The sequence below is a fragment of the Dipodomys merriami genome, unplaced genomic scaffold (genome assembly GCF_024711535.1).
Source record: "Dipodomys merriami isolate MVZ:Mamm:240054 unplaced genomic scaffold, mDipMer1.0.p SCAF_276, whole genome shotgun sequence".
NCBI classification, from domain to species: Eukaryota; Metazoa; Chordata; class Mammalia; order Rodentia; family Heteromyidae; genus Dipodomys; species Dipodomys merriami.
This window is the reverse complement of record NW_027204226.1, coordinates 1088844-1160932: the sequence shown is the minus strand read 5'-3', so window position 1 is coordinate 1160932 and position 72089 is coordinate 1088844. Positions and strand designations below refer to the sequence as shown.

General features: G+C 39.8%; 1 pseudogene; it reads left to right on the top strand.

The window, feature by feature from the left end:
* Positions 1–17559: 17559 nt before the first annotated feature.
* On the top strand, positions 17560–65932 carry LOC138837812 (tubulin beta-2 chain-like; annotated as a pseudogene).
* Positions 65933–72089: the final 6157 nt, after the last annotated feature.

The following is a 72089-nucleotide window of genomic DNA, read 5'->3' as shown; positions in this document are numbered from 1 at the left end:
TCTGGGAATGTGGCTTAGTGGTAGAGTGCTTGCATGAAGTTCTGGGTTCAATTCCTCAATGAAGGCCAGAAGTGTTGCTGTGGCTCAAGTGGTACAGTGTTATCCTTGAGTAATAGAAGCTCAGGGACATTGCACAGGACTTGAGTTCAAGAGTTAGGAGTTGCAAAAAACAATCCACAATTAGAAATATTTACAAAATAGATTATTGAGCAAGAGATATAGAAAAATCTATCCCTTTGTGTGGGTTTGCTCCTGGAGAGGACCTAGCACCACAAAGCTCTTCCATTTTCAAAAAATGCATATCTGGCAAACTAACTACAGTTTAGCAGAATAAGTTCAAAATAATTATTCTATCATAAAGTTGATTAACTGAATCAATATAAGGATACAGGCCTGCCTGGTATCATTCCCCATTGCACCTTTCACAGGAAAAAATGTAGAGGTTTGGTTGTCACTGAGATGCTTGTTAAATTTGCTACAAAGTTAACAAGTACCATGCTCACAGGGAAACACAAAAATCTCCATTATGTAATGACACTATTAAATGGAATTTATATTACAATCCCATGACAGAGCAATGGCTGTGGCATGTTCACAACGTGTGCTGGGATCAGGGTTGATGTGTGTCTGTATTGAAAGGTGTATCATTAGACATGTAGAGAAATCACACCCAAAGGCCTTCTCTGTGGAAGTGCTGTCAATTATCATCCTGATTTTTTTTATCTTAACTCAGTATTGAAGGAAATGATTGAGATTGAAAAGATGGTTTATATCTTATTATATCTGCCAGGTACTGGATTTAGGGAAGTAAGGATAGGTGACTGATGAAGCAGATAAAATGTCTTGTTTTTATGTTGGACCATGTGGAAGTAAACATAGAAACCAAACAAGAGCTTCTACCCTAAGTGAATCACAATTTCTTATAGTTCAACTTGTTATTTTAGAAGAGAGTAAGTAGTGTGGAGAAAATGAAGACAGTGTGAGCAGAGAGACAGAAATTGGGGTTAGAGAAGTGTCTAGGGACAGGGTAGTAGGAGGTAAGGGAAGATTTCTCTGGGACGATTGCTTAGGTGCTGTGGAGGAAAATTGGTATAGAACAGAGTACTGCTACCTGTTCCAAGGGCAGGTGATCACAGAGGTTTTGAAAAGTTAAAAATATTTGTTATAGGAGGGTGCCAGCGGCTCAGGCCTGTATTCTAAGCTGCTCAAGAAGCTGCGATCTGAGGATCACAGTTCAAAGTGAGCCTAGGTAGGCAAATCCAAGAGACTCTTATCTCCAATTAACCCACAAGAAGTCAGAAGTGGAGCTGTGGTTCAAGTGGGAGATCACCAGATTTGAGAGAAGAATCCAAGCAAGAGTGCAAGGCTCTGAGTTCAAGTCTGAAAGCTAGCAAAAATGTTGTCATAAATTCAAAATGCCAAATAGATGGCTTATGAATATAAGCATCAAAGATACGTCCATTAACTTTGATAGATGAAACCCATTGTTACAGGGTCCAGGAATATACTCCTGGTTCCATAGGTCCACTCTAAGCATATATTTTCTTCTTTTTTATGTTGTTTTATTATAAAAATAGAATACAGAGGGAGAGTTACATGAGTAAGGTAATGAATACATTTCCTATCGAACATTGTTTCCTCCTCCTTTGTTTTTCCTCTACCATACCTTCCCTCCCCACCTCCCCAGCTCCTTCCTTCCCCCTCCCAAGTTGAGTACACATTTTCTTTAGCTTTATATAGGAGGAAAAGGCAGTGGCAGGAGAGAACTGCATATTTTTTTTGTTTTTGTAGTTTGGTTTTTTGTTCTACTCTTAGGTCTTGAACTCAGGGCCTGGATGTACTCCTTTAGCTTTTATAGTCAAGCTAGCACTCTACCACTTGTGCCACAGCTCCACTTTGGGCTTTTCAGGGCTACCTAATTGGAGATACATATCACTGACTTTCCTGCCTTGGCTGGCTTTGAATCAGGATCTTCAGATCTCAGCCTGCTGAGTAGCTAGGATTACAGGTGTGAGACACCAGCATCCAATAACAAATGCATAATTTTAAAATCCCAGTCACACACGTGTTCATGTGGTGAGAGTTGGAAGGCAGTACTCATAGAGAGCCAGGCAGTTCATCATCTCAGGATTTCTCAGCTGGAACCTGGATACAGTAAGTCATTGGTCTGGTAGGTGGATATAAAGTGGAAGCTGAGATGCCAAGCTTTTATACTGCTTTTGGTTAATCTCTGAGCCCAAATGATAGTGCCCCTCAGTCAAAGGGCCTTCGAACCTGTTACAATATTATGCTTAAAATGGCACAAAATATTAAGATTGGGGAACTCCAGGTTTCTTCTTGGTAGACGAAGTGAGACAAGTATTTGACTTGCTAAGGTTTTGGATAATCTACAATGCTTATTAGAGAATCTCAGAAATTGGACTTTATTTTAAGCAAAATGCAAATCCTACAAACAGAATATGGTTTATACTTTCAAAATTGATTATTACATAAAAATAGATTGGAAAGTAATTGGACGTATCTCCCAATTGAAGCTTTCAGAGTTTGCAGTGTGTGCTAAATTATCTAGACCAGTGGAAAATTGCTTTATAATGCTGGGTCCATATATAGTCTAAAAGTCTGAAACAATAGGACAGAGTAAAAAAATAATCACTGCCCTTTCTAAGACCTAAAATTACAACAGAGGAAATAAAAACAAAGCTATGGAACCCATAGCAAATGCTATAGAATTCAAAGTGAAATAGAAATCCAGGTATGGAATTATAAATGCATCCTATCTCACAGAAGTGGCACAGAGAGGAGTACACTGCACTAAGGCACAAACACCAAATTCTGGTTTGAGCCCCTGGTCTGCCATTTAAACCGCCTCATAGAATTGAACAATTTATTTTGCATCAATTTCTTTCTGGAAAATTTGTAGTTACACCAACCTCAAAGCATAATGTAACTATCACACAGGTTAATAATACATGGAAAAAGAACTAGAATAGCAGCTAGTATAAAAAGGGATAAATAAGTAATAAGATTTCACAGTCTTTGTGATAACTTGATAGACTTGAAGTCATTAAAAATACATTAAGATGGACAGGTTCTGGTTCTCACACCTGTATTCCTAGCTATTCAATTTTTTTCAATTGATTCAGACTTATCCTGCTTGATTTCTTCTTGTGTAAGTTTTGACAGATATTTTGGAAGAAATTGGTCTATTACATTTAGATTATCAAATTTGTGGCATAGGTTTGTTCACAATATTCCTTTGTTATCTTTATTATACTTTAACATCATTGAAATTATCAGATATCTCTTTTATTTCTCATATTGTTAATTTATCTAATCCTCATCTTAAGTAGTATCTTACTGATTTTCTTGATCTTTTCAAAGAATTACTTTTGAATTTATCATTGCAGGTTTCGGTGTATGGATTTTCTACAAGTTTCATTTATTTTTTCTGGGTGGTGGTAGTGGTATTAGAGATTGAACTCAGGAATTTTTCTAGTTAACTAAAATAGAAACTTGGTTTAATAACTTGAGGTCTACCTCCTACTGTATGCATTCAGTGCTAGAAGTTTCTTTCAAAGCACTGCTTCTGATGCATTTCACAGTTTGAGATATATTTGTTCGTTTCTTTGTTTAGGTGACACTGGAGTTTGACTCAGGCCCTCACATTTGCTAGTCAGGTGTCATACTGCTGATCCATATCTCCAGTCTTTTTAGCATTGGTTATATACTTCTGAGATGTGTCTCACCTCCTTCCCATATGGATTTTCATCATTGCTGAGATGACTGGTGTATACCATCTTCATTCCATTAAATGAAGTTTTGAAGACTTTTGTTTTCCACCCTGGCTGGCCTGGAACATCAATCTGCCTAGTCTCAGCCTTTCACATAGCTAAGACAACAGATATGTACCCTGGACACCTAGCAGTGTTTAATCTTTAAGTATCTTTCTATTATTAATTTATATTATGGATTTCAAGTTTAATTCTATTTGGTGCAAGAGCAGGTATTATATTATTTCTATTGTTTTCATTTATCTTCTTACCTGGAATTTTCTCTGTCTCAATGAAAGCTCATGTGTGACCTTTTTTTTTTTTTTCATGTGTGAACTTGAATACAATCCCTTCTAATGTAGATGTCAATTATATTTATCTGACTGATGAAGGATAATTTCATGGGTTCAGAATTCCAGGTTGGTGATTTTTGTTTTTAGTAGAGTTTAAGTATTTCACTTCATATTCTTACTTGTTTGGCTTCTAAAAATGAAATTCTTGTCTTTGTTCATCCATAGAAAAATATATTATAATCTCTCTGTACAGTATTTTCACAATAAAAAAGTAAAAAAAGGAAAAACATATTATATAATCTATATCATGATTGGACTCTCTTACATGTATAAATTGATTATATATTTTAAATTATAGCTGTACGTATTATATGCGTATATAATATAAAGTTATAAATCTTGAGCCCCTTCTAATACTCAAAAACTTTCCTTTAGCAGTATTCTTTTTTATTTTTTATATTTTTGATGCTCCCCTCACCCCATAACAGTATTCTTTTAGTTTGTTTTTCTGTGTGCCGGAATTGAGACTTGAACTCGGGGCCTTGGATTCTCTCTCTATTTATTTGAGATTTGAGGCTAGCATGCTACCATTTGAGTCATACCTCTGGCTATTTGCTGGTTAATTGGAGATAAGATTTTCTGGTATTTTTCTGCCCAGTCTGACTTCTTTGACCTGCCATCCTAGGATCTCAGCCTCTTGAGTAGCTATAATTACAGGTATGAACCACTAGCAGTGTTACAATGTAGAAAATAGAAGCAGGTCCAGGGCAGTAGTCAGTAGTCAGCTGACTAACTTTGAGAATTCCATTTTCAGAGTTTAGGAATGCTTCCCATTTTCTTATTCTTATATTGAGCTATCAGTTCTTACTTTCATAAATGCACTTTAAGCAGATTTTGCAGGAGTAAGCTTCATTTTAAGATTCATATAGCTTATAAGTAGTGTAATGACTTTGTCCCCAGGGAAAATAAGGTATTTCAGACTCATTGTCATAGGAACCTCGTAATCCTCTAGAAAGTTCTGCTCTCATGGGGTCAAGGAAGGTTTCCCTCTGATTGTCATAGACATCAGGAAAGTGTCCAGGGACTTGTCATCACCTGTACTACAGTTCTGCAAGATGCTTAGACCTTTTGGCTATTTTTAATTTATAACCATGAACTATTACAGCATGCCACATATACCTGTTTTGTGAGGATTTTTTTCTTCTTTTAGGGGCCTTTATTGTTGTTTGCAGAATTCATTCTGGTAACTTGCTGTTACCAGAGTTTCTCCTGAAAGTGTAGCTCATACCTGACATTAATTTGGGGAAAGTTCTGTCATTATTATTTCAAATACTTTTTCTATTTCTTTTCCTTTACTCCTTATGATATTCCCATCATCCATATGTAACGTCTTTTGCAGTTATCCCATATTCCTTTGGTATCTTTTTTTTCATTCTTTGAAATGAAAAGGTATTTTACTATTTTAGGTTATACTATAAATATTTTGTAAAATGATAATTATTTATTAATATATTTTATAAAAAATAATTCATACTTTCATACAATATAATTGACTATATTTTCATTCTTCCATATTTTCAGTTTTGAATTGTCTTGTTTGTGAAATCCTCTCTCTGAAGTTTTTTCTAGGTGAGTTCTATATTCTCAGATCCTTTTATTTTTTTCCTGTCCAGAGACTAACCTTAAATCATTTTCAACTTACTTAGACACTCATTAACCTGTGTGTCTAACAATTATGTTGCTTTCATCAATTTTAGGTGTATATATATCAATCAGCAAGAGAACCAAAATATTCTCTCAATCTATGTGATGAATTCCTCTTCATTAACAAATGATTAAACAATTAAACAGCTTTGCTCAATGTTTCTATTAAAAATGTGCTATAAAAATTATTGCTACAGTACAATCACTATCAGTAAATAAATTATTCAATATGTGATTATCAGAGACTTCTGTAAAGTCAAACTAAATGAATTCCAACTCACATTCTCCTTAGTTAATCTCAAAATAGTCCTATCCACTCTAGAAAGTATGACAGACCTGAAGTGGAACAGACTAGAAGGCGAAGAAATGAATACAAGAACCCACAGCTATCTGATAAAATGTATGGTGGAAAAAGACAGCCTCTTCAACAAATGGTGCTGGGAAAACCAAATGTCCATATATATGACCTCTCTCACACCTTAAATTAATATCAATTCAGAGTGGATCAAAAAACCTCAATATAAGATTTAAAACTTTACTACAGGAAAGAGTAAACATTAGAATGTATTGACATAGGCAGAAACTCCCTAAATATAACTCCAGGAACTTAGAAAATAAAAAAGAGACTTGGCAAATAGGATTGTATCAAGCTAAAAAGCTTCTGCACAGCAAAGGACATGGTTATTTACCTAAAAATACAACCTGTAGAAGACCTCTAGCCAAAAAAGAAATGCAAATCAAAACAGAATCAAGATTCCATCTCATTCTAGACATAATGGCCATCATCAAGAATACAAACAGCAACAAATGCTGACAAGAATGGAGTAGGAGGGGAGAAGGAACCTTAATTGGTGGAAATATAAATTAGTACAACTTTGAACAACAGTTTAACAAAAGAATACTAAGGAGCTCAAATATGAGTGAGAGGGATGGGAAATAAGGAGAAGTGAGTAGACAAATTGAGGGATGAATGGTGGGCAAATATAGTCATAATATTCAATTTGCACATGTGGAAATGGAACTCAGACATATTAGAAAATAGGCAAGGAAATGGATAGGTGGAGGGGAGAATGATGCAAGCATTAACTGATCAAAATGCACTGTACATGTAAAGGGACACATTTAGTTGAAACTCCTACAACTATCTAAAAATAATTAAGAAGGGAAGAAAGCATGCCAAATGACACAGGAGATATTGGGTTAGAAAGATATACTAGTTCTATCCATTTGAATTTATATGTCTCAAAATGTATCAAAATTTTTGACTGGGTGACCACAGCTTGTTCCTCTTCCAGGATCTTGAAGGGCTCCCAAGAGGATAAGCTTAAACTTCATTAGCTTCATACAAACCTATCTCTGCAGATTTTTACTTGACCCTCAAAATTATCTATTAGCTTAGTGTTTTCAGAAGCCTGGGCAGCTCTGGGAAAATGTTTAGTGAATTAATGAAAGTGGTCAAATTTTAATCAACACAATGAGCAGGAAGTCCATTAGAGGTGTGGTAAAAATAATGTACAGAGGGGATTTTTAATACACTAAATCAAGCAGTATTATAGTGTCAATAGTGTGTTAAGTCCTGTGGGTTCTAAAACAGAATTCCTGGCTTCCTCTTCTAAAATATCCTCTGATCTTTCCCATGACTCAATTTCCTCATCTGGAAAATAAAATAGTATATATAATTCTAGTGACTTTTCGTGTGTTAACTATAGGTATTAGTTAACACAATCATTTTTGTGAGAAGTAAAATTATTAATACCTGTAAAGCTTAAAATTTCATGCCAAGTGTTGTAGTGTGTGTGTGTGGGGGGGGGGGTGGGTGGGTGTGTGTGGGTGCGGTAAAATTGGGCTTGTTCACATGCTTGCTTGGTTTTTACTCAAGAATGGTGCTCTGCCATTTGAGCCATACCTTGCCTTCTAAGAGTTTCAATACAGAGTAAATATTTTAAAGGGTAACTATCTTTATTTTCAAACAGAACATTCCTTCCTTTGCACAAATATTTTAAGGAAAACAAAAATAAACTATAATTCTTAAAATTAAAATGAAATTGATACTTGGAGTGAATTAAGTGATCCATAAACTAAAGATAAAAAACTTGATAAGAGCTGGTGTATGGACAAAGTGGTAGAATGCCACCCTGAGTTCAAACCTCAGTCAAACAAAAAAATGAGTTAATTTTACATTGAACACGGTGGCATATATATAATCCTAGCTATTCTGGAGGTGGAGATAGGGAAGATTGCATTTTTTAATTGTGAAAGTACCATATAGAGAGGTTACAATTACATGAGCAAGGTAATGTACATTTCTTATCAAGCATTGTTGCTTCCTTCTTTGTTCCCATCCCTTCCCCCATATGCGCCCCCCCACCAAAGTTGTAAAGTTCGTTTTTTGACATAACGTCTTGCACATCTCATTGTTGCAATGGATCCACCTGTATCCTTATTTAAACAATTTGTTTATTCCCTTCCCCTCCACAAATTATACCAACATCAACTACAGTGAAAACAGTGGTTATAATGTGGGGGAGGGACATACATAGCAAGAAAGAAATCATCTTATAAATATGTTAGAAATAATCACAAGAAAGGGGCAGGGAAAGTGGCTCAGTGGTAGATCACTTGCTTGCATGCATGAGGCCCTAGGTTCAATTCCCCAGCACCACATAAACAAAAAGAAAAAAAGCCAGAAATGGTGCTGTGGTTCAAGTGATAGAGTGCTAACCTTGAGCTGAAGAGCTGAGGGACAGTACCAAGACCCAGAGTTCAGGCCCCACAACCAGACCCCCCCCTCAAAAAAAGAAAAAAATCACAAGAAAGAAAAAAAACATGAGTCCTTATCTTAGGGTTCATTTTGCCTAACATCAACTTATCTGACCGTTTCTGCTTGTCTCAGACATATACTAGTTATTGCAAATAAGGGAAACCATGGGACCTATGTTTCTTTGGGCCTGACTTACTTCACTTAATATAATTTGTACCAATCTTTCCATTTCCTAACAAATGGGGCAATGCCATTCTTTCTGATTTCATTCTGTATATATACCACATTTTCTTGATCCATTCATCTATGAAGGGGTATTTGGGTTGGTTCCATATCTTAGCTATGGTAAATAATGCTGCAATAAACGTAGTCGTGCTGGTAGCTTTAGTGTGGCCTTGTTTGTGATCATTTGGGTAAACGCCCAAAAGTGGTATTGCTGGGTCATAGGGGAGCTCTATATGGAGTCTTCTGAGGAACCTCCATACTACTTTTCAAAGTAGCTGATATGGAATAATAAAATACCCCGAATAGCAAACACGATCCTTAACAGAAAAAATAGTGCTGGAGGAATATCAATACCAAATTTCAAACTTTACTACAAAGCCATAGTAATGATACCAGCTTGGTACTGGCACAAGAACAGACTTCAGTACTAATGGGATAGAATTGAGAACCCAGAAATGAACACACAGACCTATAGCCATCTAATCTTCGATAAGGGAGCTAAAAAAAATAGAATGGAAGAAAGAAAGCCTCTTCAGTAAATGGTGCTGGCAAAATTCGTTAATCACTTGTAGAAAACTAAAGCTAGATCCTTATATATCACCCTGTACCAGAATCAACTCCAAATGGATCAAAGACCTGGGTGTCAAAGCAGACACCCTGAAAACATTACAATATAAAATAGGAGAAACCCTAGGTCTCCTTGGCACAGGCAGAAATTTTTGTAAGAGATCCAGAAACACAGCAAATCAAAGGAAGGTTGGACAATTGGGAGTGCATGAAATTGCAGAATTTCTGCAAGACAAAGGTCATAGCTGGCAAGATCAATAGGAAGTCCACTGATTGGGAGAAGATCTTCACTAGCCATACAACGGACAAGTGTCTCATATCTACAATATACCTGGAACTCAATTAAATCCCCCAACAACAAATCCTCAAAGAAACAACTGCCCAATAAATAAGTGGGCTAAAGAATGAAAGAGAAATTTCTCTGAAGAGGAAAGAAGGATGGCCAATGAAGAAATAAATGCTCAACCTCCCTAGCCATAAAAGAAATACAAATCAAAACAACATTGAGATTCCACCTCACCCCAGTTAGATTGGCTATAATTAAGAACTCTATTAACAACAGATGCTGAATGGGATGTGGACAGAAGGGAACCTTACTGCATTGTTGGTCGGAGTATAAACTTGCTCAACCACTTTGGAAAGTAGTATAGAAGATTGCATTTTGAAGCCAGCTTGGGTAAAATGTGAGTTTCCAGATCAACCAACAAGCAGGGATAATGGTACACATTATAATTTGAGCTATGAAGGATGAGTATGTAGAGGATTGTGATCCGAGGGTGGCCCCTGGCAACAACAGAAATGGATACCTAAACCTACATGCTCAACCGTATATTTTGCAAAATGTGGAAGAGAAGCCCTTTAAGGCATATGTGTGTGTGTGTTCTATCTGAATGTCAAGGGTTGAAGTGTTGAAGTAGCATGGAAAATAAAAACATGGACCTCTTCTTGTTGAACTGAGGAGCATAACGTAAATTCTTTTTTTTTTTTTTTGTCGGTCGTGGGGCTTGAACTCTGGGCCTGGGCGTTGTCCCTTAGCTCTTCAGCTCAAGGCGAGCGCTCTACCACTTGAGCTACAGCGCCACTTCCTAACGTAAATTCTTCTATGAACAAAGGAATGCAGCTCGGCTGAATCCCAGCATTGAGATTTTGCAATAACAGACTTTCATCAATTTTTCCTGCTACTGGAAAAAAGATACTAAACGAAATATTAGTGCTTAACTCTCAAACACCTCTCTTTCTCATCCACTTCAGAGTTTACATGATGGAGAATGATCAAGTTTTCCTGGGGGGACAATGCTCACCAATATGGGGCAGGATTTATCAGGCATGTGCTCACTAATATCTGAGAAAGCAAGATTGGAATAAAGGGGATATTTGGGGGTTTTCTCTTGGGTGGTATTTTTTGTTTGGTTTCGTTTGGTATTTGCTAATCCTGGGGCATGAACTCAGGACTAGGGTCCTGTACTTGAACATTTCTGCTCAAGGCTAGTACTTTACCACTTAAGCCACAGCCCTATTTCTGGCTTTCTTTGGTGGTTAATTGGAGATAAATTTCTCAGGAAGTTTTCTTCCTGGCCTTTCAACTGCAATCCTCAGATCTTATCCTCAGCTAAGATAACATGTATGAGCCACCAGCAACCAGCTGGAATACTTGGATTTTCTTGCTTTTTTTGATCCTGTGGGGCAAGCCAGACAAAATATAACATTTTCTTTTACCAAATAAGAAAGAGAAACTTTTAAATCCAACTGTATGTGATCTGTTAGAATGAAGAGTTTTAAATTTTATAAAAACTTCATATTTTCATTGTGCTAATACACAGAATCTTCAAAATCCAGAAAATATTCATTCTGATTATTATTATTATTTTGTTGTCTCAAAAAGAAATTGAGGCATTCCTAAATGGTCGTGTTATTCTTTCCCATATTTTCTTCTAAAAGGTCTTTGATGTGCCTCTAAATGTTACTGGTTTCTGCAAGATAAAAGAAATTCCCTAGTACCACTTGAAATATAATGCTCTCCGTTAGAGTTTATGAGAAATTTCTACCTTCCGCATAAATTATCACTTCATTTAACTCTGTTAGTGTAAATTTTGTCTCTCTTAGGAGCCACAGATTTGCTAAACATTAGTCAAAGAAATAATAGAAGCCATTCTTATAGGAAATGATCAGTTAAAACAATACTTTTGTTTATGAGTATGTGTGTTGTGATTTGGAGTTTTTTCATAGAAGTCGTGGGGATGGAGCACAGGGTCTTGTGCACACTTCGCAAGAACACTACCACTGAGCTGCATCCCTAGCCCCTTGTGTGTGGTTTTGAAATCATGATGTCACAAGCCTGTAATAGAAATCAGTATAGCAATTCTGGGATTTGCCATGCATTTATGGAAACGCTGAGGAAAGATGAATTTTTAAAAGTTCCTGGATGTGGTTTTCATATCCTAACATTAGGGAAACATTGAGAAAGAACAAATATTAGTAGGTTTCTTGAGTGCTGAGAACAACCATTATCATTTGGGGTTTTTTTTGTTCTTTTGTGCTACTACTGGGGCTTGAGCCCAAGTCCCTTAGCCCTTTTCACACAAGGCTGGCTCTCTACCATGTGAGTCACAGCCACAATTCTAGTTTATTTTGTATATAATTGGAGATAAAAGTCCTGACTGGATTAGCTGCAAACTGTAATCCTCAGGTCACAGCCTCCTGAGTAGCTAGGATTACAAGCATGAGCCACTCATGTTGAGCTGTCATTTTGGTTTTTATCAGCCCATGAAACACATCTTTAATACTAATTTTCATGTTTTGACATTTTAAACTGTGGTGAATTATAAATAACCAAATTTCCAATATATAAGTGTTTAAGTTACATTGCTCATATTCATAGTGTTGTGCAACCATCACCAGTATTTAAATTTTTTATTGCTTCAAACAGAAACTGTAGAGCACATGGGCAGCAAAGATGGCGCTGGGAGGGAGTAGAGTGGGCAGAGCCCAATTGACCTTCTGATCAGTTCCTAACCAGTCCGTGAAGGCTTAGGTGCATGATAGGGTATGACCTTGACAGTGATTGGTTCCTCTTCCTCCCTTGCCTTTTTGTCTTTAAAAAGGGCTGTTCTCTTTTAATAAATGAGTTTTCTACCTGCTGGATTTGGCTCCCTCCTGTGTCTGATTGTCTCCCGGGCTGAGGGAGGCTGGGGAACGGGCGAGCGCCGCACTTACCTTTCCTCAGACCCCGTCCGTCTTTCGTGGGACGGACAAAGACCCGACAGAAACTGTATCATCATTAATCAATAAATTGTCACTCATCTCTTCCTCCATCTAACTGTGGACAATCTCTAATCTGCTATCAGTTTCTGTTGTCTATTCTAGATATTTCTTATAAGTACAATCATACATGAGCTATGCTTTTGTGTCTGGTTTGAAATACTTAGTTTTATAATGTTTTTCAAGGTTGGTGCAGTCCATGTTACAGCATGGACAGAGTGTCATTTATTTCTTGTGGCACATTAATTTCCATACTATGAGATGCCATATTTTGTTTATTCATTCATCTATAAATGAACATTCGGAAGGTTTCTCTCCAGTATTTATAAATAAGGCTACAATGAACACTGGCATCCATGTAAGTTCTATTGTCCATTGTTTGTTTGTATCTTTACAAATAGAATTGTTGAGTCATATTGTAATTCTATGTTAGACTCTTTGAAGATTCACCAACTTTTTTTCTATGTGGTTGTAACATTATACATTCTCATTACCTTAGCTGTGCCAAAAGAGTTCAACTCCTCCTCTTTTTTTCCTAGTCCTGGGGCTTGAACTCAGGGTCTGGGCACTCTTCCTGAGCTTCTTTTTTCTCTACCACTTGAGCAACACCATCAGTTCCAGCTCTCTCAGTTTATGTGGTACTGAGGAATTGAACCCAGGGCTTCATGCATGCTAGGCAAGCACTCTACAACTAAGCCACATTCCCAGACCATTTTCTGTATTTTTTTTAAGTCACAGTCATTGTAGAAGGCATGAAGCAGTATCTTCCTGTGATTTGATGGCATTTTCCTAGCAACTTTGGGGTTGCTTAGTGGTGCTTTATCTCTCTGCTTTGAAGAAATGTTTGTTGAAGTTCCACAACTATTTTAAAGTGAATTTCCTTTTGTGTTACTTGATTGAGGAGTTCTTCATATATTCTCTGAGGTTAAAATCTATAATATATAGTTATTTTCTCACATTATTTAGGTTTTTTTTAACTTTCTTGGTAATGAAACTTGGTCTGTTTAAGAATAGTATCTAATTTTTTTCTTTGGATAAAAAGGGATACAAAAGTTCTTAAAATAATAATAACAGCCATAATTAAAAATGCCATGGGTTTTTCTCTCAGAGGTTCATTGTTCTTAGTGTATAATAGATTAATTAACCTCTTTTCTTGTGTGTGTAAATGAAAGCTGCTTTTAGTTAGGACCTCTAGAATTTTTCAGAGGTTAAAAATGATAAAATTTGATAAAACTAAGTATTTATTTCACTTATAGAACAACTTTCTCTCCTCAACCTGAGTAATTATTTATACTATACTATTGGAGTTAGCTAATATTAATTAGAGGAAGGACTTTTTATCAAAGGAAGGGATTGCATAAGTTGTGGGAATACATGATGTATTGAGGAATACTTACAGGCTTCTGATATATTTTAGAAAAAAATTAAATTTAAGAGAATCTTCATCAGGCTGGGAAGTTGGCTCAGGGGTAGAGTGCTTGCCTGGCATGCCTGAGGCCCTAGGTTCAATTCCTCAGCATCACATAAGCAAAAAGAAAAAAGCCAGAAGTGGCATTGTGGCTCAAGTAGTAGAACGCTAGCCTTGAGCTGAAGAGCTGAGGGACAGTGCCCAGGCCGAGTTCAGGCCCCACAACCAGACCCCCCCACACACAAAAAAAGAGTATCTTCATCATAGAATCTACAGAAGTTAAATGAGTCGTGAACAAAGTTGAAGTTTGCCCAAACGCACAGAGTACAGAGATGAGACCAAAGTGGGTAAGTACTACCTGGATCTCCTTACTGTGAAATATCCTCCACATATTAATGGGATAAATGGAATTTTTCCCAAGCACACACAATTCATACCCTCAAGATAGAAGCGATTCCATTCAAGTATAGGCTTTGGAGGAATTTAACATTCAACAATAATTTTAAGAGATTCTTGATTATAGTAGACAAAAAGGATTATATTGACCTTTCAGTCTCAAAGCTTTATCCCTATTAGAAAATCTTCAAAAAATGATTTTGTGACTTTGGAGAAAATAATTAACTATATATTAGGAAAATAAGTTCATAAAATGAAGAGTTGATGCGGAGTTATGAAAGACTTCATACTATTTTTCAAAGTCTCTTGGAATCAAAATCTCTTCTCAGTGTATTGAGAAAGTAGAAATGTATCTAGTGTTAGAATCATGGATACCTAAAACATTGAGTCATCCCAAAATTCATTGTATCCCTGAAAAGTACATAGAGTTCTAGTATCTTAATGGCACTCTCATGTGGAACCCAACTATTTGTCTTGGCATTTAAAACTGGGGAAGTGTTTTCCAGGGAATGAACCTTTAAAATATTCTTTTCTAAATAAAACAAAGGAAAAATCTTTCTTAAATAATTCTTTAAAAGGATTATCAGCTGCAGAGATCTGACCTTATGGGTATCCGGGATGTGCAGGTACAGCAATGCCTTTGTGGAAGGACTCTGGGAATATGGAGCCACACTGAGCTCCTGGCTAGAATATGCTACCAACTACAGGCAGAGCCCTGTGCAGTTAGGTGACCTATTGAAGTCCTCATTTATTTCTTTGTCATTGAAGGCAACTTTTTTTTTTGGGGGGGGGCGTCCGGTCGTGGGGCCCTTCTGGGCCTGGGCACTGTCCCTCAGCTCTTCAGCTCAAGGCTAGCGCTCTACCACTTGAGCCACAGCGCCACTTTCGGCTTTTTTCCTTTTGCTTATGTGGTGCTGAGGAATCGAACTCAGGGCCTCAGGCATGCAAGGCAAGCGCTCTACCACCGAGCCACCTTCCCAGCCCATTGAAGGCAACTTTGAGATAGTGGTGCAGGCCCTGGAATCAGCAGGTATGGCTGCTCTGCAAATGCACTGCCCCTCATTCAGGGAAGACAGCTTGAGCCCTGGGTAGCTTCTGCAGGTGTTAGGCCTAGCCAGGACAGGTTAGCTGTGCAAGCTGGAAGTTGCCCACAATGTGCGGCTACATGCTGGCATGTGCAGCAGTTGTTAGCCCAGGTGGGATTCCCTCGTCTGACTTCACTCATCCTCCCCATTAAGGCCTTTGACACACCCTTCACTTCTGTCCCAACTTCTAAGCATGAAGACTGCCTCCTTGGCTCCATCTCCTGAGAGCTCAGTCACATGACTTACCTGATAGAGCTGAGTGTGGCCCTCTCCATGCTGACAGGGAAGATCCAGATTCTCCTAGGGTGAATCTCAGATACTGAAAGGAGGAGGGATGGGTCAAGCACTCTGGTCATTGGCTTCACAGGCTGTAGGGGCACTGAGTGATAGGTAGAAGAACAGCTTATTCACAAAGCCCCAAGCTCAATGCTCTCTGGAGCTGCACATAAGAGAGCACAAAAGAGAAATAAAGAAGTTGGAGGACCAGGAGTGATCCAGAATAGTGAGGGACCTCAGGGGACTGCTTCTAGTTAGAAAGAGACAATGTGTAAGGTAGGCATCAAAACCAGGCTTGCAATCCCAACACTCAGAAGCCTGAGGAAGAAGGAAAGTGAGTTCAAGTCCAGCATGGATAACATGGGGAGACTGCCTCAAAAAACAAGGTCTGGAGGTGTAGCTCAAATATTAGAGTACCAGCCAGTGAGCAAAAGCATCAGATACTGAGTTTGAATGGTGTCTTGGTCTTCAAAATAAGAAAAGAAAGAGAGAAAGAGACAGACAAAGAGAGAGAGAGAGAGAGAGAGAGAGAGAGAGAGAGAGAGAGAGAGAGAGAGAGAGAGAGAGAGAGGAAGAAAGAAAGAAAGAAAGAAAGAAAGAAAGAAAGATAGAAAAAAAAAGAAAGAAAAAAGAAAGAAAGAAAAAAAAGAAAGAAAAAAGAAAGAAAGAAAAATGAGGGCTAAAATGTGCCTTGATGCTACAGTGTTTGACCAGCACATGAAAAACCCTGGCTGTAATCCCTAGCATAGATAGGAGGAAGAGTGGGGGAAAGCAAGAAGAGCAGGACAGAGAGGGAAAGGGGGAGGGGGAAGGGAGAGGGAGAGGTCTCTGTGAAAAGAACATGCTAACTAATGGGTCTAGAATGTTGCTTTATAAGGCAAAGCTAACTATAGTGGCTCCTGTAGCTGTCTATTGTGGTGCAAAAAAGTTCCCAACACTGTGTGACTGGCATTATCTCAGGTCAGGTATAGAAATCTGGCTCAGCTGGGTGACATGAGGTTGTTGTCAGCTGACTGTGGGACTGCAGTGTCACCCTGGCCTTTCTGAGCAGATATTAACCCAAGATCATTCATGAGAATTGGGGGAATGCCTGGCCTCCTCCATAAGCAGGATTATCATAAGGTCTTAGCTAATAGTTTCACCCATTTGCAGTTATGATATCAAGAGGGGCATGCACAGACAGTGAGGGACTCAGTCAGAGACAGGGCCCAGCTGCCCCTTTGCTGATGCTTGCTGCCAACACTATCTAAATCAGAATTATTGGATTGTGGATATGGTGCCTCAGTTGGGGATGTCTGGCTTTCCCTTCCTGGCTCTATAGTAATGGATTCTTCTATTGTTAGAGTAATGGCTCTTTTTTCTTACTAATGCCTCATTTCCTCTGTAGCAAGCTCTCAGAGTGGATGTTCTCTCCAGGATCATGTACATAACTCCTTTCATATGAAAATGGTTGTTGATAAAATCTGCCATTTAGGTGAGATGAAGACAAAGGTTTCGTTGGTTCAGGTTAATTCTGAACCACACAGCAAGCCCAGCAGCTGTAGACTGTCTGAAAGCAAGGGAGCCAGCCTGCATCCCAGTGAACCATATTTATGGACACAGACATTTGCATTTCATGTAGCATCATGTGTCACAAACTATTTTCATAGACTGCATGCAGTCAGGTAAGAACAAGACTTGCCCTGCAAGGTGTAGTCTTTGTTCTCTGTGACAGACAAGCAGATGGATTGCTCACATCCATTGTTGCTCACATGGAACTCCCCTGATTAGTGCTGATTATTCCATGTTCTACAGCCCGTTCAGGACATGATTGAGAATGCTGGACCTGGCCAATTGTGCTCTGAACCATGTGGACATGAACTTCTTGGCAGACTGTATCCATGCTGCCCAGCTGGATGTGTTGCACCTCAGTAGACACAATCTGCTTCATTTATATCCCTCTACTTTCCTCAAGCTCCGGCAACAGGTTGCCCAGATAGTGCGGGTGTGGACCCCAGTGGAGTGTGCTATTACCCATAGCTATGTGGTCATGATGATCCTGGGCCTGTGTTCCTGCCTCTATCTCTAGGAGCTCAAGTTCCTTGCTAACCTGCTGTGAGCCTGCACCCTCAAGCGCCTCTTCTCTGCACTGTGTAAACTCCCTGAACTTCATTACATGGAGTTCCTGGTGCCTAAGAAATACTACCTGGAGAGTACCAGGATGAGCTGGCCATGTCCACATATGATCAGTAGAAATATGCTTGATTGCAGAAGAGCTGCATGCCATGCTACTATGGGCCAAGCAGGAAGACATCCCCACCTCCCACCACTTTTCTGGAGTTTTCACCCAATAGTTAATGAGACCAGCCATGAGCTTGGTGCTTTCTTGTTTCGAACTTTCAAAACTGCTTTACAAAACTTTCCCAGGGGCTGGGAAGGTGGCTCAGTGGTAGAGCGCTTGCCTTGCATGCTCGAGGGCCTGGGTTTGATTCCTCAGCACCACATAAACAAAAAGAAAACCCCGGAAGGGGCGCTGTGGCTTAAGTGGTAGAGTGCTAGCCTTGAGCTGAAGAGCTGAGGGACAGTGCCCAGGCCCAGAGTTCAGGCCCCACGACTGGACCCAAAAAAAAAAAAAAAGAAAGAAAACTTTCCCAGAACATTAAAACAAGTAGAGTAGGCCCTTGAATTGTGCTAAGGAAATGTCTTGCATTTCAACCAGCCCTGTTGCCCAGAGATCAATCCCTATATCAGATCCTAAGGCTAAGATGTAAGCAACTGTAGTTTCAATGAAAAACCTTTGTTAGAGAAAGCTGTAGATACACATGACAGACAATGTAGGAAGAAAACATGCCTTGTAAATGTGACATCGGAAGCCCTGGGGTTCAATTCTTTTTCCTTTTTTGTGCCAGTCCTGGGGCTTGAACTCAGGGCCTTTGCACTGCCCCTGAACTTCTTTTACTCAAGGCTAGCACTGTACCACTTGAGCCACAGCACCACTTCTGGTGTTTTCTGCTTATGTGTTGCTGAGGAATCGAACCCATGAATTCATGCATGCTAGGGAAGCATTCTATCACTGAGCCATATTCCCAGCCTCCTGGGATTCAATTATAGGACTAGGTGAAGCTGTTACAGCAGAGGTCCAGGCATTGTGGTAGAGTGTTCAATTGGACCTAGGGCAGCATGTGCTGGAAGCAGTAACAGGGAAAATTCAGATCACTTGTCACAGAATACAAATAAAAGGTAATGGGTACATTTCTTATCAAGCATTGTTGCCTCCCACTTTGTTTCCTCTTACCATCCCTAATAAGAAATGTACTCATTACCTTGCTCATGTACTCATGTAATTGTAACTTCTCTGTAAGGTATTTTCACAAATGCGTGTGTGTGTGTGTGTGTGTGTGTGTGTGTGTGTGTGTGTGTATAAATACAAATAAAAGAAGATCTCATAGAAAAACAAGCAAGAGAAAAAGACTGAAAATGAAAAGTAAAATGGAAAGGGAACCCGACTTTTGGGCCTAGCAGAAACTCAGCAGATCTGGTAGGAATTGTTCTGCATGGTGTGGCAATATTTCCTGGAGAATGTTTGCAGGGAATAGAAGCAGGGCTGGTTTTTGGTTGTTACCAGTGGCTTTGTGCTTGTTTTGCTCTGCATCCAGCTCAGTGAAAGCCTGATTTGAGGGTATCTCATGAGTAAGAGATGCTCCAGTATTTCTTAGTAAAATTCATATTCCATTTTCTGCTGAGCAGCTAGATTCATTTGACCACCAGCCTCTACCACTCCCAAGCCTCGTCCTTTGGTTCTACTAATCAGAGCCAGCCCTAGCTCTGGGAACAGGCATTAGAACTCTATTCTGTTACAGTAACATTCTTACCTGCCAGTGGCAGTCAACAGAGAGACCCAGTTCTCCTTTAGAGATGCCAGAGACCTTCTGCAGCTAGCTGAATCACAACTAGCTACCAACACTTTTCTGTTCAAGAGTTCCGATGACTCTAACAGAAGTCACATACTGGGGACTCTTTTCATTGCTCTCACTAAAACGCCACAGCACTGTATAACCTGATGTCCCCACATTCTGCTGCAGGAAAGGTAACAGGCTGGAATCTGTGCAATTTGGCTTGAAAAATTTGTTACAGTGAGTGAAAGATTGATTCCTGCCTAATTCCTCCAGCTCAAGCAAGACACCAGGTACAAGAAAACAAGCGTGGCCACATGCCTGTCAGCAGGCAGGTTCCAATCAGTGCCTGGCCAAGGATATAACACTTGGTCCCCAGGGGACAATAGCCCTTCATCCAGTGTAGAACATTCAACTTGTGGGCCTGGTCAAGGAAGTCTCCTTGTGGCCTAAGAGAGCATAAGCCACTTTTTATTTTCTGCTTCTTTGTGAAAACAAGCCCTATATAAGTCCATCCAAAATATAGTCCCTCAAACAACCTCCAAACCTGAAAGGTCTATGCACCTTGCTGGCAATAAACAGTCCCCACCTGTTGATCATTGAGTCTGGCCTATTCCTTTTCTGTTTTCCTCCATTTTCTTAACAGTGAGAATGCTGAAACAGGAATGTGGGTTCAGGAGACAATCATTCCCAGGTTGCCAATGGATGTTCATGGCTACTTCTAGATTTTAGGTCTGATCCTACTCTATTCTTACTTTGAGGTTACCTGAGATATCCTTAAAACAAATTCCCCTCATTAGTGTCTAAGACAACTTAATCACTGTTATTTCAATTCTTACAGGGTCTGAGAATGAGTCCATCAAAGCGGGCTTAGAGATTAAAGAAGTTTGTTAGGTGTTACAGAAGTTGTCCTGCCAGGGACACAGTGTAGACTTGCGAGCTAACACTATGACCCTAAACATGAACACAGCCTAGGCTAATGAAGGCAAAAAACACAAGCAGGTACAAGCTGCAAAGTTCTATTAGTATGATAACATCAACTTTTTTTTCCAAACAAGGGACTTTTACAATGGCAATTTCCTGTTATTTCATTCCTCAGTTTCAAGCAAGAGATTATTGCATTCCTCAGTTCCCCATAAGAGGTTAATATTCTGACTCAGTGTCATTGCTTGGTCTTGGGGTCTTTAATCCTAAGAGATCCTTACATTCCCCTTTCTTTTTGTAACTGAGTCAAATTCTTGACTCTTTTTCCTGACTCAGGAGGCTGTACTGGGCCTGAAGGGCCATCAGCTTGACAGTCCCAATTATTTTTTCTATAAGTGATATCAAAGACTTAACCACACAGGAACCAGTAATAACAAGTAGAAGAAATAGTATAATTGCTGGTGGCTAGGGATACTAGCCACCAGGCCAAAAGGCTTTGAACCCATACTAGATCTAGTTTAGCAGATGGATGCTGGTGGAGTCCTTCACACAGTTTACCTACAACCTTTATGTTTTCTTCTCCAGCCGTGATTCATTTACACAGTATCAGCACTCTTCCCTTAGAAAAACATAGGTTCCCTCTTTGGAAGCTGTGAGAAGGTCTAGTGCCGTATGATTCTGCAAGGCCACCCCCGCTAGAGAGTTCAGTTGTCTTTGTATGCATGCCAGAGACACTGAAGAGGCATGAGTATCCTCATCTACCCTCTCCTCAAATTCTTGAGCAAGTTTTAAACTATGTCTTACAGCACCTCCAGCAAAAGCTGCTCCTCCAACAGAGGTAACCAGACTCACCCCTAACATTATAGGAATAAAATCTGTCCTCTTGGTTAAGAGGTGGCATAACAATCTCTGAAAATTTTCACTTTTGGTATAAAGATTTAATTGGGGAACTGCTGTTATCAAAATCCAAGAGGCCAAGGTTGGATTAATGTATGACCATAGGCTTCCATTGCACCAGAACATAGTAGGAGAAGGGGTGTGACATCAAGATACCTGAAGCAGTTTGTCATATTCCACAAGTTGAGTTGGTTGGTAAAATTAAATTGCTACAATCAGGGACATTACAATAGCAGAAGTAAGAAAACTGTCCCCTTGTCTCTGATTTTAAACTGCCAGTGGTAGTTAACATCATTTAGAGCACAGAAGCATAAATGAAAAATTATGATGAGATAAGTCTTAGCTTGAGAGGCTTTTCAGGGTCCATCCATTTGTCTCTTCTGGTAGCAGGGCCACATTAAGTGGTGAAGCGTGGATCCAGGACCAGATCCCATTCACCTTGACAGTGGTTGGAGCTGTTAGGATAGCAGTATAAGGTCCTTTCCACTGAGGATAGTTAGTTTTTTTTATGTCATATGACCCACACAGTGTCTCATGATCAGTAATTAGGTCCAACTACAGGGGCTGCCTGCAGGAGTGCCTGAAATTGGGAATGGAGTTCCTGTTGAACAGTCTGCAGTGCCTGTAAAGACTGGAGCAGTCATCTATGTCAACATTGCAGTTTTTAAGCGAGGATACAAGAAGGATGGTCTGCCAAACATCATTTCACAGGGCATAAACCCTTTGGAATAGACAATGCAATGGGAGCGCAAAAGGGCAAAGGGAAGGAGTCATTCAGTCATGGTAAATTTAAGAGAATCCCCTCTCACAACGAGTCTACCTGGCTGCTCTAATTAGCTAAACCAGCATCTAGATTGAAGTGGGTATATCCTTCCTCCCTACCATACAGATAAACATAAAGAATAGTTCCACATCAATTCACCCATCATGACTCTATGTATATGAAAGCTAGTTTAATTTCATACCAACTTACTCATAAGCTTCATTTTTAAGACATACTCCTACCATTTGTTACATACTTAAACTTTCTGGGGTTTGTCTTCTTCCCCTTTTCACTGTGACAAACATTTTAAGACAATCCTTATTTTTATATCTTTTTTTTTTAATCCAGATGAGATTTTTTTTCAATTCCTTTCTAAGGCTTTCTTTACTACACTCTTTCTTTCCCTGAATTTCTTTGTGGCTTTTGGGCCCATTTTGCTTCTTTGGCTTGAGGAACCAGGTTATCAGAAATGCCTCAAGGCATCCCTTGGGTGGAGAATTTTGTTAAATTTTTAATTCTAATAGCAGGGGTGAGTTTCATTCCTCCTACTACCTCCATTGATAAAGATCTCTCCTTTATAGCTATTGTTGGAAGCGGCCTTTTACCACACCCAAACCAAGCAAGGATTTGATTGTAGAGTGGATTTCTAGTTTCCTAATCCTTGAAGTGCCTGAGGCAAGCCAGTGATATCATCCTTGCCCTCAATATCTACTGTGGGAATAGAGAGAGTTACTGGATATCACTGAAATAATATACCACAGACTCAGTTTCAGCAGATCCAAAGCAGCTTTCCACTGGGAAGCAGTCAGAGGTGATGGAGTCAGGCAGGAGTCCAGTCCACTGTCACTATGGTCAACATGGTCAGGATGACAACATAGATTTCCTTCCAGATGACTATAAGGCCGTCCTTGAACTTTATCCAGAAGGGTGGGTAGAAGCAGCAGCAGGGTCCCACACCGACTCAAAAGGGTTATCACACATTTTTCTGGGCTGCAAATTTCTACTAAGACTGGTTAAGGATATGTGGCATAGGCTTGATAGGCGGGTGTCCAGCTGGTTTTTAAGGCAACATTTGAGGCAGTGGCCCAGGACAATTGACCAGGGTGACAACTTTTATTAACTAGATAGTTCTTTTAATAAGGCTTGTAACCATTTCCAAAATGTGCAGTCTCCACACTTACACACTGTTAGAACTATGTCCCATGCCTCTTCCTTTTCAGGTAAGGAAAAAATGATTTCTGACCCCTTTTTGTGGCCATCAGTACTTTAATACAAGAACACATACACAAAGACATTAGAGAGGGATATGATACAATTCAAATAACATCTGGAGCTTGAAAATATTGTGCAAATGTGAATGTCTTAGAATCAGTAAATGAGAGTGGTTATATAAGATGTTAATAGTATGTTCATAATAAAAAAGCAGTGAAGAAGTATGTGGGAACTCTCACTACTCTTTGCAACTCTTCTTTGAGTTTAAAATAATTTCAAAACAAGAAGGCTTTCAAGACAAGATATGGCTTAAGTATATCCATCCCATATTTTTTGGTTTTGTTTTTGAGAAAAGTGTTAAATCTTTGAAGAGGAAGCATTCACCCAAAGGGAGACAAAACATTCAAATCCAACTTTGACTCCCTAACCTGTGGCATATATCTCTGAATTTTTTATTTCCCTATAACTTCTCAAAGTACAAGATAGTTCTCAATTTGACACTTCGAGATTTGACTCATGGAGGTCGTTGGCACCAAAGGTGAGCAAGTAAGAAGCAACATTAGCCAGGCACCAGTGGTTCACACCTGTAAACCTAGCTACTGAGGAGGCTGATCTGAGGATCACGATTCAAAACCAACATGGGCAGGAAACTCCCTGCAATTCTTTTTTATTTTGGCGTGGGGGTCGGGTGGTGGGGCCTGAACTCTGGGCCTGGGTGCTGTCCCTCAGCTCTTCAGCTCAAGGCTAGCACTCTACCACTTGAGCCACAGCGCCACTTCTGGCTTTTTTTTCTGCTTATGTGGTGCTGAAGAATCGAACCCAGGGCCTCAAGTATGCAAGGAGAGCTCTCTACCACTGAGCCACCTTCCCAGCCCTCCCTGTGATTCTTATCTCCAAATAATCACCAGAAAACCAAATAGAGTTCTCGACCTCAGCTGAAGAGCACAAGGACAACGCCCAATCCCAAAGTTCAAGCCCTACTACCACCAAAAAAAAAAAAAAAAAAAAGAGAAACAACATTAAAGCTGTTTGTTTTTTGGGCTTTGTGTATAAGCTACACATCCCTCAATTGTGAAATCATACAGTTTGGCTTTCCTTACCATGCCTTTTTCTCATAATATTCTGCATAATCTCCACTTATTTATGATGCATTAGGCTGTGCAGCAATAAATAAGCCCCATGATGAAAGTACCTCATTCTGTTCACAGCTTTGTACCCAGTATTCAGGACAACACTTGATATTCACTGAAAAGAAAAGAGACCATTATAATAAGAGATAATGCCTCGATAAAAGACATAAGGTCTGGGGATATCAACTTCCCACCCCCGCCTCTACCTCGAGAGCCCTCAAACAAGCCCAGATGAGCTGGTTTCTAAGATGATGTCCAGGTCCAATAGGCACTTTGGGCAGGTGACGTCTCTCCTGGGGACAGAGCAGCCAAAGCTTTTGCAAAACTATTGCTGGAAACTTATTTTGGAACTCTTGTGACAAAAGAACACTGAGAATTGCTTTGATGTGCTGATGTTTTCATCAATTTCTTGGTACTTCAAAGACAAAATAGTCGAGAAGCCAGCAGCAACAGCTAGCTCTGCTCAAAGCTTCAGGGTAATCCGTTTGTATGACTCTTCTAGCTCCACTAGGATTAAGGTGCACTCCCATCCATAGATGGTGAATTTGCCAACACAATGCTACAAATGACCAGACTTCATTTCTTTAGACAGCCTAAGTAGTTTGTGTGTAAGTAATAGGTAGCTACCTCTTGCTGTCCCCTCCAATGTCCCTGGGAACATCAGCTTTTGATGTTACATTGGCAATATAGGAATTGTATACATGACCAAGGGTGGAGCCACAAAGAGGCACTCCAGCCCAGGAATGCTAGCTAGTAAATGGAGAGGCCTCATGGAGGGAAGACCATATTCCAAGCAATTTCCAATCTATGACTCTTTCTCTAAGCTCTTTTGGGAGGTCTTCTTTTTCACTGTTGTCTTTTTCATTCATTCCATATTAGCTGCAGCTCTGAGTGCCCAGTCAAAATCTTGGCAGATGGGATTGGGCAGAAACCTGAGTTACTGCCCAAAGAGGTATTATGTCTCATTCTCCCTGGAGACAGAATGCATCTTCCAAGAAAGCTTGCTCAGCCTTTTGGAGAGGAGCACACATGAGCTGAATCCTGACAACAGGAGGAAGAAAACTTCAGAAGAGGTTTCAGGAGCCAGGGGGCAGAAAAGTCTTTTTTGTTTGTTTGATTTATTATTAGTAAGTTTTATTGTGAAAACATTGTACAGAGGGGTTACAATTACATGAACAAGGTAATGAGTACATTTCTTATTAAGCATTGTTGCCTCCTTTTTTTCCCCTTACCATCCCTACCAGCCCAACACCCTCCCCCCCCCCCCGCTGAAAAGTCTTTACATTACAAGGGACAGTCACTTCCATAGGAAGTGTCTAAAGACTAGAAGTACCCTGTGGACAGTGTCAGCTGGCAAAGGCAGACTCAACCATCAGTTGATTTCATTCAGGCATAACATCCCAGTACTTGTAATATTCAGTTGTTGAAACTCAGGGGTTTGAGGACAACACAGGACTTACATCCAAGTTCACTGTAGAAAAAGCAACTGAAATGTGCTCTTTCCTAAGGTTGTAAACAAGTAGCCTTATTCAAACACCAAACAATAAAACCAGATTACATTATGTGTTTTCATGCGTATTTGTGTACATGCACAACAGACCTGGGCCTGTACATGGTCCCTGAACTTTATTACTTAATGCTAGCGTGTTCTGTCACTTGAACCACAGCTCAACTTCTAGTAGTTAAGTGAAGGTAAGGTTCTCGTGGGCTTCACTCTTACTAAGCTGACTTTGACCCACAATCCTCAGATCTCAGACTCCTGAGTTGCTAGGAATACAGGCTTGAGCTATTGGAATCCAGGGGTTCTTTAAATGCCAGGAATGGGATGGATAGATGACTAGTTCCAAGGTAATGATGAGATTATGCATGTCTGGGTAGAAGGTGAGAAAAGGGAGAAAGGATATAAAAAGATTGGAGCTAGAACATGGCAGGGAGATGCCTCATGTGGTGAAGGCTTCGGTAGGGTCTAGTGGGATGAAATCACAGGCTTTGAGACTGTCAGTTTTGGCTGCCTCCATCTTGAAACCATGGACAGAATGGGTAAGCTTTCTATGGCTAGAAGCCCTTTGGGTGATGACACAAACCATAGGAGGTGTATGAAGATAAGAAGTCACCCAGGGGTGGCTCACATTTGTAATCCTAGCTACTTGGAAGGATGAGATCTGAGGATTGTGTTTCAAAGCCACCCTGGGCAGGAAAGTCCATAGCCTCTTATATTTAATTAACCAGCAAAAAATTGGAAGCAGAAGTGTGGCTAAAATGGGAGGCTGACAACCTTGAACAAAAACAGCTAAGGAAGAGCATGAGGCTTTCTGTTCAAACTCCAGTACTGGCACACAAAATAGAGCATAGATAGACAGACAGACAGACAGAAAGATAGATAGATAGATAGATAGATAGATAGATAGATAGATAGATAGATAGATAGATAGATAGATAGATAGATAGATAGATAGATAGATAGATAGATAGACAGATAGACAGATAGACAGATAGACAGATAGACAGATAGACAGATAGACAGATAGACAGATAGATAGATAGATAGATAGATAGATAGATAGATAGATAGATAGATAGATAGATAGATAGATAGATAGATAGATAGATAGATAGATAGATAGATAGATAGATAGATAATGGACTAATGGACTAATGGACTTCAGGTACTGTAAGGAATATCCTATCTCAAGTTGGGAGACATGGACTGGAGATTGGGGTGGTCAGTCTTCAGTGTGCAACCATAAAGCTTCCCTATCTGATAGAAACCTGGTGGGAAGAAAAAGCCATGCCAGTGTGTCAGGGTGATGTCAGGGCCAGCTCTAAAGCAAGAAGGCTATCAGAATCTGTGTTCTGCCTATGAAGAAGAGAACTCATTGCTCTAGAAAGTGAGGGAATTGATACCTAAATTACCCATCTTGAATAGAAATGGAAGTGGAGTTGTTTTTACGATAACTTAATATTATGTCTAAGAGCTATTTCTGTACATACTACCTCCTAAATAAAAGCAGGTTTATTGACAAAAATACCAGTTACGTATGATTATACATTTCAATAAAACAATTGTAGTACTTAATACTTTAGGGAATATACTACAGTATTTGTTCTGAAAATGTTTATTCCCTATTTTTACCTGATACATAATGTACTATGTGCTACCACATGTTGTTCAGATGCATGTATAACATGGCATATTTTTTTAAATCAGAGTAATTCTAGTGTGAGTTAGTGCAAAGTAGTCAATCAGAACATGTGGTCTATAGAACTGGCAGATGGCATGATCAGCTGCTAAACCAAAGCTAGCTGACATGGATATGGGCGAAGAGGGCTACAGAAGAATAAAGAGTATGCTCAAAATGTTGAGTACATAAGGATGGGGCAATAAATCTTTGAAGTCATAACATTACAAGAAACAGAAAGGATAGCCACCAATCAGAAAGCCATCTTCAAGGTCTACAATTCTCCCTATTTAACCCAAGACCAATCTCTGTAATGAGGAAAATGGCCAAGATGGCTGACCTGGGCCGAATTGCCCTTTTCTCTGTGGTGTGTCTATAATATGTGCTCTTTGTTATTTTTCTCTTCTACTAAACCCTTCGATCATCTTTACATATGTTTTCTTCTTACCTGAATTCTCCTTATGCTGGATGCAAGGACCCAGGTTGGATAGCTGCCTTATAATTTGTGGTAACATGTAATGGATTCGATTAAGTATGTTTTATTCTGATTTAGGCTCAATGAATGGACACAATTCTATCTGTCTGTCTGATCTGTTCAAATACAACATTTATAGTGAACACAATAAAAATTCTGTCTTCAAGCCTTAAATATTTGTCATTACCTATCTGTCACCCTTGTATGTGAAGGTACACCTGAACCTCTTCTTCCTAAGTGTACTTTATACAAACATTTGGGACTACATAATTTCTTGAGCATGGTCTGGTTAGATGAAGACAGCTATTTGTGTTTAGACAGTATCTCAATATGTTGCTTAGGTGAGCCCTGAACTAGAGTTCAAGTGAGCTTCTGGCTTTAGGTTCCAGAATAGCTAGAACTATAGACATATGAGACAAGCAGAGATGGTCAGAAAAGATGATGCTAGGCGAAATGAACCCCAAGATAACTCTATTATTTTTAACACTTTGTTTTTGTTTTGCTTCCTGTGTCAAGAATACCTTTTCCTTTCAATAGGCATGTAGTATTTTAAGAATTGCTTTCCAGTTAGTTGAATACATGCAGTAATAATTTTATCACCTAGGTTATTTTTCCAGACCTTGCCTAGGACGGACATATGGTGCTGAGGCATGCTTGCCCAGAATATCTTCCTCTCTCTGTGACTTATTTTGAGGAATATTCAGATGTATTTAGCTGGGTCAAAGATGAGGTATATTTCATTACTTAATGTACTTTGTCAAGCTGTCCACAAAACATTTAATTAATTTGCTCTCCCAACAATAGATTCTAATTTCTTGCTTTCTCTGCAAAACTCACAGTATTTAAAAAAAGAAAAAAGAAAAAATTTCTGCCAGGTGCTGGTGGCCCACGACTGTAATACTTGTTACTCAGGAGGCTGAAATCTGAGAATTGTGGTTCAAATCCAGCCCTGGCAGGAAAGTCTGTGAGACTCTTATCTCCAATTAACCACCAGAAAACTGGAAGTGGAAATTTGGCTCAATGTGGTAGGGCTCTAGTCTTGAGCAAAAAAGCCCAGGGACAGTGCCTGGACCCTAAGTTCAAACTCTATGATCAACAAAAACAACAATTCTAATAGACACAGAGAACTCTTCTGATATTTGCTAAAAGCATATTTCTTTGTCCCCTTGCTTATATGTTATACCTCAGAAAGTAAGACAACTGAGAATTAAGGAATTTAAAATTAAAAGAGAACTCCACCTTCTAGGATTTCTATCTTGCCCCATTAGCAACACTGCTCCACCAGAGCCTTGCGTTACAAGAGAGATAGTATATACAAAGAAACTTGCATGAAATAAGGAAGGCAGAAGGAGGCTGTCCTCTGCTGCCATACCAGCACCCCAGGCATTGATTCCTGGTAAGCAGAGACACATCAGTGTGGAAGATAGTTGACTTTGAGTATTTTATTCTCTAGATAGAACTGGAGTATAGGGAAGTGGGCACTGAGCATGGAGCTAGTTAGCTGGCAGGCAGGAAAAGAGAATTTTATTTCAAGGTCAGAAAAGACAAATGAAGTGTAGGTTCACAGCTGGAGTCATAGATCCAAGTGCCAGCATTGCTGCTTACCAAGGAACTCAGGCTCATATCCCTGAGCCTCAGTTTATTTAAAGAGTGTTGAGTACAGTGTACTGTATCATCCTTGGCATTTGGGTGAATTGTAAAGGGAAACATGCAGGTAGGCAGAATTCAGGAGGCACATCAACTCAGTGAATGATTTTATTTCACAAATCAAGTGAGGCTTAAATTGAGGGCTTCCACATGTGTGCACCTCCTCTTCTAAGATCCCTAACAAGGGGCTAGGACAACTCTGTGTCTCTGTGGCCCTTTCGATCCCCTATGTTTTTCCTTTCAGTGTCTTTTCCAAGACAAGCTCTAGTGCATTAAGCAGCCTTTAATGTAGGCAAAAGAAACACTGAGAGCTATTCCCAATGCTTAGACAAGAATCTCCCACTGGCATTACTGATGATCTTGTCTAATGTAAAATCTCACCTATCCCCTAGGGTCATTAAGGCCAGCGATGGACACAGCTAAGTCCATCACTTTGTTGCCTGTATTTTCCATGCCACATATTAGTGAGATACCCCTTCTATTGTTCAGCTATCTTGGGGAGGGCAGAGATAGCTATGCCAGCAACAAAGAAAGGTACTTTCTGCTTTATTAAGCTGGCACAGGGAGGAGCTTCTCTGTGGAACAAGTGGCCAAGGATGCTGCTTGCTTCTATGGCAACCCAACATGCAGCCAGCATTCAGGGTTAGCTCTGTCCACCACATTTAACAGAACTGAAAAACGTGGCAGAATTTCTGTTATTTCTGAAAGACCAGGTTACACTTTAATCACTGGTTGTAATAGCTAATCTGAGAGGGTGATCTATCCCACTGCCCAGGGGCCTTGAAAAATTAGCTCAACTTCAAGGGTTACCCACAATGATTTCCATGGTGTCAAGTGAGTACAACATCAGCAGAGTGGGAAACAAATAAAAATAGATGCATTTGGGGCTATTCCAGTTTCCCATCCAGGAAACACGAATTCAAACAATCTTGAAAATACATTCTTAAAATATGGCTGCAGAATTTTAGCTCAAAAACACGAAGGAGAGATGGGAATTCCATTGCTTATTTGTCAGGACTTTTGATTGGGGCTGGCAAAAGGTGAACTGTTTTGTAAGACGTTGGTTGGGGTGAAGCCCCTGTCTCTGAGCAGGTTAGGAGAATGGCTTTACAGCCCAGAAGGATAGCAGAGGTTGGCAAAAATTTTTTCAGGGGACTGTAGTAAGGGCAGGGCTGGTCTACATCCCAGTTCAGCTGCAAATATGTCTGAAATCTGACCTGCTGCTTCCATTTTTAGTGTCTCAAAGCAATGCTTGACATTCTTCCTCGATAAATTGCCAATTTCTTCTGAAGCTCTCATATTCATTCTAATTGCCTATTATTCCCACCATAATATAAATAAGATAAATAAGCCATGTTTGCTGCAATTGCAATTTGTTGAAATTCTTATCTCTTTCTAAAAATTCCTGTATAGTTTTGATGGCTAAATGGTTATCTAGAAATATCTGCACAGTATCAACTTTGATAATTCAGGATTTTTTCTCTTCCTTTTCACTTTTGTTTCCCCTGAAGATTGAATCAAAGCCTGTGCATGCTACGTAGGTGCTATAGTATTTGAGTTATGTCCACAACCCCTTTTGTTTATACTTGGGGGTTATATAGTTCTGCTAATCTACTAGGGCTGGACTTGAACAAGAAATCTTCCTACTTTGGCCTCCAAAGAAGACAGTATTATACCTATATACCAGAACACATAGCAATTTTTTATTATTGTTTTTTATTGTGAAAATACCACACAGAGGGATTACAATTACATGGGCAAGGAAATGAGTACATTTCTTATCAAGCATTGTTGCTCCTCCTTTGTTTCCCCTTCCCATACCTTCCCATTTCCTCCTCCCTCCCCCCCTCCCCGCTAAAGTGGCAAAGTTTCTTTTTTTTTGCCCCATGACCGACAAAAATAAAAAATAATGAAACACATAGAAAATTTTTCTAGCTAAAATCTCCACAGGATCTATTTGTATATGAAAGAATTTTCCACAATTATTTGAAACTCATTAAAAAAAAGAGAATGTACCAAAAAAACGAAAAAATCACATAGTACATTAAAAGTGCAACAACAGGATGGGATGGTGGCTCAGTAGTAGAGTACTTGCCTCTATTTATTGCAATCATGTGGCCCTGGGTTCAATTCTTCAGCAACATCTAAACAGAAAAAGCCAGATGTGATGCTATGATTCAAGTAGTAGAACATTAGCCTTGAGCTGAAGAGCTGAGGGACAGGCCCCAGCCCAGAGTTCAGGCCTCATGACCACCCGCCCCCTGCCAAAAATAAAAAATAAAAACAAGTAAATTTTTTGTATTTTCTTCCCACTATGATATATCCCCTGTTGTCACTGTATTTGATTTTGGTACTCTGGTATTTTATATACATTTATCTGAATAAGGAAAAGGAAGGGGAACAACAGAAAGGTGAGAAAAGATGACAGAGCAGCAATATACACAGAATAATATGTCGGAAATGATTGTACAACTTGGGGGGAAGGTGTAAGAGGGGAGGGAAATTATGAGAAAAATGAGGGAAGTGGTAACATGTTTGAGAAGAAATGCACATTCTACTTTACTTAGGTAAATGTAACCCCTCTGTACATCATCTTGAAAATAAAAAAAAATATGAGTAAACATATGAATGATTAAGTGCTTGCAGCTGCACTAGTTCAAAAGACAGTTACCTTGATGGAATGCCATATGCATTAAATAATTGATGGTGATGTAATTAGCAAAGCAGATCTGTAGAAGGTGCATTTCTCCAATGTTTCAATTAGAGAAGATGGAAAAAGTTTCAAAGTAGATCACTGGACAACATCATTAATGTACTAAATTGCATGTAAATGCACATTTAAAAATATCTAAGTTGGCAATAGTAGATCTACTATGTGATCTTGTCCATATTTATTGCAATCATTAAGAAAGCTGTAGGTCCACCAATGATGAATGGGTAAAAGAATAACACAATCCCTACGTATGTGTGTGTGTGTGTGTGTGTGTGAGTATACACATTTTTGGTTATGGGGCTTGTACTCTGGGCCTGGGCGCTGTCAGTTAGCTCTTCAGCTCAAGGCTAACACTGTACTTGAATCACAGTGCCAGTTCTGGTTTATCTTGTGGTTTATTCGAGATAAGAGTCTCATGGAGATGGAATTCCGGGAAGATGGAGGAGCAGAAGCTGGAGTCTAAACAAGCTCTTGCATAGAAAGCAGTTTTAGAGTTCCAGTGAACAGTCCTAAGCCAGAGAATCACACCAAGTGTGCCATCACAGAAAAGAGAGTCAGGCCAGAGAGAGAAAATCCAGGCTAGGAGACAGATCTGAGCTCTTGCTAGCAGCTGCGGCGGCGGCGGCAGCGGCGGCAGCGGTGGTGGCAGCGACTGCAGGGGCCATACCTGAACCACAGAGAGTCTGGGATGAAGGAGCCAGATGCAGCGGGCAAGTGGATTCTACTCAACACCAGCAAGAACCGACAAGGAGCGGACATCTTCATCCTGCAGTTCAGAGAACCAGAGATGACCCAGGAACCAAGACTCGGCGGGAGTAGAAGCCTGACATCCTCACTCCTTCCCAGGGAGCAGAGGAAGGAAGGCCACCCCTCCCACCCCCCCATTACCGGAGATCTCCATCTTGGATACCGACAAAGCTCGTTGGAGCTGCTAGCCCCAACTCAAGCCTTGGAATAAAACAAGTCATTTAGCAGGTCAAAAGAACTTAACGACGGCATGACCTGCCAGACTCAGCTCCACCCAGGGAAAAGTCACCCAGCTCAGGCGCCAGCCCTAGCAGTGGCTTTCTTCACTGGGTAATCAGAGCCAGAAGCTGCCCCTCCCTTCAGCAGCCTCGACAATCAATTGAAATTCAGTAAACAGAAACCCTGAGAATGGCTCCAGAGTGGGTGCTGTGAATTTCTCACAAACTAGCCAGCGTGAAAAGCTACTGTTTGTTGAAAGGCCTCAACTCTACCCAGAACCTAGCTTCATCACTGCAACTCCCTCTTTTGTGATTCTCAAAGTAGATCTGCCTCCCATTGAACTAGCCTTGGAGGAGGATCGCAAAATCCTGGGTAAAGCAGAGCATGTTTCTGCCTGTTAGAAAAAACTGACTTAAGAAACCAACCAAGACACAGGACCACAAGCAGACCAGAGACTCCAACAAGAGGCTGGTTACATACACAAGGGAGATACTGGATTTTTCCCACCCCTCCCCAAAAATCAAAGAACTTTCTTCCTCCTCCTCCTCCTCCTCCTCTTCTTCTTCTTCTTCTTCTTCTTCTTCTTCTTCTTCTTCTTCTTCTTCTTCTTCTTCTTCTTCTTCTTCTTCTTCTTCTTCTTCTTCTTCTTCTTCTCCTTCTTCTCCTCCTCCTTCTCCTTCTTCTTCTTCTACTTCTTCTTCTTTTGGTACCTTATATAATTTTTTTTTTCTTTTCTAAAACTTTTTTTAATCTTTAATTTTTGCGTTTTTTAAAAAAATTGTTTTCCAGTAACTTTTTATTCCTCTTATAATTTTTATTTTAGGGATACATGAGTGTGCGTTTTTCTTTCTTTTTTTGTTTTCTTTCTCTTTTTTTCTTTTTTAATTATCTTTTTGTTTTTTGTTTAGCTCTACTGGACTGCTGATCTTTTTTTCTTCCTTTCTTGTCCTTTTCACCATTTCCTCTCTTTTGTTCTTCTTTATGTGACTTAATTGTTGTCCTGCACATCCTCAGATAAACTCTTAGTTGACTATTAGACAATATCCCCCATTGTGTACACACTTAATCCACAAATTTATTACTCAATTCAAAACCTCTGAGGCTTAAATTCCTTAATAGCAGTACTACCTCTTTATACCTATATAATATTTTAAGCATTTTTATTTTTATTTTTATTTTTTTGGTCGGTTGTGGGCCTGAACTCTGGGCTTGGGCGCTGTCCCTTAACTCTTCAGCTCAAAGCAAGTGCTCTACCACTTGAGTCACAGCACCATTTCCGGCTTTTTATTTATATGTGGTGCTGAGGAATCGAAACCAGAGCCTCATGCATGCAAGGCAAGCACTCTACCACTGAGCCACCATCCCAGCCCCTTAAGCATTTTTATTTTTAAGTTTTTCACATCTCCTTTATATCCGTCCCCTTCTCTCAATATATTCACGTTCTTCTCTAAATAGATTGTTTTTGTTCTGCATAATATTATTAATTTTTACTTTTATATTTTTTCTATTCTCTTTCTTTTCCCTTTCCATTTCTTCTTTTTTATCTCTCTACTTTCATCCTACACAACATATTTCCTGCTTTGAGATTAGGACTTAGTTAACTCTCACTGTGCCTTCCCACATCAATCTATTACTTTTTTTAACCACATCTCTCCCTAACCCTAATAATTTCTGGTTGTGAAAATTCTTCTTCCCGGTACGTAGCCCATTAACATATAGTTGTTTGATGTGGAATAGATGTATCTGTTGAACTAGATTGTATCTGTAGACTATTGTGTGTGCAAATTCAGACTTTGGTTGATGCTTGCCTTAAGATAGTGTACTAGCACAACACTGGAGCTCTTTTCATCTCAAACGGGCAGAGTAAGCTGGAAAAACACAAGAAAAATGGCAAACCCGGGTATCTCAATTCCCACTCTTGATAACCAGGGGTAGGAACAAATAATGAATAATCCAGAGGAGAGTTCCAAATAGCTCTACAAACACTGCTGGCAAAAATGATAAATGAAAAGATTGAAAACATAAAAAGGACTCTGTATGAGCGTGATAGGGAGAGAGAGGAGGCAATCCAAAAGTTTATACAGGAATATCATAAGCGCGAGGAAGCTACTCAAAAATTGATACAGGATTTGAGTGAGCAGCATGAGAATACACAAAGAGAAAGGCAGGAATGGCATGAGCAGGCTGAGAATACTCAAAGAGAACTACAGGAATCCCACAAAAGGGAGGAAGCTAGCAAAGAGTAATACAGGAATTGAGAGAGCAGGATGAGAATACACAAAGATCACTAAAGGAATTCATGGAATACATTAACAAAGAGCTGAAGGAAGTCAGGAAGACCAAAAAGGCAATGATGAATGGAACCTAACAGAAGGAATGGGAGTCCAAGGAAACCATAACTAATCAACTAAGTGATTTGAGAATAAACACTGAACATCAAATTAAGGAAGTAAAGAAGTTCATACAAGATCTAAAACAAAGCTTCAACAAAGAATTTGAAGCCATCAAAGCGACCAATTAGAAGGAAAAGAGATAAAAAACAAAGTAGAAAGTCTGGACAGCAGGTTAGACCATGAAGAAGATCGAATCTCAGGGTTTGAAGACAGCCTAGATATTATAGAGAAAGAACATACTACCATCCAAGACAAGTCCAAGAAATATGATAGATCTGTCCAACACTTGGAAGACACCATCAGAAGACCTAATCTAAGGATAATGGGCGTAGAGGAGCACCTAGAAACAGAAGTTAATGTTCTAGGAAATTTGTTTAACAGGATTCTAGCAGAGAACTTCCCAAACATTCAAAAAGATAGACCTATTCAGATACAAGAAACTTTTAGAACCCCAAATAGACAAGAAGAATATAGAACATCCCACTATCACATTATAATCCAAACAGGATCAACTCAGACCAAGGAAAAGGTCCTTAAAGCTGTCAAGGAGAAAAGAATAATCACCTATAAAGGGCAACCAATTAGAATCAGCTCAGATTTCTCAGCAGAGACAAGCACAGCAAGAAGAGCCTGGAATGATGTATGCCATGCCCTAAAAACAAACAACTATCAACCAAGAATACTGTACCCAGCTTAACTCTCCTTCATAACTGAAGGCCAAATAAAAACCTTCCATAACAAAGAAAAATTGAAACAATACATCTCCACCAAACCAGCCCTACAAAAGTTTCTTAAAGAGGTCCTACACATAGAAAACCAACAAGACCACAACAAAGGCCAAGAAACTGCACCCAAACTGAGAATCCAAGAACCTTAGGAAGAAACTAGTTTTCGCAGCCCCCAAGAAGGTGGATAACATGGCAGGAAATACCAAATACCCCTCAGTTCTATCTACTAATGTTAACAGACTTAAATCTCCAAGTAAGCGACATAGACTGTCTAGTTGGATTAAAAAACAAGATCCTTCTATCTGCTGCCTGCAGGAGTCACATCTTGCCCGTAAAAACGAACACATTTTCAATGTTAAAGACTGGAACAAAATCTACCATGAAAACAGACCCCATAAATAGGCGGGAGTTGCAATCCTAATATCAGATAAAATAGACTTCAAATTAAAATTCATGAGAAAAGATAAAGAAGGTCGCTACATACTAATTAAGGGATCCCTCCTTCAGGAGGATATTACAATTCTAAATATCTATTTACCAAACAATGGAGCACCCAAATGTATCAAAGAAACACTATTCTCCCACAAAACCCACATAGATCCAAAGACATTAATGGTTGGGGATTTTAACACACCACTCTCCCCACTAGTTAGATCAACTCGACAAACACTCAACAGAGAAACCGCAGATCTAAACAGTTGCGTAGGTCAATTAGATTTAATAGACATCAACCGCACATTTCACCCAGCACCATCAGAATACACGTTTTTCTCAGCAGCCCATGGAACATTTTCTAAAATAGACCACATTTTAGGCCACAAAGCAAACTCAGAAACATTGAAGTTATACCATGCATTCTCTCTGACCACAAGGGAATAAAATTAGAACTCAACACCAAAAGCCACCAAAGAAATTCTGGTAACACATGAGGCTGAAAAACACACTGCTGAATCACGAGTGGAATATGGAAGACATTAGAAAGGAAATTCAAATGTTTATGCTATTCAACAAAAATGAACACACAAATTAACAGCTCCTCTGGGATAAACCAAAGGCAGTACTCAGAGGCAAGTGTATAGTTCTGACCTCCTACATAAACAAATTTGAGAGATCTGAAACCAATAATTTAATGACACATCTAAACCTCCTTGAAAAAGAGCAGCAAGATAAACCCCAATGCAGTAGTGGGAAAGAAATAATTAAAATTATATCAGAATTAAATTAATTAGAATCCAAAAAGTATAGAAAGAATCAACAAAACAAAGAGTTGGTTCTTCGAAACAATTAGCAAAATTGACAGACCCTTAGCAAATCTTATCAGAAAAAGAAGAGAATACACCCAAATTAATAAACTCAGAGATGAGAATGGAAACATCACCATAGAAACAACCAAGATTCAGAACATTATAAGGGAATACTTCTCAAAACTTTATGCTAATAAGTTTGAGAACTTGACAGAAATGGACCTTTTCCTAGCAAATACTGACATGCCAAAACTAAACCAAGATGAGTTAAACCATCTTAACAGGTCCATATCAAGCATGGAAATAGAAACAGCAATAAGAGTCTTCCTGCTAAGAAAAGTCCAGGACCAGATGGTTTTACAGTGGAATTTTACAAGGCCTTCAAAACACACCTCACACCAATACTCTTCCAACTATTCAATGAAATTGAAATAGGAAAGTTCACTACCGAACACATTCTATGAAGCCATCATAACCCTCATCCCAAAACCAGGCAGGGACTCATCAAAGAAAGAGAACTATAGACCCATTACTTTGATGAACATTGATGCAAAATTTTTCAACAAAATTTTGGACAATCGACCTCAACAATTCATCCAAAAATCATACACCGCGATCAAACAGGATTCATTTCAGGGATGCAAAGCTGGTTCAATATACGCAAATCAATTAATATTATTTATCACATAAATAGGAGCAAGTATAAGAACCACATGGTTATCTCAATAGATGTAGAAAAAGCATTCGACAAGATCCATCACCACTTTATGATGAACGTTCTGGAAAAATTAGGAATCCATGGAACATTCCTCAATACAACAAAGGCTGAATATGACAAACTTACAGCCAGCATTATATTTAATGGTGAAAAACTAAAGCCATTTCCTCTTAACTCAGGAACAAGACAAGGATGTCCACTCTCTCCACTTCTCTTCGATCTAGTATTGGAATGCCTAGCTACAGCAATGACACAAAATGCAAACATAAAAGGGATCCAAATAATGAAAGAAGAAATAAAACTCTCCCTCTTTGCAGATGACATGATCTTGTATTTAAAGAATCCCATATACTCCACTCCCAAATTACTCAAGCTGATTCAAAACTTTCGCAAGGTAGAAGGGTATAAAATTAACCCCCCAAAATCAATGGCTTTTCTGTATGCCAACAATGAGAAAACTGTGGCTGAAATTAGGAAAGTAACTCCATTTGTAATAGCCCCACAAAAAATAAAATACCTAGGAATTAACTTAACCAAAGAGGTGAAGGACCTCTATGATGAAAACTTTAAAATCTTGAAAAAGGAAATCAAAACAGAACTTCAAAAATAGCAAAACCTCCCATGCTCCTGGATTGGGAAGATTAAGGTCGTGAAAATGGCAATACTTCCCAAGGCTATCTATAAATTCAACGTGATACCTATCAAAATTCCAAACTCATTCTTCAAGGAAATAGAAGAGGCAATCCAAAAATTCATGTGAAACAATAAAAGACCCCGAATACCAAAAACGCTCCTCAACGGAAAGAACACTGCTGGAGGAATATCAATACCAAATATCAAACTACTATAAAGCCATAGTAATCAAAACAGCTTGATATTGGCATAAGAACAGACCTCAGGACTAATGGAATAGAATTGAAAACCCAGAAATGATCCCAGAGACCTATAGCTATCTAATCTTCGATAAGGGAGCTAAAACAATAGAATGGAAGAAAGACAGCCTCTTCAGTAAATGGTGCTGGCAAAATTGGTTAACTACTTGTAGAAAACTAAAGCTAGATCCTTATCTATCACCCTCCACCGGAATAAATTCCAAATGGATCAAAGACCTCGAAGTCAAAGCAGACACTCTGAAGACATTAAAGGATGGAATAGGAGAAACCCTAGGTCTCCTTGGCTCAGGCTGAAATTCTCTTAATAGAGACCCGGAAACACAACAAATCAAAGAAAGGTTGGACAAATGGGTTTGCATGACTTGCTGAGCTTCTGCATGGCAAAGGTCATAGCTAGCAAGATCACTACAAAGCCCACGGATTGGGAGAAGATCTTCACTAGCCATACAACAGGTAAGGGTCTCATATCTAAAATATACTTGGAACTCAAAAAATTAAATCTCCCAACAACAAATCCTCAAAGAAACAACTGCTCAATAAATAAGTGGGCTAAAGACTTGAAGAGAAACTTCTCTGAAGAAGAAAGGAGTATGGCCAATAGACACATGAAGAAATGTTCAACCTCCCTAGCCATAAAAGAAATGCAAATCCAAACAACATTGAGATACCACCTCACTCCAGTTAGATTGGCAAAAATCAAGAACTCTAACAACAACAGATGCTGGAGGGGATGTGGACAGAAGGGAACCTTACTTCATTGTTGGTGGGAATGTAAACTTGTTCAACTACTTTGGAAAGCAGTATGGAGGTTCCTCAAAAGACTCCACATAGAGCTCCCCTATGACCCAGCAATCCCACTTTTGGGTATTTACCCAAATGTTTACAAACAAGACCACACTAACACTACCAGCACAACTATGTTTATTTCAGCATTATTTACCACAGCTAAGATATGGCACCAACCCAGATGTCCCTCAGTAGATGAATGGATCAAGAAAATGTGGTATATATACACAATGGAATTCTATGCCTCCATCAGAAAGAATGACATTTCCCCATTTGTTAGGAAATGGAAAGGCTTGGAAAAAATTATATTAAGTGAAGTAAGCCAGGCCCAAAGAAACATAGGTCCCATGGTTTCCCTTATTTGCAATATCTAGTATAGGTATGAGTCAAGCGGAAAAGGTCAGATAATGTGATGTTAGGAAAATGAACCCTTAGATATGTATTTTAATGTTTTTTTCTTCCATGCATTTGTTTCTAATGCATTTATAAGATTATTTCCTTGTTGATTTGTATTTCCCTCCCCCACATTATAATCCCTGCTTCCACTATATTTGATGTCAGTATAACTTGTGGAGGAATTGGGGAAAATCAAGTCGTTTAAGGATTCAGGTGGACCTGTTGCAACAATGAGAAGTACAAATTGTCATGTAGCAAAGGAGCTTTACAACGTTGGTGCGGGGGGGGGGGCGGGAGAGGGGGAGGATTGGGTCGGGTGGCGGGGGGGGGGAGGAGGCTGGGAAGGGATGTGAAGGGTAAACAAAGGAGGAGGCTGCAATGCTTGATTAGAAATGTACGCATTATCCCGCCACTGTAATTGTAACCCCTCTGTACAGTATGTTCACAAAAGAAATGAAAGAAAAATTAAAAAAAAAAAAGTCTCATTGACTTTCCTGCCTGGATTGGCTTTGATCCTCAGATATCAGCCTCCTTAGTAGCTAGAATTACAGGCATGAGCCACCAATGCCTAGCATACAAAAATATATTTGTTAATATCTAAAAATTATAGTTCAAATATTTTATCATAAGTATGAACTTAACCATGGTTATTTTTTGATAATGAGGTTCCATTTCGTATTGTCACTACATGTGCAACATGGACTGGTCAGGCAGAGGAGTCTGTGATATTCTTATCTCCAATTAAACACAGAGAAGTTGAAGTGGAACAGTGGTTCAAGGAGCAGAGTACTAGCCTTGTGCAATAAAAACCTCAGGGACAGCACCCAGGCCCTGTCTAAACCACAGAATTGGCACACACAGCAAACTCTCTCCCAATTTTTGTTTCAGCTGAGTTGAATAACTCGTATTGTAATAGCCAAAATTCATCTTTGCCCTTTTAATTTTGTCAGGTGAACTTTTCCATTGACCCTCTAATAAACTGAGTCATCTAAGGAGACCCACAAACACTCACTTGTTGCCTGCTAATTCATTTAAGTACCACCGTTGTGAGTAATCAAATCTCTACAACTTTATACAACTTTGTATTAAAACTTAAAAACACAAACCTTTAGTGTTTCTCAGGCCTTTTGCCTCTGTGCAGCTCCCTTGTCTCCTTTTATGTCTGCTAGTCCTGAGACTTGAATTCTGAGTCCCTAAACTGCTTTGATAAAAGCCTAATGCCCTACAACTTGAGCCACAGCCCCACTTCTGCCATTTTTCGGCTCTTAATTGCAGATAAAAGTCTCATAGGCTGTCCTGATAGGGCTAGTTTTATCTATGATTCTCAGATTTCACTCTTCTGAGTAGCAAAGATTACAGGTGCGAACCACCAGTACCAAGCTTATATGTCACTTTGATATACAAAATTTAAGTCAATTAAATCCCCGAAGTTGTAGGGATTTTTAATGACAGCAACAAAATTAATGCACATGCTATAATTAGAATATGCAATCAAAGCTTTTAAGGAGAATAATGATTTGTTCTAATTCTGCATACAAATGAACATGTTAAGATCTCTATAATAAAAGCTTTCAGGATACTGATGATATATTCATAAATCCCAGCTACTCAGGAGACTAAGATCTGAGAATCATATGTATAGCCAGTCTGGGTAGGAAAGTCTGTAATACTCTTAACTCGAATGAACCATCAACAAACCAGAGGTGGAGCCATGTCTGAAGCAGTAGGGCACAAATCTTGAGCAAAAATGCATGAGGACATTGTCTAGACCCTGAATTCAAGCCCAGGAAAGGCACAAAAATTAAAGTTAATTAATTACAACTTGAACCCAGATATTTTGTAGACTTTTTTATTGTGAAAATACTATACAGAGGGGGTACAATTAGATGGGCAAGATAATGAGTACAGTTCTTATCAAGCATTGTAGTCTCCCCCTTTGTTTCCCCTTCCCATTCCTTCCCATCCTCTCCACACCCCGCCACCTAATCCTCCTCCCCCATCACAGTTGTAAAGTTCGTTTTCGACATAACGAGTTGTACATCTCATTGTTGCAATGAGTCCAACTGTATCCTTATTTAAATGATTTAAGACACACAAATGCTTGAACTATATGGGCCTACATTGCTGACTGTCTTTCTAATAAAGACTGAAATAATAGTTTATTATTCTACTATTATTCAATTATGCATGTTAACTTAATAATGGATATCTGCTGCCTGCTGGCTGTGTGTGGACAGGATGTTAGCTATGTTTGACGATATGGACATAGTTTTGCCAGCTTTGGATGTCACATGTTTGTGAAGGGACAGATAACAAATTAAAGAGTGATAAACATGTTTTTCCATCACTCATATCTCTTCAAAAATCAGCCTTTATCATCCTTAGAATATTTTTTAAAATTTCTACTAAAGCAGTCCTCAACACAGTTCCTGCAAATCCAATCTACATTTAATCTACATTTCCCCAAAATCATTTGGATAGGCTCACTCTTACCCTTCTTCTCTAATTAGCTTATCTGGGGCAAAGGAAAAGGACAGCCAACAATTTGGGTTTGCATTAGCCAATAATCTCAGCTACTTAGGAAGCAAGGCCAACTCATAAAAAATATTATCAAGATCCTATCTCAGGATCAAACCCACCTGTAAATCCAATAACTCAGAAAGCTAGATGACACGATAATGGTTTGAGGCTTGCCTTGGGGTTGTAAACATAGAACCTTATAGGAAAAATAACTAAAGTTTAAAAGGCATGGCTCAAATTGCTAGAGTGACTACCTACAATGTGTAAAACCCTTCATTCAAACCTCAGAACTACCAAAAAATATTAAAAGACAAAAAACCGGACAGTTCTGACAATTCCTCAGTGCTGATGATGTAGGTTTGAGCCATACTCTGAGAATCACTGTTCTAATTAAAAGCAATTAACCTCCAAAAATGACAGATTTACCTATTTTTATCATTGTGGTAAACACACTCAAGGGCAGCTATGTCCTTTGATGAATCTGGGAAGATTCCAGAGAGTCTGCCACATTGTGGTGGAAGCATGTGTTAAGAAAAAGCTACTCAGCTCATGGACCAAATAGGAAGCAAACAGAGCACGAGGATAAATGAGAGGAACAGGCCAGGAAAGGATATCACTTTTAAAACCCCAGGTCTTTCAACTAGGTCTTTTAACCTTCAAAGATTCCATCGCTTCCAAAAGTCTATCAAATTAGGAACTTAACAATGGATTTACTTACTGATGAGGACAGAGCACTCAAATGCAATTACTTCACTGAAGCTGCATCTCTGAACATTAATCGCTACAATGGATGACTATCCTTTTTGGAGACATTCCAGGTCCGAACCATAATGAATATGATTTTAATGAGTAGCATTAAAAATTGGAAAAATTATGTAAGTATATCCTAATTTCTATTTAAACAATATTAACTAATACACCTTAGAATCCTAACGACCACCTCTCTACTCCTATCCTCACCAAGTTTTTAATCTCCTGTTACCTGGGGAAAAATTTCAAGCCCCAACTTTTTCCTTGTATGTCTATCAAACAATGAGATTTGTCCCACCATCAGAGATCTGGTTACTGATATCACTGAATGCCAAAGGAAATGAGTCAGAAAACCACAGATTGAAAAGAAGAGGGGGGACCATGAATGCACAAAAAAGAAATTTAAGGCTTAAAAATAGTTTAGAGGTCATGCACTCATTTCTCCCGCCTGTAACCCTAGGTACTAAGTCTGAGATCTAAAGATAAGAGATTGAAAGCCAGTGTTAGGAAGAAAGTTTATGAGACTCTTATTTCCAAGTAAGCACTGAAAAGGTGAATAAGCTACATCACAGTAAAAGGTCCTGAGTTCAAGACCACATAACAGCAAACACAAAACAAAGTGATTTAATTGGAGGACAGAGGGCTGTGCATATGTGGGACTTGCCAGGGGAAGAGAGGATCTTCTCAGAGAGCCTGTCCTTTGCTCAGGGTTGGGAGAGATCTCCTGAGAAGTAGTTTCTAGCATACCTACAAGTTAATCTCTGGCATACAGTGCTAGCATCCTGCTTACCTGTGTGTGTGTGTGTGTGTGTGTGTGTGTGTGTGTGTGTGTGTGTGTGTGTGTGTGTGTGTGTGTGTGTGTGTGTGTGTGTGTGCGTGTGTCCCACTATTAGGTCTTGAAAAATGGATCTCTCATTCTTACTGGGGTTCTTTGTTTTATTTTGTTTTGGCTTGTGGCTGGTGCTATGCCATATAGTTATGCCTCTAGTATCATTATTTTTGCTAATTAATTGGAGATAACAGTCTTGAAAACTTGTCAGCCTATGCTGACTTTGAACGTTGGTCCTCAGATGTCAGCTTCCTGAGTAGCTAGAATTGTATCCATGAGACAATAGTGCCTCGCATAAAATGTATGTTTAAATATGTGCTCATTGTCTTCTGAGGCTGAGTAATATAAAAATGAATATGACATCATCTTTTCCTTCACTAACCTAAGAAACTATTCTTGTTTGACTGTGCTTTCATAAACGTGACTTTTTACTCCCAGTCTGCTATGCTGAAATTTTCCTTTTATTTATACATTTTTATTTATTTATTTTTATTGTCAAGATGATGTACAGTTTAGTGTTACATAGGTAATAAATACATTTCTTGACAAACTTGTTACCCCATCCCTCAATTTTCTCCTGCTTTCTCTACCCCCATCACCCAGCCCCAAGTTGTACAGATCATTTCCAACATATTGTTTTGTTTATATTGTTGTTGTATTGGTTCCCCCCTTGACCTTTGTCTCTTCATTGTGTTACCAAACGTTTCTTTTAAAAATGCTATTTAGAGTAAAAGATCACTAAGCATGGAATTTTCTGCACTTCATCTGGTCATGTGATTGTTCATTACTAATTCCTGTTGGCAGCGAGGGCTGGTGGTGAGGGTGCCTGGGTACACAGGGTCAGAGAAGCTTCAGAAATTCCTGCCTGGATTTGACCAGAGCTAGCGCTACCGGTGGCCACTGTCCAAAGGCAGAAGCCACATTCTCAAGCAGAACTCATGAGGGAAGGAGATCATTAAAAACACTGGCATAGCTGGGTGCCAGTCGTTCATGGCTGCAATCTTAACTACTCAAGAGACTGAATCTGAGGATCATGGTTCAAAACCAGCCTAGGCAGAAAAGTCCATGAGACTCTTTTTTGTTGTTGTTGTTCCGTCATGGGACTTGAACTCTGGGCCTGGGCGCTATCCCTCAGCTCTTCAGCTCAAGGTGAGCACTCTACTGCTTAAGCCACAGCACCACTTCTGGTTTTCTAGTGGTTTATTGGAGATAAGAGTCTCACGGACTTTCCTGCCTGGGCTGGCTTTGAACCGCGTTCCACAGATCTCAGCATCCTGAGTAGCTAGGATTACAAGCATGAGCCACCGGTGCCCGGTCCGTGAGACTCTTTTTTTTTATTTTATTTGTGAACATACTGTACAGAGGGGTTACAATTACATGGGCAGGATAATGCATACATTTCTTACCAAGCATTGCAGCCTCCTCCTTTGTTTACCTTTCACATCCCTTCCCAGCCTCCCCCCTCTCCCCCCACTCAATCCTTCCCCCCCCCCACGACGTTGTAAAGCTCGTTTTTGACATGACAACTTGCACTTCTCATTGTTGCAACAGGTCCACCTGAATCCTTAAACGACTTTTTTCCCCCATCTCCTCCACAAGTTATACTGACATCAAATATAGTGATAGCGGGGGTTATATTGTGGGGGAGGGACATAGAAAGCAACAAAGAAATAATCTTATAAATGCGTTAGAAACACATGCATGAAAGAAAAAACATTAAAATACATATCTAAGGGATCATTTTTCTAACATCACATTATCTGACCTTTTCAGCTTGACTCATACATATACTAGATATTGCAAATAAGGGAAACCATGGGTTTACAGGCATGAGCCACTGGTGCCCGGTCCGTGAGAATCTTTTCTCCAATAAACCACCAGAAAACCAGAAGTGGCGCTATGGCTCAAGTGGTAGAGCATTTGCCTTGAGCTGAAGACCTGAGGGACAGTGCCTAGCGTCAGACTTCAAGCCCCATGACCAACAAAAGCAAACAAACAAAACAAAAAACCACTGGCAGAGTCCCAATTGTTCATTTAGTCCACGTAGCTTCTCCCACTCTGTGAGTGTGTGAGTGTGTGTGTGTGCGTGTATATGTGTGTGATGGCCCTAGGGCTTGAATTTTTGGCCTTATACTCTCTCTTCACTTTTGTGCTGAAGGCTAGGGCTCTGTCACATGAGATACACTTGAGGTTTTTTGTTGATTAACTGGAGACAAAAGTGTCAGTTTTTGGCTATGGCTGGCTTCAAACCTCAAACCTCAGATCTTGTCCTCCTGAATAGCTCAGATTTCAGACGAGCCACCCTTTCAAACATCTTTTTATTTTATTTTTTACTTTTTTTACTATGAGAATTCCATACAGAGGAGTTACAATTACATGGGCAAGATAACGAGTACATTCCTTATCAAGCATTGTTGACTCCTCCTTTCCCCTTCCCATCCCTTCCCATACTCCTCCCCTCCCCCCAACCGATCCTCCCCCAAGTTGTTAAGTTCGTTTTTCGACATAACAACTTGTACATCTCATTGGTGCAATGGGTCCACCTGTATCCCTAGTTAAACGATTTGTTTTTTCACTTCTCCTCCACAAATTATCCCAACATCAAAAACAGTGAAAGTATGGGTTATACTGTGGTGGAGGGACATACAAAGCAACATAGAAATAATCTTGTAAATATGATAGAAACAATTGCATGAAAGGAAAAAAAAAACAAAAAAAACATCTGAATACGTACCTTGGGGTTCATTCCCCTAACATCAACTTATCTGAACTTTTCTGGTTGACTCAGACATATACTAGTTATTGCAAATAAGGGAAACCATGGGACCTATGATTCTTTGGGCCTGGCTTACTTCACTTAATATATTTTTTTTCCATGTCTTTCCAATTCCTAACAAATGGGGCAATTCCATTCTTTCTGATGGAGGCATAGAATTCTATTGTGTATATATACCACATTTTCTTGATCCATTCATCTACCAAGGGGCATCTGGGTTGGTTCCGTATCTTAGCAATGGTAAATAATGCTGCGGTAAACATAGTTGTGCTGGGAGCTTTAGGGTGTTGTTGATTGTGAACATTTGGGTAAATGCCCAAAAGTGGGATTGCAGCTCTATGTGGAGTATTTTGAGCAACCTCCAGACTGCTTTCCAAAGTTGTTGAACAAGTTTACACTCCCACCAACAATGTAGTAAGGTTCCCTTCTGTCCACATCCCCTCCAGCATCTGTTGTAATTAGACTTCTTGATTATAGACATTCTAACTGGTGTGAGGTGGTATATCAATATTTTTTTGGTTTGCATTACTTTTATGGCTAGAGAGGTTGAGCATGTGTCTATTGGCCATTCTTCTTTCCTATTCAGAGAATTTTCCCTTTACGTCTTTAGCCCACTTATTAATTGGGGAGTTGTTTCTTTGAAGATTTGTTGTTGGGGGATTTAATTTATTGAGTTCCAGGTATATTTCAGATATAAGACCCTTGTCTGTTGTAAGGATAGTGAAGATCTTCTCCCAATCCGTGGGCTTTCTATTAATCTTGCGAACTATGTCCTTTGCCATACAGAAGCTATGCACTTTCCTTCAATCCTATTTGTCCAACTTTTCTTTGATTTCTTGTGTTTCTGGGTATCAATTAAGAAAATTTTGGCCTGTGCCAAGGAGACCTACGGTTTCTCCTACTCCATCCTGTAAAGTTTTCAGAGTGTCTTCTTTGACTCTGAGATATTTGATCCATTTGGAGTTGATTCTGGTGCAGGGAGATAGATAACAATCTAGCTTAATTTTCTACAACTAGTTAACCATTTTTGCCAGCACCATTTACTGAAGAGGCTGTCTTTCTTTCATTCTATTTTTTTTAGCTCCCTTATCAAAGATTAGATGGCTATAGGTCTGTAGGTTCATTTCTGGGTTTTCAATTCTATTCCATTGGTCCTGAGGTCTGTTCTTGTGCCAATACCAAGCTGTTTTGATTACTATGGCTTTATGGTAGAGTTTGAAATTTGGTATTGATATTCCTCCAGCAGTGTTCTTTCTGTTAAGGATCGTTTTTGCTATTCTGGGTCTTTTATTGTTCCATATGAATTTTTAGATTGCCTCTTCTATTTCCTTGAATTATGAGGTTGGAATGTTGATAGATATCGCATTGAATTTGTAGACAGCCTTGGGAAGTATTGCCATTTTCACCATGTTGATCTTTCCAATCCAGGAGCATGGGAGTTTTTTGTCACTTTCTAAGTTCTGTTTCGATTTCCATTTTCAGGTTTTTAAAGTTTTCATCATAGAGGTCCTTCACTTGTTTGGTTAAGTTAATTCCTAGTTATTTTATTTTTTGTAGGGCTATTCTGAATGGAGTTGTTTTCCTGATTTTAGCCTCACTTTTCCCCTTGTTGGCATATAGAAAAGCCATTGATATTGGGGGATTAATTTTATACCTTGCTACTTTGCCAAAGTTTTTAATCACCATGAGTAATTTGGGAGCAGAGTCCATGGAATTCTTAAAATACAAGATCACCTCATCTTCAAAGAGGGAGAGTTTTACTTCATTTTCCCTATTTGGATCCACTTTATGTTTGGGTCTTGTCTTATTGCTGTAACTAACATTCTAATACTAGATTGAAGAGTAGAGGAGAGAGTGAGCATCCTTGTTTCTTTCCTGAGTTTAGAGTAAATGGCTTTAGTTTTTCACAATTGAGTATAATACTGGCTGTAGGTTTGTCATATACAGCCTTTATTGTATTGAGGAATGTTTCATGGATTCCTAATTTTTCCAGAACCTTCAAAAGGGGTGGTGGATCTTGTCAAATGTTTTTTCTGCATCTATTGAGATAATCATGTGGTTCTTGTCCTTACCCTTGTTGATGTGATGAATTATGTTTATTGATTTGCGTATATTGATCCAGCACTGCATCCCTGAAATGAATCCTGTTTGATTGTGCTGTATGATGTTTTTGGATGAATTGTTGAAGCTGATTTGCCAAAATTTTGTTGAGAAGTTTGGCATCAGTGTTCATCAAAGATATGGGTCTATAGTTCTTTCTTTGATGAGTTCCTGCCTGGATTTGGGAAGATGGTTATTATAGCTTCATAGAATGAATTCGGTAGTAAACTTTCTCTTTAATTTCATTGAAGTGTTGAATGAGTACTCGTGTGATTTCTGCTTTGAAGGCCTTGTAGAATTCCGCTGTAAAACAGCAGAAAGGAGGTCTCTGATTGCTATTACTATTTCAATTCTTGATATGGGCCTGTTAAGATGGTTTAACTCATCTTGGTTTAGTCTCTGCATGTCGATATTTGCTAGGAAAAGGTCCATTTTTGGCAAGTTCTCAAACTTATAAGCATAAAATTTTGAGAAATATTCCCTTATAATATTCTGAATCTTGATTGTTTCGGTGGTGATGTTACCATTCTCATCTCTGAGTTTATTTATTTAGGTGTGTTCTCTTCTTTTTCTGATAAGATTTGCTAAGGGTCTCTCAATTTTGTTAATGTTTTTGAAGAACCAACTCTTTCTTTTGTTGATTCTTTCTATGATTTTTTTGGATTCTAATTCATTTATTTCTGATTTAACTTTCTTTATCTCTTTTCATCTACTGGATTGGGTTTTTCTTGCTGCTCTTTTTCAAGGAGGCTCAGCTGTCTCATTAAATTGTTGGTTTCAGCTCTCTCCAATTTGTTGATGTAGGAACTGAGATCTATAAACTTGCCTCTGAGTACTGTCTTTGCTGTGTCCCAGAGAAGCTGGTAGTTTGTGTGCTCATTTTTTTTGAATATCATGAACAATTGAATTTTGTTTCTAATCTCTTCCATGACCCACTGGTGGTTCAACAGTGTGTTGTTCAGCCTCCATATGTTACAGGACTTTCTTTGGTGGCTTTTGGTGTTGAGTTCTAATTTTATTCCTTTGTGGTCTCAGAGAATGCAAGGTATAACTTCAATGTTTCTGAATTTGGACAAATTTGCTTTGTGACCTAAAATGTGGTTTATTTTGGAAAATGTTCCATGTGCTGCTGAGAAAAACGTGTATTCTGATGCTGCTAGGTGAAATATTCAGTAGATGTCTGTTAAATCTAGTTGATCTATGCAGCTGTTTAGGACTGTGGTTTCTATGTTGAGTTTTTGCTGAGTTGATCTATCTAGTGGCGATAGTGGTGTGTTAAAGTCCCCAACAATTAATGTTTTTAGATCTATATGAGATTTGAGAGAAAGGAGTGTTTCTCAGATAAATTTGGGTGTTCCGTTGTTTGGCGAATAACTATTTACAATTGTACTATCCTCCTGAAGGAGAGATCCCTTCATTAGTATGTAGCGACCTTCTTTATCTCTTCTAACTAATTTTAATTTGAAGTCTATTTTATCTGATATTAGTATTGCTACTCCTGCCTGTTTATGGGGACCGTTGCTTTGTAGATTTTGTTCCAGCCTTTCAAATTCAAAATGTGTTTGTTTTTATGGTCCTTGCCCAATTTCTATACAAGACTGCCCAACATCTTGCTACCTTGTTATCATCTCCACTGGGTGAGAAGCACATGTGAAGGCTGTTCTGATCTAATTCACTTAGTAAAGAAAGGCATATGCAACGTGAGTAATTTTCTACATTCTGGAGTTGGAAAGCTAAGGTATAAATGATTCTTGATTTCTAGATCCGTTCCTGTTGGTGAGAAGACAAACATACTCATGAAATATTTTATTTATTATTATTATGATCAATGACTTAATTCAGATCAGGCATGAAGAAGCACCAAGTTCTTCTCCATAGCTGGTACAGGGCTGACGCTGGATGTGATGGAAAAAGATGGGGTCAGCTGAAACAAAGAGGCTACCCCTCTTGATCTTTGTCACTGTGTAGTTGGTATGTCTGAAAGAAGACCCCTCTCTCTGCCAGGTGATTGTGACTCATGCTTATAATCCACGTTATTCATGAGGCAAACATCTGAGGAATGAGGTTCAAAGCCAGCCTGTGTAGGGAAGTTCATGAGACTCATCACTAATTAGGAGCCCAAATATCTGGAAGTGAAACTGTTGCCTAAGTTCTACCCTTGACTAAAAATCAAACAAGCAAGAAAAAATACACAAACAGAAAAACTGACTGAGCCAGTCCCTGAGATCAAGCCCAAGACCAGCACAAAAGATGGAGGGGTAAGAGAAGCCCTCTCCCATACTGGAATCCCCACTCCGCACCCCCATAGAGAGTTCTCAGAGGGCTGGAGCTGACTCCTCTAGCTAAGTGTCAAGGAGCAGAAATGGAGAAAATGAGCATTTCTGGTGAAAGGAGCACTGGTGCAACAGCAAGCTGGGGCAAAAGGAAAAGGCTTCAGCCTGGCCTTTCCAATTGCACAGCAGTTATCCCAAGCCTTTTTATGTCTGAGGCCTCTGGACATATCCAAGGCAGAATATTTCTATTTTAGATTATAAAAAATACTGTGCTACTTCATCAGCTGAAAGCTTTAAAATGGAGATATTTGATAACTATTTTCCTATACACAAAGATGAAATCTACTGCTCATTTAAAAACAAATCCAAGGAAAGAAATATAAGTGCAATGGGAAAGTGCTTGCCTTACATGCATGATGTCCTGGTTTCCATCTAAAGCATTGGAGAAAAAAATGAGAAAACATGGAAAAACCGCCCAGAGTTATCAGAGCATAAAAAGAGCATGTCTGTGCAATGGAGGCAAAGTCTCTCTCCCACAGAAGTTCTCTTTTACTTTGGCCTTGAGCAGTCATGTGTGCAGGCTCCTTGACATCATATCATGGCCCATCGCCCCTGGAACAATGAACACTGTGATGAGGTGACTATACCCCAGAGGTAGGTACCAAAATTATAACTTACTCAGAAGGACTAAAGAATGCATAAAGATCTTGGGTTGGCTTTGTGGAGCTTCTGACTAGGCCTGGGGAGTGATATGACCTGCAGACTGTCCAATGGTCATGAGAGACATATAGTTCATTCCTAAAGACACCTCATTAATACCTACATAACCCACACCAACTAGTGCCTTCCCTCCCATGGGCCTCTCCTGTCTAGCAAGGGTTCTGATGGTCTTTTCCTTCAATAAAGTTATGCTGTCTTACCTCTTCCTTTTTGTCTGTAGACTCTTTCCTCAAACAAAGGAGACAAAGGACCTGATCCAGGTGTTACATTTTATTTTTCTTGTCAGTCGAAAGGCTTGAACTCAGGACCTAGACACTGTCCCTCAAGGCTAGTGCTTTTGCACTTTGAGCCACAGGACCACTTCTGGTTTTCTGGTGGTTAATTGGAGATAAGTCTCAAACTTTTCTGCCTAGGCTGGATTGAAACTCTGAAGTTCAGACCTCAGCGTCCTAAATAGCTAGGATTACAGGTGTGTGAGCCACCAGTGCTGGACAAATGGTTGTGTGTGTGTGTGTGTGTGTGTGTGTGTGTGTGTGTGTGTGTGTGTGTGTGTGTGTGTGTGTGTTGGTCCTAAGGCTTAAATTAATGCATAAACATTGATTTGGATTTTTTTTTGCTGAAGATTAGTGCTCTACCACTTCAGTCATAGTTGTACTTTGGGATTTTTGGTGGTTAATTAGAGATAAGAATCTCAATGAATTTTCTTGCCTGGACTGGCCTTGAACTTAGATCCTCAGATCTTAGTCTGCTGAGTATCAAGAAATACCAGCTAAAGCCACCACCACTACAGCTGAGTATTCTATTTTATTCCATTCTCTGCTAACTCATGATAAAGAGGCTCTCTCCTAAATTCCCATAGATTTTAGAGTGCTGTGTGGAATACCAGCTATACACAAGTAATGAAAGCTGAAAATCTCAATGGGAAAATGGTGCCCTTCTATGGATATTCTGCATCATTCACTATAGTACTGAGCAGTCCTATATGCAGACACTATACATCCCATCACCATGGCACTGAGCAGTCTTGTGAACAGAGCCATAGACATTGGATCAATATTGCCCTGAGCAGTCCTGTGTGTAGACCCCAAAGATATCAAATAACCATGACCTTGATAGTTAAGCATGTGACCTCTACATTAGGATAAAAACCCAACAGTGAAGACTTTCATAGGGGAGGCTGGACGTGAGGGAAGTGTTTATTAGAGGAAAGTGGCTGCTAAAAGATCTGAAGTGGGTGGGTGACATGATGGAGTAGGGTCTTGGAAAGCCTCTACTGAGAGGTATGTGGCCATGGTGTCTTCAAGGAGCAGATGTGTCAGTGTTAGGGAAGAAATGACTAAAAGAAGGATTCAGCTTGTTTCCCCTGGGGTCTATGGAATTCATTTGCTAGGAACAACCAGGATATAATCTGTGTATGAGAAACAAAGGTTTCACCTATCATCCACCCAATGCATGGGGATGAGACTCTGGTCCAGGGAAACCTTGTGCTGAGTGGCTGACATCACTAAGTCACACATCTGTGAGTACCCATCATGTTTGCAGACTCAACACCTAGGTATACCATGTGTGATTGGAACAAACGCATTCCCGGTGTGTCCCTTGGGCACTGATGATACTCTAGCACAGGTTTGGTGGCAACACAAAAAGGGCTCAAGATAAAAGCATTCAGGATCCACCAGCTTTGGTGCCCAGGAAGCAGATAAAAGTTCTGTTTTGAAGATGGCGGAGGAGAAGCTGGAATCTGAACAAGCTCTCGCATAGAAAGTAGTTTTAGAATTCCAGTGAACAGTCCTAAGCCAGAGAATCACACCAAGTGTGCCATCACAGGACAAAGAGTTAGACAAGAGAGGGGAAGCCAAGGAAACGCATCAGCTGCTGCTCCGGCGGCGGAGTCGCGGCGGCGACCACCGCCGCGGAGTCATAGCTGAGACACAGAGAGTCGGGGACGAAGGAGCCAGACGCAGCGGATGAGCGGATTCTACTCAACACAAACAAGAACCGACAAGGAGCGAACATCTTCATCCTGCTGTTTGCAGACCAGAGATGACCCAGGATCCAAGACTCGGCGTGAGTACAAGCCCTTGGTCCTCACTCCTCAGGGAGCAGAGGAGGGAAGGCCACCCCTCTCCCCCAGCACCGGTGATCTCCATCTTGGATACCGACAAAGCTCGGAGGAGCTGCTAGCTCCAGCTCAGGCCTTGGAATAAAATGAGTCATTTAGCAGGTCACAAGAACTTAACGGCGAAGTGACCTGCCAGACTCAGCTCCATCCAGGGAAAAGTCACCCAGCTCAGGCGCCAGCCATCGGAGTGCCTTGCCTCACTGGGTAACCAGAGCCAGAGGCTGTCCCTCCCTCTAGCAGCCACCACAATCAATTGAAAAACAGAAACCCTGAGAATGGCTCCAGGCTGGGCGCTGTGAGCTTTATCACAAAATAGCCCCAGGGAAAAGCTACTGTTTGTTGAAAGGCCTCAACTCTACCCAGAACCTAGCCTCATCACCACATCCCCCTCCTTTGTGACTCTCAAAGCAGACCACCCTCCCAGAAAACTAACTTGGGAGGGGGATCTCAAAATCTTGGGTAAAGCAGAGCATTTTTCTGCCTCTTCCAAACAACCGACTTAAGAAACCAATCAAGCCACAGGACCTCAAGCTGACCAGAGACTCCAACAAGAGACTGGTTGCAGACAAAAGGGAGATACAGGATTCTTCCCACTCCTCCCCCCCCCAAAAAAAAAAAATCAAAAGACTTTTTTCTTTCTTTTCTTTTTTTCTTCTTCTTCTTTTCTTTTTTTTGCTTGTTTTTTGTTTTTTGTTACCTTATATATATATATATATATGTAATTTTTTTCCCTTCTAAAACTTTTATTAATCTTTAATTTTTGCCTCTTCTGAAAAAATAATTGTTTTCCAGTAACTTTTTTTTTCTCATCTTATAATTTTTATTTTAGGAATACGTGAATGAGAGTTTTCCTTTCTTTTCTTGTCTTCTTTCTCTTTTTCTTTCTTTCTTAATTATCTTTTTGTTTTTTATCTAGCTCTACTGAACTTCTGATCTTTTCTTCTCCCTTTCCCATCCTTAAAGATTTTCACATCTCCTCTATGTCCCTCCCCTTCTCTGAACATATTCACATTCCTCTCTAAATAGACGGTCTTTTAACCTCTATAATAACATTAATTTTTACGTTTGTATTCTTTTTCTGGTCTCTCTTTATTCCCCTTTCTGTCTCTTCTTTTTCTCTCTCTCTCTACTTGCATCCTACACAACCCATTTCCTGCACTGTGATTAGGACATTTTTAACTCTCCCTGTGCCTCCCCACACCAATCTATTCCCATTTTTTACCCACATCTCTCCCTAATCATAATAATTTGTGGTTTTCCTAAATCTTTTCTGCGGTTCCAAGTCCTTTAACATATAGTCGTTTGATGTTGAATAGATCTATCTGTTGAACTAGATTGTATCTGTAGACCATTGACGGTACAAATGCAAACTTTGGTTGATGGCTGCCTTAAGATAGTGTTCTAGCACAAAACTGTGGTGCAATCTTCATCTCAAATGGGCCGAGTAAGCCGGAAAAACACAAGAAAAATGGCAAATTCGGGTATCTCAATTCCCAACCTTGATAATCAGGGATTAGAACAGATAAAGAATAATCCAGATGAGAGTTCCCAAACAGCTCTACAAACACTAATAGCAAACATGATAAATGAGAAGTTTGACAATGTACAAAGGACTCTATGAGCGTGATAGGGAGAGAGAGGAGGCATCCCAGAAGTTTATACAGGAATATCATAAGCGTGAGGAAGCTTCTCAAAAACTGATACAGGATTTGCGTGAACAACTTGAGAATACTCAAAGAGAAAGGGAGGAATGGCGTGAGCAGGCAGAGAACACTCAAACAGAACTGCAGGAATCCCACAGAAGGGAGGAAACTAATCAAAGAGTAATTCACGAATTAAGAGACCAGGTAGAGAATACACAAAGATCACTAAAGGCATTCATGGAATCCATTAACAAAGAGCTGAAGGAAGTCAGGGAGACCACAAAGGGAATGCTGAATGGAACCCAACAGAAGGAATGGGAGTCCAAAGAAACCATAACCAATCAACTAAGTGATTTGAGAACAAACACTGAACACCAAATTAAGGAAGTAAAGAAATTCATACAAGACCTAAAACAGAGCTTCAACAAAGAACTTGAAGCCATCAAAGCTGACCAATTAGAAGGAAAAGAGATAAAAAACAAAGTAGAGAGTCTTGACAGCAGGTTAGACCATGCAGAAGATCAAATCTCAGGGATGGAAGACAGCCTAGATATTATAGAGAAAGAACATACAACCATCCAAGACAAGTCCAAGAAATATGATAGATCTATCCAACACCTGGAAGACACCATCAGAAGGCCCAATCTAAGGATAATTGGTGTAGAGGAGCACCTAGAAACAGAAGTTAATGGTCTAGGAAATTTGTTTAACAGGATCCTAGCAGAGAACTTCCCAAACATACAAAAAGATAGGCCTATTCAGATACAAGAAGCTTTTAGAACCCCAAATAGACGAGACCAGAATAGGACATCCCACCGTCACATTATCATCCAAACAGGATCAACCCAGACCAAGGAAAAGATCCTTACAGCTGTCAAGGAGAAAAGGTTAATCACCTATAAAGGGAAACCAATTAGAATCACCTCAGATTTCTCAGCAGAGACAATCAAAGCAAGAAGAGCCTGGAATGACATATGCCATGCCCTAAAAACAAACAACTATCAACCAAGAATATTGTACCCAGCTAAACTCTCCTTCATAACTGAAGGCCAAATAAAAACCTTCCATAGCAAAGAAAAATTGAAACAATACATCTCCACCAAACCAGCCCTACAAAAGATTCTTAAAGATGTCCTACACATAGAAAACCAACAAGAACGCAACAAAGGCCAAAAAACTGCACCTAAACTGAGAATCCAAGAACCTTAGGAAGAACCCAGCTTTCACAGCCCCCAAGAAGGTGGATAACATGGCAGGAACTCCCAAATACCTCTCAGTCCTATCTCTTAACGTTAACGGACTGAACTCTCCAATTAAGCGACATAGTCTGTCTAATTGGATTAAAAAACAAGACCCTTCTATCTGCTGCCTGCAGGAGTCACATCTTGCCCATAAAAACAAACATATTTTCAAGGTTAAAGGCTGGAACAAAATCTACCAAGCAAACCGCCCTCATAAACAGGCGGGAGTTGCAATCCTAATATCAGATAAAATAGACTTCAAATTAAAATTCGTGAGAAGAGATAAAGAAGGTCGCTACATACTAATTAAAGGATCTCTCCTTCAGGAGGATATTACAATTCTAAATATCTATTCGCCAAACAATGGAGCACCCAAATTTATCCAAGAAACACTACTTTCCCTCAAATCCCATATAGATCCAAAGACATTAATTGTTGGGGATTTTAACACACCACTCTCCCCACTAGATAGATCAACTCGGCAAAAACTCAACAGAGACACCGCAGATCTAAACAGCTGCATAGATCAACTAGACTTAACAGACATTTACCGAACATTTAACCCAGCAGCATCAGAATACACGTTCTTCTCAGCAGCACATGGAACGTTTTCTAAAATAGATCACATTTTAGGCCACAAAGCAAACTTGTCTAAATTCAGAAACATTGAAATTATACCTTGCATTCTCTCTGACCACAAGGGAATAAAATTAGAACTCAACACCAAAAGCCACCAAAGAAAGTCCGGTATCACATGGAGGCTGAACAACACACTGCTGAATCATGAGTGGGTCATGGAAGAGATTAGAAAGGAAATTCAAATGTTCATGCTATTCAACAAAAATGAACACACAAATTACCTGCTCCTCTGGGACACAGCAAAGGCAGTACTCAGAGGTAAGTTTATAGCTCTGAGCTCCTACATCAACAAATTGGAGACATCGGAAACTAGCAATTTAATGACACATCTAAACCTACTTGAAAAAGAGCAGCAAGATAAACCCCAATCCAGTAGATGGAAAGAAATAATCAAAATTAAATCAGAATTAAATGAATTAGAATCCAAAAAAACTATAGAAAGAATCAACAAAACAAAGAGTTGGTTCTTCGAAAAACTTAACAAAATTGACAGACCCTTAGCAAACCTTATCAGAAAAAGGAGAGAACACACCCAAATTAATAAACTCAGAGATGAGAATGGAAACATCACCACGGAAACAACCAAGATTCAGAATATTATAAGGGAATACTTCTCAAAACTTTATGCTAATAAGTTTGAGAACTTGACAGAAATGGACCTTTTCCTAGCAAATATTGACATGCCAAAACTAAACCAAGATGAGTTAAACCAGCTTAACAGGCCCATATCAAGCATTGAAATAGAAACAGCAATAAGAGACCTCCCAGCTAAGAAAAGTCCAGGACCAGATGGTTTTACAGCGGAATTTTACAAGGCCTTCAAAGCAGAGCTCACACCAATACTCCTCCAACTCTTCAATGAAATTGAAAGAGAAAGCTCACTACCGAACACATTCTATGAAGCCATCATAACCCTCATCCCAAAACCAGGCAGGGACTCATCAAAGAAAGAGAACTATAGACCCATTTCTTTGATGAACATTGATGCAAAACTTCTCAACAAAATTTTGGCCAATCGACTTCAACAATTCATCCAAAAAATCATACACCATGATCAAACAGGATTCATTTCAGGGATGCAAAGCTGGTTTAATATACGCAAATCAATTAATATTATTCATCACATCAATAGGAGCAAGTATAAGAACCACAGGGTTATCTCAATAGATGCAGAAAAAGCATTTGACAAGATCCAACACCCCTTTATGATGAAGGTTCTGGAAAAGTTAGGAATCCATGGAACATTCCTCAATACAATAAAGGCTGTTTATGACAAACCTACAGCCAGCATTATACTCAATGGTGAAAAACTAAAGCCATTTCCTCTTAACTCAGGAACAAGACAAGGATGTCCACTCTCTCCACTTCTCTTCAATCTAGTATTAGAATGCCTAGCTACAGCAATAAGACAAGATGCAGACATAAAGGGGATCCAAATAGGGAAAGAAGAAATAAAACTTTCCCTCTTTGCAGATGACATGATCTTGTATTTAAAGAATCCCATAGACTCCACTCCCAAATTACTCAAGCTGATTCAAAACTTTGGCAAAGTAGCAGGTTATAAAATTAACCCCCAAATTCAAAGGCTTTTCTATATGCCAACAATGAGAAAAGTGTGGCTGAAATTAGGAAAGCAACTCCATTTGTAATAGCCCCACAAAAAATAAAATACCTAGGAATTAACTTAACCAAAGAAGTGAAGGACCTCTATGATGAAAACTTTAAAATCTTGAAAAAGGAAATCAACACAGAACTTAAAAAATGGCAAAACCTCCCATGCTCCTGGATTGGCAAGATCAACATCGTGAAAATGGCAATACTTCCAAAGGCTATCTACAAATTCAACGCGATACCTATCAAAATTCCACCCTCATTCTTCAAGGAAATAGAGGAGGCAATCCAAAAATTCATATGGAACAATAAAAGACCCCGAATAGCAAAAACGCTCCTCAATGGAAAGAACACTGCTGGAGGAATATCAATACCAAATTTCAAACTCTACTATAAAGCCATAGTAATCAAAACAGCTTGGTATTGGCATAAGAACAGACCTCAGGACCAATGGAATGGAATTGAAAACCCAGAAATGAACCTACAGACCTATAGCCATCTAATCTTCGATAAGGAAGCTAAAACAATGGAATGGAAGAAAGACATCCTCTTCAGTAAATGGTGCTGGCAAAATTGGTTAACTACATGTGGAAAACTAAAGCTAGATCCTTATATATCACCCTGCACCAGAATCAACTCCAAATGGATCAAAGACCTTGAAGTCAAAGCAGACATTCTGAAAACATTACAGGATGGAATAGGAGAAACCCTAGGTCTCCTTGGCTCAGGTCGAAATTTTCTGAATAGAGACCCGGAAGCACAACAAATCAAAGAAAGGTTGGACAAATGGGATTGCATAAGGTTGCAGAGCTTCTGCAGGGCAAATGACATAGCTGGCAAGATCAATAGAAAGCCCACGGATTGGGAGAAGATCTTTACTAGCCATACAACGGACAAGGGTCTCATATCTAAAATATACTTGGAACTCAAAAAATTAAACCACCCAACAACAAATCCTCAAAGAAACAACTGCCCAATAAATAAGTGGGCGAAAGACTTAAAGAGAAGCTTCTCTGAAGAAGAAAGAAGGATGGCCAATAGACACATGAAGAAATGTTCAACATCCCTAGCCATAAAAGAAATGCAAATCAAAACAACATTGAGATATCACCTCACTCCAGTTAGAACAGCAAAAATCAAGAACTCTAACAACAACAGATGCTGGAGGGGATGTGGACAGAAAGGAACCTTACTTCATTGTTGGTGGGAATGTAAACTTGTTCAACCACTTTGGAAAGCAGTATGGATGTTCCTCAAAAGACTTCACATAGATCTCCCCTATGATCCAGCAATCCCACTTTTGGGCATTTACCCAAATGTTTACAAACAAGACTACACTAAAGCTACCAGCACAACTATGTTTATTGCAGCATTATTTACCATAGCTAAGACATGGAACCAACCCAGATGCCCCTCAGTAGATGAATGGATCAAGAAAATGTGGTATATATACACAATGGAATTCTATGCCTCCATCAGAAAGAATGACATTTCCCCATTTGTTAGGAAATGGAAAGGTTTGGAAAAAATTATATTAAGTGAAGTAAGCCAGGCCCAAAGAAGCATAGGTCCCATGGTTTCCCTTATTTGCAATATCTAGTATAGGTATGAGTCAAGCGGAAAAGGTCAGATAATGTGATGTTAAGAAAATGAACCCTTAAATATGTATTTTAATGTTTCGTTTCTTTCATGCATGTGTTTCTAAAGCTTTTATAAGATTATTTCTTTGTTGCTTTGTATGTCCCTCCCCCACAGTGTAACCCCCGCTTTCACTATATTTGATGTCAGTATAACATGTGGAGGAGATGGGGACAAACAAGTCGTTTAAGGATTCAGGTGGACCTGTTGCAACAATGAGAAGCACAAAATGTCATGTCAAAACCAGCTTTACAATGTCGGTGTGGGGGGGGAGGGGGATATAATTGGGTGGGGGGAGGGGGGTAAAATTGGGTGGAGGGAGGGGGGAGGCGGGGAAGGGAAGTGAAGGGTAAACAAAGGAGGAGGCTGCAATGCTTGGTAAGAAATGCATGCATTATCCTGCCCATGTAATTTTAGCCCCTCTGTATAGTATGTTCTCAAATAAAATAAAATACAATTAATTAAAAAAAAAAGTTCTGTTTTGAAGCAGGCCATCATGTTGATACTGAAAACCTAATAACTGAATCACATCTTTTGTCTCTATGATCTCAAAGAATGAGTTCATGGATGCAGAGGGAAGAATAAAACAGCAATGATTTATTGAAGAAGAGAATATCAAATGTCTTGCTAGACAGGAGGGGTTCTAAGGGAAGGTACTTACTGGGTTGCTTTGTACAGGGTTTAATTGTCTGTAGGAGAGAGCTATATGACTCTCAAGGTCATAGGACAGTCTGTGGCCATATCCATCCCAGACCCAATCAGAGATGTCACACAGCTTGTATGAGATATCTGCATCCTTTAGCCATTTTAATGGATGTCTGGTGCAGCAGACACCTGTGAGGCTCCATCAGGTCACTGTTCACATGGAAGTCTACTAGTGGCTCAATTGATAGAGCTTCTCTTCTAGCTTTGTGTTGTGTTGTGGTGCGTGTGTGTGTGTGTGTGTGTGTGTGTGTGTGTGTGTGTGTGTGTGTGTGTGTGTGTGCGTGTGCGTGTGTGTGGTTAATTGGAAATAAGAGTTCCAAGTACATTCCTTCCCTTCTGAGACAACACTGAACCATGATCCTCAGATCTCAGCCTCCTGATTAGCTAGGATTATAGATTTGATCCGTAAACAAAGGGCTGAAAAAATAGTCTTTTAATAAGTTCATAAGTTCATTTAAAGAAGTATGAAAACAGCACCATTAGTTAAAATTCAATCACCCCTCAGTATCCTCATGGAATGGGCTCGAGGGCCCCCACCAATAACAACATCTTCACACACTCAAGTTCTTTATATAAAATAGTATTTGTATAGAACCTACAAATAATCTGCCACACACATTCAAGTGTCTCTACATGACATCATACTTAATAACAGGTACATGCTATGTAGCCAGTGGATTTACTATAGAGTACAGTACAAGTATATGAGAAGAAAATAGTGTATAATTATTTCCCTTGACAAGCCACATTTGGTGGAATCTACAGTGTTGGAATGTGCAGAGACAATAGCAGGTGAATTAAAGGTGAACCTGAAGATGAAAACTGGCAGGAATGGAGACGAGAAAAATGTGAGGAGGTGCAGAAGGAATGGGTTAAGGCCTGAGGCATTTGGAACTGGAGAAGAGGAGCCAGTGGCCCAATTAACAGTACTAGGGAAGGAAAAGGGATGAAGAGGAAGGATTAGTTCACATATATTTGTTCTTATCCTATCAAGATTTATTTAGCTTCCTTCAGAATTGAAGTTCTAAGAGAATTATCAGAATTCTCAAGTCCATTCCTTACTAAGTCAGAAATGGATTTCATCTCACAAGATGGTAATCACAAAAATATTCAACATCTCCATGGAAGTTTTAAAGGCTAATATCAATCAATGACTTGAATTACCTTGGCAAGGAAGACACCTGTAAGGATTTATGGGTGAGTAACTTTAAAAAACTCCAACAATGACAACTGGCTCTTAACAGCCCAACACTCATCATGAAGCAATGAGCTTTTCCTTCAATGTTGTCTTTTCCATTTTTTTTTTGTGAAGCAAGATTACCATATTGTTCCTCTGTAATTTGAGAGACAGTGTCAAGAAAGAGAATGGATAAGTTTGAATCACCTCTTGATGACAAGAAAGCTGAAGCAATTTGATTGTCTCATGACTGTCTCATTGGCCAAGGGGCAAAAAGGGTAGTCACAGTTGAGAGGCATTTTCCATCCACCTTCCAAATGCATTTCTACTTTCTTCTGTCTGTTCTGAATCCACATAAGCTAGCTTATATTGACTGCATCAGTAAAGACTGACTAGCCCTGGAGGATTGGCAGGGATGGGATGGTGTGCAAAAGGCGGAAGTGACCAGGAGGCCTGAAAAGAAGGGAGGGCTGAAGTGAGAGAACCACTGCTAATCTCCTCTTCAAAAAATCCCTCAATGGCTGAACCAATCTTTTCTGTTTCCATGTCTCAAATGCTGTAATTTCTGTAATGAATGCTGAGAGTCACTCAGAATCATAAGCTCTGCCCCTAAGTTTCTTGTCAATTATAGGCCTACGTCAACTCTTGTCTCCACAGGCAAAAAATATGTTCCTCGGGCCATCATGGTGGACCTAGAGCCTGGAACCTTAGACTCAGTGAGATCAGGACCATTTGGCCAGAGCTTCAGGCCAGACAACTTCATATTTGGTATGTCATCATGGTCTATGGGTCCTAACATCCAGGCACTCCAGTGCTGGGCTGAGCCTTTATACACCTAGATATTGTCCTCACCTAACCCACCTATTCCAGTCCACTGGAGTCATGCCCCTGGCCACTCAGACAGCTCAGATCAGTGCAACTCTGCAAGCCCCCCATGACAAAGAAGCCTCTGAAGGGAAAGATCAGCAATCAGGGAAAGCCTCCAACAAGGTTTCAGCACTGCTGGTCATTTCAAAGGCCCGGCAATAACAGAGAACTACTTCAGGACACCAGAAATCAAAGCATAGCTATGTGTGAGCAAGGTGCAGACAAGTGCTTGCAGCTTAGCTTTCCTATGATCACAATGTGCTCCTGTCCCTCCTGTGAAACTAATTACATTTCCAGTATTGAGGCAGGCTCTGTTCTTCATTTCTACAAGTAGTTGATTTGGGTTAAAATGTATCTTCCTCCACATTGTCTTTATTTCTTTAGAACCTGGGTGATTTGTAGGGTCCCAGATACAATGAAAACATTTCCTTTATTTCACCAAAGTTATCTAAATTAAAAGCAAAGGTTGGCTCAGAAGAGTCCTGTTGTCTTCAAAATGCAAATGGCACAGTAAATATTCTTGGAGTGTGTGTCCCATCATGGCTTGTGTCTGATAGGCCAGAGTGGGGCAACCAATAACTGGACCAAGGGCTACTACACAGAGGAAGCTGAGCTGGTGGAGCCGGTACTGGATGTGGTGAGGCGGAAGTCAGAAAGGTGTGACTGTCTACAGGGTTTCTAGCTGGCCCACTCTTTGGGAGGTGGCACCGGGTCAAGCATGGGCACCCTGATTCTCAACAATATTCAAGAGGGGTACCCAAACCACACCATGAACACCTTCAGTGTCATGCCCTCCCCGAAGGTGTCAAACACAGTGCTGGAACCCTACAACGCGATCTTCTCTGTCCACCAGCTGGTGGAAAATGCAGATAAAACTTTCTGCATCGACAACAAGGCCCTGTACAACATCTGCTTCTGTAACTTGAAGCTGCCCACGCCCAACTATGGCGACCTGAACCACCTGGTGTCAGGCACCAACAGCGGGGTTACCATCTGCCTGTGCTACCCTGGCCAGCTGAATGCAGACCTGCACAAGCTGGCCTTGAATATGGTGCTCTTTCCCGCCTGCACTTCTTCATGCCTGGCTTTGTGCCCCTGGCCAGCCGTGCCAGCCAGCAGTACCATGCTCTCTCGGTGCGCGAGCTTCACCCAGCAGATATTTGACCCTAAGAACTTGATGGTCACCTGTGATCTCCGCCATGGCTGCTACCTGACAGCGGCTGCCATCTTCCGAGGCTGAATGTCCATGAAGAGGTGGATGAACAGATGCTCAACGTGCAGAACAAGAACAGCAGCTACGTTGGAGACTGGATCCCCAACAATGTGAAGACGGCTGTGTGTGACATCCCCCCTTCCCTTCCCCCCCACCCCACCCCCACATGGACTCACGATGTCGGCCACCTTCATCGGCAAAAACATAGCCATCTAGGATCCCTTCAAGTGCATCTCAGAGCAGTTCAGTGGCATGTTCCAGTGCAATGCATTCTTGCACTGGTACATAGGTGAGGGCATAGATGAGATGGAGTTCACTGAAGCTGAGAGCAATATCAATGACCTGGTGTCCGAGTACCAGCAGTGCCAAGATGACACTGCTGATGAACAGGGGGAATTTGAAGAAGACTTGGTGGAGGAACTAGTTTAAGACTTCCCATTGCTAGCAGTGCAACAGGAGTGTCAGAGCCTGCCTACTTCTCAAATTAATGGTGCTTTCCTGAGCTCCTGTTGTCCTGGAGTGGGATCCTTGCTGTGTATCATTATGCACAGCCTTTCCTGTCAGAAACTCACTGGTGGTGAATGTAAAAATACAGATTTCTTTTAAATATAATTATATGAAAGCCTTATTTATATAAATAAAGAAGTATACATTTTATACTCTTAGTCCTTATTCTTCTTAAGAATCCCTTTTATTCTTTCAATGTATTTGAAATATAAAGGTGGCCAGCAGGATTTAATCTTAGCAATATAGGACTGGTGCTCAAGAGGAGTTTCAAATTCATGGTATTTCTTCTATTTTGAAGAGGAGTATGACAAATGCCAATATTTTTTATTTTCCCTGGCCCAGTTTTAAAGTTAGCAATCTCTCAATAGCATGCCAGTAGCAAAAAAGCAGTTTGAAGAGAAAGAAAACTGAAACTAGATATTACAATTTTCCTAGTACCAATTTGATGTTTGGAGTACTGACAGGATTGACGTTCAAGGCTTGTCTGGGCACTGAGGTAGCAGGGCCTCTTCCTCCTTCATTCTGACACAGGACTGGCTATACCTGCCACCCATTACACATTCCTCTTTGGGAATGGAACCACAAAAGGCAGTTATGAATACTGGCCATTACACATCTACTTCTCCTTCACACAATGATAGGTTCTTGTCTCATGCCCCATCAGAGGGATTGCAGTCACATTCTCCAGAAACTGTAGCAGGAACCCCGATCCCTGTGCTTACAGTGAAGCAGAACTCACAGGATGAGTGCAAGATCTTGGTTGCCAGGGTAGTTTCTCAAGGCATCTGGCAACATTAAGGACAGAAGTGAGTCTAGCTCTTTGAGGGAGTGAAAAGCTGACCAGCCCCATAGTGTATCAAGAACTGCTTGATTCTGTCCTTCCAAGTGAAGGAGAGAAGGGGAGACATGGCCCAATGACCCATTCTCATACTCACTTTTACAGCATTCAAAGCTATCTGAGGCCCAGGGGGAGTTGTAAGGACAAAAGGGATGCATGGAGCTAGCCTATTGGGTATGGTTACTTTACATGAGTAAGATGGAAATCTCAATTGCTTAGAACCTACAATGGCCAGGAAGAGGTCGAACACTTCTGTTTTCACAGGAGGCCACATCAGTCAAGGGTTCTTTTTGCCAGAATCTTTCACTCTTCTTGCAGTGAGGCTTCAGGTAGGTTGTCTGTGCCAGGCATTCCTGCATGGCCACCAATAACCTGTAAGCCCCTTTTTATTCAGAAACAGGACCTATGGGAATTTAGCAACTATTAGAAAGCTCTAAGGAAAAGATACTACTGGGTGAGTTGCAAGTTCCTTGCTGCTAGTAAAGTTGGGAAATAGTAATTTCCCTAAGCTTTCCTCTACCAGGCCTGAGGTTGGTAGGGTGGAGATGAGTGGGGTACAGATCTTTAAGCCAAGCTGATCTCACTCATTAGAAAGTAAACTTCCCCAGGGGGTGATCTGTGACTAGAAGCAAGATGTTTTCTGTCCTTGCCCCAAGGCATATCCAAGTGCAATGAGCTTCTAATGTGGAAGTCCTAGGGAGTAGGTGTTGGCCAGCAAATTGACATTCCTGGGTCTCTAGTACTGGAACTGATCAGGTTGGATGATCCCCAAACCCAATAAGGCTGCTGGGTCAGAACTGAAGGCAGGTCTGGCCAAAGCACTCTCACTCCTCAGTGGGTTAAGGATTGAGGCCAAGCTGTGATGGAGGTCCCACCTAGCATATCTACCAGTATTTGACTAAGAATATTTTTTTTCTTTTTTTTTTTTTTTTTGCTGGACGTGGGACCTGAACTCTGGGCCTGGGTGCTGTTCCTCAGCTCTTCAACTCAAGGCTAGCGCTCTACCACTTGAGCCACAGCACCACTTCCGGCTTTTTCTGCTTATGTGGGGTTGAGGAATCGAACCCAGGACCTCATGCGTGCAAGGAAAGCACTCTGCCACTGAGCCACTTTCCCAGCCCGTGACTAAGAATATTTTTTAAATTTTATTTTATTTGTGAACATACTGTACAGAGGGGTTACAATTACATGGGCAAGATAATGAATATATTTCTTACCAAGCATTGCAGCCTCCTCCTTTGTTTACCCTTCACCTCCCTTACGAGACTCCCCCCTCCCCTCCCACACAATCCTTCCCCATCTCCCCCGCACCGACATTGTAAAGCTCGTTTTTGACATGACAATTTGTACTTTTCATTGTTGCAACAGGTCCACCTGAATACTTAAAGGACTTGTTTTTCCCCATCTCCTCCACAAGTTATACTGACATCAAATATATTGAAAGCGGGGGTTATACTGTGGGGGAGGGACATACAAAGCAACAAAGAAATAATCTTATAAATGCATTAGAAACACATGCATGAAAGAAAAAAAAACATTAAGATACCTATCTAAGGATTCATTCTCCTAACATCACATTATCTTACTTTTTCCACTTGACTCATACATATACTAGATATTACAAATAAGGGAAACCATGGGACCTGTGTTTCTTTGTGCCTGGCTTAGTTCACTTAATATATTTTTTTCCAAGTTATTCCATTTCCTAACAAAGGGGGCAATGTCATTCTTTTTGATGGAGGCATAGAATTCCATTGTGTATATATACCACATTTTCTTGATCCATTCATCTACTGAAGGGCATCTGGGTTGGTTCCATATCTTAGCTATGGTAAATAATGCTGCAATAAAGATAGTTGTGCTGGAAGCTTTAGTGTGGTCTTGTTTGTAAACATTTGGGTAAATGCCCAAAAGTGGGATTGCTGGGTCATAGGGGACTTCTATGTGGTGTCTTTTGAGGAACCTCCATACTACTTTCCAAAGTGGTTGAACATGTTTACATTCCCACCAACAATGAAGTAAGGTTCACTTCTGTCGACATCCCCTCCAGCATCTGTTGTTAGAGTTCTTGATTTTTGCCATTCTAACTGTTGTGAGGTGGTATCTCAATGTTGTTTTGATTTGCATTTCTTTTATGGCTAGGGATGTTGAGCATTTCTTCATGTGTCTATTGGCCATCCTTCTTTCTATTTCAGAGAAGTTTGTCTTTAAGTCTTTAGCCCACTTATTTATTGGGCAGTTGTTTCTTTGAGGATTTGATACAATAGAATGGAAGAAAGACAGCCTCTTCAGTAAATGGTGCTTGCAAAATTGGTTAACTACATGTAGAAAACTAAAGCTAGATCCTTATATATCACCCTGCACCAGAATCAACTCCAAATGGATCAAAGACCTCGAAGTCAAAGCACACACTCTGAAAACATTACAGTATGGAATACGAGAAACCCTAGGTCTCCTTGGCGCTGCCCGGAATTTTCTGAGTAGAGACCAGGAAACACAACCAATCAAAGAAAGATTGGACAAATGGGATTGCATAAAGTTGCAGAGCTTCTGCATGGCAAACGGCATAGCTAGCAAGATCAATAGAAAGCCCACAGATTGGGAGAAGATCTTTACTAGCCATAAAACGGACAAGGGTCTCATATCTAAAATATACTTGGAAGTCAAAAAATTTAATTCCCCCAACAACAAATAACTAAGAATATTTTTTTGTTTTCTCTTAAATACTCATTTATGAGCCTTTTCTGGTGGCTTTGGATTATTAGTTTACACTCTTGACGAAGTAGTTCTTCTTTCACAATTAATAACTCTTGCCTCACCCCTCAGAAAACTCTTCTTGATAATTATATCAGTAGATCACCATATATTTCTCAGGCATGGCTTTTGTTTCCTCCCAGCCAGAGGTCTGCACTCATTGCCACACAAGCCAACATTGAGGTGACTCCTATAGACAGGGTGATTATTTTGTCCAAGTGCTAAGTGCAGCATCTCCCTTATTCTCATGTACCTTGGTAATTGTATCAAATACTTAATAGAGTCCTTGACTAGTATGATACACAAAGCTCTGGGTGAAGATGCAACTCAAAGGTAGAGTACATCCCTGGCATGCACAAGACTCTCTGTTCAGTCCCCAGCACCAAAAGGAGGAAAAGGTAACAAATGTTAGAAAAGTGTGGCTGAAATTAAGAAAGCAACTCCATTTGTAGTAGCCCCACAAAAAATAAAATACCTAGGAATTAACTTAACCAAAGAAGTGAAGGACCTCTATGATGAAAACTTCAAAAACGAAAAATGAAATAAAAACGGAACTTAGAAAATGGGAAAAACTCCCATGCTCCTGGATTGGAAAGATTAACATCGTGAAAATGGCAATACTTCCCAAGGCTATCTACAAATTCAATGTGATACTTATCAACATTCCAACCTAATTCTTCAAGGAAATAGAAGAGGCAATCCAAAAATTCATATGAAACAATAAAAGACCCCGAATAGGAAAAACGCTCCTCAACGGAAAGAACACTGCTGGAGGAATATCAATACCAAATTTCAAACTCTACTATAAAGCCATAGTAATCAAAACAGCTTGTTACTAGCACAAGAACAGACCTCAGGACCAAAGGAATTGAATTGAAATCCCAGAAATGAACCTACAGACCTATAGACATCTAATCTTCGATAAGGGAGATAAAAAATTAGAATGGAACAAAGACAGCCTCTTCAGTAAATGGTGCTGGAAAAACTGGTTAACTACTTGTAGAAAACTAAAGCTAGATACTTATATATCACCATGTAACAGAATCAATTCCAAATGGATCAAAGACCTCGGAGTCAAAGCAGACACTGAAAACATTACAGGATGGAATAGGAGAAACCCTAGGTCTCCTTGGCGCTGCCCGAAATTTTCTTAATAGAGACCCAGAAACAGAACAAATCAAAGAAATGTTGGACAAATGGGATTCCATATAGTTGCAGAGCTTCTGCATGACAAAGGACATAGCTAGCAAGATCAATAGAAAGCCCACGGATTGGGAGAAGATCTTCACTAGTCATACAACGGACAAGGGTCTCAAATCTAAAATATACTTCGAACTCAAAAAATTAAATCCCCCAACAACAAATCCTTAAAGAAACAACTTCCCAATAAATAAGTGGACTAAAGACTTAAAGAAAAACTTCTTTGAAGAAGAAAGAAGGATGGCCAATAGACACAGGAAGAAATGCTCAACCTCCCCAGCCATAAAAAGAAATGCACATCAAAACAACATTGAGATACCAACTCACACCAGTTAGAATGGCAAAAATCAAGAACTCTAATAACAATAGTTGCTAGAGGGGATGTGGACAGAAGGGAACCTTACTTCATTGTTTGTGGGAGTGTAAAGTTGTTCAACCACTTTGGAAAGTAGTATGGAGGTTCCTCAAAAGACACCACATAGAAGTCCCCTATGACCCAGCAATCCCACTTTTGGGCATTTACCCAAATGTTTACAAACAAGACCACACTATAGCTACCAGCATAACTATGTTTATTTCAGCATTATTTACCATAGCTAAGATCTAGAACCAACCCAGATGCCCCTCAGTAGATGAATGTATCAAGAAAATGTGGTATATATACTCAATGGAATTCTATGCCTCCATCAGAAAGAATGACATTGCCTCATCTGTTAGGAAATGGAAAGACTCAAAAAAATTATATTAAGTGAAGTAAGCCAAGCCCAAAGAAACATAGGTCCCATGATTTCCCTTATTTGCAATATCTAGTATATATATGCGTCAAGCAGAAAAGGTCAGATAAGGAGATGTTTGGAAAATGAACCCTAAGATATGTATTTTATATGTTTTTTTTTCTTTCATGCATTTGTTTCTTACCCAATTATAAGATTATTTCTTTGTTGCTTTGTATGTCCCTCCCCCACAGTATAACCCCTGCTTTCACTATATTTGATGTCGGTATAATTTGTGGAGGGGCAGGGGAAAAAGAAGTTATTCAAATAAGGATACAGGTTGACCTATTGTAACAATGAGAAGTACAATTTGTCATGTCAAAAACGAACTTTACAACTTGTGGGAGGGGGATTGGGTGGGGGGCACGGAGGATGGGAATGGATGGGAAGGGTAAACAAAGGAGGAGGCTACAATGCTTGATAAGTAATGTACTCACTATCTTGCCTATGTAATTGTAACAACTCTGTATAGTATTTGCACATTAAATAAAATTAATTTTTGCAGCAAGAAAAA